Raw genomic sequence first — 67,669 nt, 5'->3', positions numbered from 1 at the left:
CTGCCGTCCTGGAGGCGCACTCGGCTCCAGCCAAGTAGGGCTTGAGCCAAACAAGGCTGGGCTGCCTCTTCTTCCCTCGAGGAGGCTCGCCTCCCCGCCAGCTGTTCACTCGGCTTCCAGGTGGGGGCGCTCTGCGCCTCCTGCAAGTCTTGGCTCAGGGGCTGCTTGCCCTGAGCTGGGGCTGTGGGCGGGAGCCCAGGCACGCAGGGGCAGGCCCCAACCAGCTGCACACATCTCTGCTGGGGAGGAGAGCGCTTGGGAAGCTACGTGTGTGAGGCAGCTGCTGGGCGCCCAGGGAGTCAGTCTCCGGGTGTGCGGGGCTGCAGATCCCAGCCAGGGGCCCTGGGAGCCTGGTGCACTCCGTGCGGCGCTGAGCCTGGGCGGCCAAGCAACCGCTGGAGGAGCCCTGCACTGGCCCTTCCCTTCCCTCGCACAGAGCTCTTCCTGCTGGAGCCCTTGGCAGTGTGCAAACCACCGGCCCCTAAGCCCTCCCCAAGGACGCCTGGGGCCTAGGTGCAAAGGCAAGGCAGGAGCGGAGCTGAGGCCAGGAAGGCGCCAGTGGCGTCTCCCAGCCTTGCGCAGCCTGCTCCACCTGGGCAGGAAGCCTAGCAGCGAGGCAAGTATGGGCAAGGCTCGCCGAGGGCAGAGCAGCCTCGCACCAGCAACTCTGCCAGAACGGGCCTCTGAGCAGAGCTGGAGCTCTGCCGTCCTGGGGGCGCACTCGGCTCCAGCCAAGTAGGGCTTGAGCCAAACGAGGCTGGGCTGCCTCTTCTTCCCTCGAGGAGGCTCGCCTCCCCGCCAGCTGTTCACTCGGCTTCCAGGTGGGGGCGCTCTGCGCCTCCTGCAAGTCTTGGCTCAGGGGCTGCTTGCCCTGAGCTGGGGCTGTGGGCGGGAGCCCAGGCACGCAGGGGCAGGCCCCAACCAGCTGCACACATCTCTGCTGGGGAGGAGAGCGCTAGGGAAGCTACGTGTGTGAGGCAGCTGCTGGGCGCCCAGGGAGTCAGTCTCCGGGTGTGCGGGGCTGCAGATCCCAGCCAGGGGCCCTGGGAGCCTGGTGCACTCCGTGCGGCCCTGAGCCTGGGCGGCCAAGCAACCGCTGGAGGAGCCCTGCACTGGCCCTTCCCTTCCCTCGCACAGAGCTCTTCCTGCTGGAGCCCTTGGCAGTGTGCAAACCACCGGCCCCTAAGCCCTCCCCAAGGACGCCTGGGGCCTAGGTGCAAAGGCAAAGCAGGAGCGGAGCTGAGGCCAGGAAGGCGCCAGTGGCGTCTCCCAGCCTTGCGCAGCCTGCTCCACCTGGGCAGGAAGCCTAGCAGCGAGGCAAGTATGGGCAAGGCTCGCCAAGGGCAGAGCAGCCTCGCGCCAGCAACTCTGCCAGAACGGGCCTCTGAGCAGAGCTGGAGCTCTGCCGTCCTGGGGGCGCACTCGGCTCCAGCCAAGTAGGGCTTGAGCCAAACGAGGCTGGGCTGCCTCTTCTTCCCTCGAGGAGGCTCGCCTCCCCGCCAGCTGTTCACTCGGCTTCCAGGTGGGGGCGCTCTGCGCCTCCTGCAGGTCTTGGCTCAGGGGCTGCTTGCCCTGAGCTGGGGCTGTGGGCGGGAGCCCAGGCACGCAGGGGCAGGCCCCAACCAGCTGCACACATCTCTGCTGGGGAGGAGAGCGCTAGGGAAACTACGTGTGTGAGGCAGCTGCTGGGCGCCCAGGGAGTCAGCCTCCGGGTGTGCGGGGCTGCAGACCCCAGCCAGGGGCCCTGGGAGCCTGGTGCACTCCGTGCGGCGCTGAGGCTGGGCGCCCAAGCAACCGCTGGAGGAGCCCTGCACTGGCCAATCCTTTCCCTCGCACAGAGCTCTTCCTGCTGGAGCCCTTGGCAGTGTGCAAGCCACCGGCCCCTAAGCCCTCCCCAAGGACGCCTGGGGCCTAGGTGCAAAGGCAAGGCAGGAGCGGAGCTGAGGCCAGGAAGGCGCCAGTGGCGTCTCCCAGCCTCGCGCAGCCTGCTCATTCCTGGGCAGGAAGCCTAGCAGCGAGGCAAGTCTGGGCAAGGATCGCCCAGGGCAGAGCAGCCTCGCGCCAGCAACTCTGCCAGAACGGGCCTCTGAGCAGAGCTGGAGCTCTGCCGTCCTGGAGGCGCACTCGGCTCCAGCCAAGTAGGGCTTGAGCCAAACGAGGCTGGGCTGCCTCTTCTTCCCTCGAGGAGGCTCGCCTCCCCGCCAGCTGTTCACTCGGCTTCCAGGTGGGGGCGCTCTGCGCTTCCTGCAGGTCTTGGCTCAGGGGCTGCTTGCCCTGAGCTGGGGCTGTGGGCGGGAGCCCAGGCACGCAGGGGCAGGCCCCAACCAGCTGCACACATCTCTGCTGGGGAGGAGAGCGCTAGGGAAGCTACGTGTGTGAGGCAGCTGCTGGGCGCCCAGGGAGTCAGCCTCAGGGTGTGCGGGGCTGCAGATCCCAGCCAGGGGCCCTGGAAGCCTGGTGCACTCCGTGCGGCGCTGAGCCTGGGCGGCCAAGCAACCGCTGGAGGAGCCCTGCACTGGCCCTTCCCTTCCCTCGCACAGAGCTCTTCCTGCTGGAGCCCTTGGCAGTGTGCAAGCCACCGGCCCCTAAGACCTCCCCAAGGACGCCTGGGGCCTAGGTGCAAAGGCAAGGCAGGAGTGGAGCTGAGGCCAGGAAGGCGCCAGTGGCGTCTCCCAGCCTTGCGCAGCCTGCTCCACCTGGGCAGGAAGCCTAGCAGCGAGGCAAGTCTGGGCAAGGCTCGCCCAGGGCAGAGCAGCCTCGCGCCAGCAACTCTGCCAGAACGGGCCTCTGAGCAGAGCTGGAGCTCTGCCGTCCTGGAGGCGCACTCGGCTCCAGCCAAGTAGGGCTTGAGCCAAACGAGGCTGGGCTGCCTCTTCTTCCCTCGAGGAGGCTCGCCTCCCCGCCAGCTGTTCACTCGGCTTCCAGGTGGGGGCGCTCTGCGCCTCCTGCAGGTCTTGGCTCAGGGGCTGCTTGCCCTGAGCTGGGGCTGTGGGCGGGAGCCCAGGCACGCAGGGGCAGGCCCCAACCAGCTGCACACGTCTCTGCTGGGGAGGAGAGCGCTAGGGAAGCTACGTGTGTGATTCAGCTGCTGGGCGCCCAGGGAGTCAGCCTCCGGGTGTGCGGGGCTGCAGACCCCAGCCAGGGGCCCTGGGAGCCTGGGGCACTACGTGCGGCGCTGAGCCTGGGCGGCCAAGCAACCGCTGGAGGAGCCCTGCACTGGCCCTTCCCTTCCCTCGCACAGAGCTCTTCCTGCTGGAGCCCTTGGCAGTGTGCAAGCCACCGGCCCCTAAGCCCTCCCCAAGGACGCCTGGGGCCTAGGTGCAAAGGCAAGGCAGGAGCGGAGCTGAGGCCAGGAAGGCGCCAGTGGCGTCTCCCAGCCTCGCGCAGCCTGCTCCTTCCTGGGCAGGAAGCCTAGCAGCGAGGCAAGTCTGGGCAAGGCTCGCCCAGGGCAGAGCAGCCTCGCGCCAGCAACTCTGCCAGAACGGGCCTCTGAGCAGAGCTGGAGCTCTGCCGTCCTGGAGGCGCCCTCGGCTCCAGCCAAGTAGGGCTTGAGCCAAACGAGGCTGGGCTGCCTCTTCTTCCCTCGAGGAGGCTCGCCTCCCCGCCAGCTGTTCACTCGGCTTCCAGGTGGGGGCGCTCTGCGCCTCCTGCAGGTCTTGGCTCAGGGGCTGCTTGCCCTGAGCTGGGGCTGTGGGCGGGAGCCCAGGCACGCAGGGGCAGGCCCCAACCAGCTGCACACATCTCTGCTGGGGAGGAGAGCGCTAGGGAAACTACGTGTGTGAGGCAGCTGCTGGGCGCCCAGGGAGTCAGCCTCCGGGTGTGCGGGGCTGCAGACCCCAGCCAGAGGCCCTGGGAGCCTGGTGCACTCCGTGCGGCGCTGAGGCTGGGCGGCCAAGCAACCGCTGGAGGAGCCCTGCACTGGCCCTTCCTTTCCCTCGCACAGAGCTCTTCCTGCTGGAGCCCTTGGCAGTGTGCAAGCCACCGGCCCCTAAGCCCTCCCCAAGGACGCCTGGGGCCTAGGTGCAAAGGCAAGGCAGGAGCGGAGCTGAGGCCAGGAAGGCGCCAGTGGCGTCTCCCAGCCTCGCGCAGCCTGCTCATTCCTGGGCAGGAAGCCTAGCAGCGAGGCAAGTCTGGGCAAGGCTCGCCCAGGGCAGAGCAGCCTCGCGCCAGCAACTCTGCCAGAACGGGCCTCTCAGCAGAGCTGGAGCTCTGCCGTCCTGGAGGCGCACTCGGCTCCAGCCAAGTAGGGCTTGAGCCAAACAAGGCTGGGCTGCCTCTTCTTCCCTCGAGGAGGCTCGCCTCCCCGCCAGCTGTTCACTCGGCTTCCAGGTGGGGGCGCTCTGCGCCTCCTGCAAGTCTTGGCTCAGGGGCTGCTTGCCCTGAGCTGGGGCTGTGGGCGGGAGCCCAGGCACGCAGGGGCAGGCCCCAACCAGCTGCACACATCTCTGCTGGGGAGGAGAGCGCTAGGGAAGCTACGTGTGTGAGGCAGCTGCTGGGCGCCCAGGGAGTCAGTCTCCGGGTGTGCGGGGCTGCAGATCCCAGCCAGGGGCCCTGGGAGCCTGGTGCACTCCGTGCGGAGCTGAGCCTGGGCGGCCAAGCAACCGCTGGAGGAGCCCTGCACTGGCCCTTCCCTTCCCTCGTACAGAGCTCTTCCTGCTGGAGCCCTTGGCAGTGTGCAAGCCACCGGCCCCTAAGCCCTCCCCAAGGACGCCTGGGGCCTAGGTGCAAAGGCAAGGCAGGAGCGGAGCTGACGCCAGGAAGGCGCCAGTGGCGCCTCCCAGCATCGCGCAGCCTGCTCCTTCCTGGGCAGGAAGCGAAGCAGCGAGGCAAGTCTGGGCAAGGCTCGCCCAGGGCAGAGCAGCCTCGCGCCAGCAACTCTGCCTGAACGGGCCTCTGAGCAGAGCTGGAGCTCTGCCGTCCTGGAGGCGCACTCGGATCCAGCCAAGTAGGGCTTGACCAAACGAGGCTGGGCTGCCTCTTCTTCCCTCGAGGAGGCTCGCCTCCCCGCTATCTGTTCACTCGGCTTCCAGGTGGGGGCGCTCTGCGCCTCCTGCAGGTCTTCGCTCAGGGCTGCTTGCCCTGAGCTGGGGCTGTGGGCGGGAGCTCAGGCACCCAGGGGCAGGGCCCAACCAGCTGCTCACGTCTCTGCTGGGGAGGAGAGCGCTAGGGAAGCTACGTGTGTGAGGCAGCTGCTGGGCGCCCAGGGAGTCAGCCTCCGGGTGTGCGTGGCTGCAGATCCCAGCCAGGGGCCCTGGGAGCCTGGTGCTCTCCGTGCGGCGCTGAGTCGGAGCGACCAAGCAACCGCTGGAGGAGCCCTGCACTAGCCCTTCCCTTCGCTGGCACAGAGCTCTTCCTGCTGGAGCCCTTGGCAGTTTGCAAGCCACCGGCCCCTAAGCGCTCCCGAAGGACGCCTGGGGCCTAGGGGCAAAGGCAAGACAGGAGCGGAGCTGAGGCCAGGAAGGCGCCAGTGGCGTCTCCCAGCCTCGCGCAGCTTGCTCCCTCCTGGGAAGGAAGCCTAGCAGCGAGGCAAGTCTGGGCAAGGCTCGCCCAGGGCAGAGCAGCCTCGCGCCAGCAACTCTGCCAGAACGGGCCTCTGAGCAGAGCTGGAGCTCTTCCGTCCTGGAGGCGCACTCGGCTCCAGCCAAGTAGGGCTTGAGCCAAACGAGGCTGGGCTGCCTCTTCTTCCCTCGAGGAGGCTCGCCTCCCCGCCAGCTGTTCACTCGGCTTCCAGGTGGGGGCGCTCTGCGCCTCCTGCAGGTCTTGGCTCTGGGGCTGCTCGCCCTGAGCTGGGGCTGTGGGCGGGAGCCCAGGCACGCAGGGGCAGGCCCCAACCAGCTGCACACGTCTCTGCTGGGGAGGAGAGCGCTAGGGAAGCTACGTGTGTGAGGCAGCTGCTGGGCGCCCGGGGAGTCAGCCTCCGGGTGTGCGGGGCTGCAGACCCCAGCCAGAGGCCCTGGGAGCCTGGTGCACTCCGTGCGGCGCTGAGTCTGGGCGGCCAAGCAACCGCTGGAAGAGCCCTGCACTAGCCCTTCCCTTCCCTCGCACAGAGCTCTTCCTGCTGGAGCGCTTGGCAGTGTGCAAGCCACCGGCCCCTAAGCCCTCCCCAAGGACGCCTGGGGCCTAGGTGCAAAGGAAAGGCAGGAGCGGAGCTGAGGCCAGGAAGGCGCCAGTGGCGTCTCACAGCCTCGCGCAGCCTGCTCCTTCCTGGGCAGGACGCCTAGCAGCGAGGCAAGTCTGGGCAAGGCTCGCCCAGGGCAGAGCAGCCTCGCGCCAGCAACTCTGCCAGAACGGGCCTCTGAGCAGAGCTGGAGCTCTGCCGTCCTGGAGGCGCACTCGGCTCCAGCCAAGTAGGGCTTGAGCCAAACGAGGCTGGGCTGCCTCTTCTTCCCTCGAGGAGGCTCGCCTCCCCGCCAGCTGTTCACTCGGCTTCCAGGTGGGGGCGCTCTGCGCCTCCTGCAGGTCTTGGCTCAGGGGGTGCTTGCCCTGAGCTGGGGCTGTGGGCGGGAGCCCAGGTACGCAGGGGCAGGCCCCAACCAGCTGCACACATCTCTGCTGGGGAGGAGAGCGCTAGGGAAGCTACGTGTGTGAGGCAGCTGCTGGGCGCCCAGGGAGTCAGTCTCTGGGTGTGCGGGACTGCAGACCCCAGCCAGGGGCCCTGGGAGCCTGGTGCACTCCGTGCGGCGCTGAGTCTGGGCGGCCAAGCAACCGCTGGAGGAGCCCTGCACTGGCCCTTCCCTTCCCTCGCACAGAGCTCTTCCTGCTGGAGTCCTTAGCAGTGTCCAAGCCACCGGCCGCTTAGCCCTCCCCAAGGACGCCTGGGGCCTAGGTGCAAAGGCAAGGCAGGAGCGGAGCTGAGGCCAGGAAGGCGCCAGTGGCGTCTCCCAGCCTTGCGCAGCCTGCTTCTTCCTGGGCAGGAATCCTAGCAGCGAGGCAAGTCTGGGCAAGGCTCGCCCAGGGCAGAGCAGCCTCGCGCCAGCAACTCTGCCAGAACGGGCCTCTCAGCAGAGCTGGAGCTCTGCCGTCCTGGAGGCGCACTCGGCTCCAGCCAAGTAGGGCTTGTGCCAAACGAGGCTGGGCTGCCTCTTCTTCCCTCGAGGAGGCTCGCCTCCCCGCCAGCTGTTCACTCGGCTTCCAGGTGGGGACGCTCTGCGCCTCCTGCAGGTCTTGGCTCAGGGGCTGCTTGCCCTGAGCTGGGGCTGTGGGCGGGAGCCCAGGCACGCAGGGGCAGGCCCCAACCAGCTGCACACGTCTCTGCTGGGGAGGAGAGCGCTAGGGAAGCTACGTGTGTGAGGCAGCTGCTGGGCGCCCAGGGAGTCAGCCTCCGGGTGTGCGGGGCTGCAGACCCCAGCCAGAGGCCCTGGGAGCCTGGTGCACTCCGTGCGGCGCTGAGTCTGGGCGGCCAAGCAACCGCTGGAGGAGCCCTGCACTAGCCCTTCCCTTCCCTCGCACAGAGCTCTTCCTGCTGGAGCGCTTGGCAGTGTGCAAGCCACCGGCCCCTAAGCCCTCCCCAAGGACGCCTGGGGCCTAGGTGCAAAGGCAAGGCAGGAGCGGAGCTGAGGCCAGGAAGGCGCCAGTGGCGTCTCCCAGCCTTGCGCAGCCTGCTTCTTCCTGGGCAGGAATCCTAGCAGCGAGGCAAGTCTGGGCAAGGCTCGCCCAGGGCAGAGCAGCCTCCCGCCAGCAACTCTGCCAGAACGGGCCTCTCAGCAGAGCTGGAGCTCTGCCGTCCTGGAGGCGCACTCGGCTCCAGCCAAGTAGGGCTTGAGCCAAACGAGGCTGGGCTGCCTCTTCTTCCCTCGAGGAGGCTCGCCTCCCCGCCAGCTGTTCACTCGGCTTCCAGGTGGGGGCGCTCTGCGCCTCATGCAGGTCTTGGCTCAGGGGCTGCTTGCCCTGAGCTGGGGCTGTGGGCGGGAGCCCAGGCACGCAGGGGCAGGCCCCAACCAGCTGCACACGTCTCTGCTGGGGAGGAGAGCGCTAGGGAAGCTACGTGTGTGAGGCAGCTGCTGGGCGCCCAGGGAGTCAGCCTCCGGGTGTGCGGGGCTGCAGACCCCAGCCATGGGCCCTGGGAGCCTGGTGCACTCCGTGCGGCGCTGAGCCTGGGCGGCCAAGCAACCGCTGGAGGAGACCTGCACTGGCCCTTCCCTTCCCTCGCACAGAGCTCTTCCTGCTGGAGCCCTTGGCAGTGTGCAAGCCACCAGCCGCTAAGCCCTCCCCAAGGACAACTGGGGCCTAGGTGCAAAGGCATGGCAGGAGCGGAGCTGAGGCCAGGAAGGCGCCAGTGGTGTCTCCCAGCCTCGCGCAGCCTGCTCCTTCCTGGGCAGGAAGCCTAGCAGCGAGGCAAGTCTGGGCAAGGCTCGCCCAGGGCAGAGCAGCCTCGCGCCAGCAACTCTGCCAGAACGGGCCTCTGAGCAGAGCTGGAGCTCTGCCGTCCTGGAGGCGCACTCGGCTCCAGCCAAGTAGGGCTTGAGCCAGACGAGGCTGGGCTGCCTCTTCTTCCCTCGAGGAGGCTCGCCTCCCCGTATCTGTTCACTCGGCTTCCAGGTGGGGGCGCTCTGCGCCTCCTGCAGGTCTTGGCTCAGGGCTGCTTGCCCTGAGCTGGGGCTGTGCGCGGGAGCTCAGGCACCCAGGGGCAGGGCCCAACCAGCTGCTCACGTCTCTGCTGGGGAGGAGAGCGCTAGGGAAGCTACGTGTGTGAGGCAGCTGCTGGGCGCCCAGGGAGTCAGCCTCCGGGTGTGCGGGGCTGCAGATCCCAGCCAGGGGCCCTGGGAGCCTGGTGCTCTCCGTGCGGCGCTGAGTCGGAGCGACCAAGCAACCGCTGGAGGAGCCCTGCACTAGCCCTTCCCTTCCCTGGCACAGAGCTCTTCCTGCTGGAGCCCTTGGCAGTGTGCAAGCCACCGGCCCCTAAGCGCTCCCCAAGGACGCCTGGGGCCTAGGGGCAAAGGCAAGACAGGAGCGGAGCTGAGGCCAGGAAGGCGCCAGTGGCGTCTCCCAGCCTCGCGCAGCTTGCTCCCTCCTGGGCAGGAAGCCTAGCAGCGAGGCAAGTCTGGGCAAGGCTCGCCCAGGGCAGAGCAGCCTCGCGCCAGCAACTCTGCCAGAACGGGCCTCTGAGCAGAGCTGGAGCTCTGCCGTCCTGGAGGCGCACTCGGCTCCAGCCAAGTAGGGCTTGAGCCAAACGAGGCTGGGCTGCCTCTTCTTCCCTCGAGGAGGCTCGCCTCCCCGCCAGCTGTTCACTCGGCTTCCAGGTGGGGGCGCTCTGCGCCTCCTGCAGGTCTTGGCTCAGGGGCTGCTTGCCCTGAGCTGGGGCTGTGGGCGGGAGCCCAGGCACGCAGGGGCAGGCCCCAACCAGCTGCACACGTCTCTGCTGGGGAGGAGAGCGCTAGGGAAGCTACGTGTGTGAGGCAGCTGCTGGGCGCCCAGGGAGTCAGCCTCCGGGTGTGCGGGGCTGCAGACCCCAGCCAGAGGCCCTGGGAGCCTGGTGCACTCCGTGCGGCGCTGAGTCTGGGCGGCCAAGCAACCGCTGGAGGAGCCCTGCACTAGCCCTTCCCTTCCCTCGCACAGAGCTCTTCCTGCTGGAGCGCTTGGCAGTGTGCAAGCCACCGGCCCCTAAGCCCTCCCCAAGGACGCCTGGGGCCTAGGTGCAAAGGCAAGGCAGGAGCGGAGCTGAGGCCAGGAAGGCGCCAGTGGCGTCTCCCAGCCTCCCGCAGCCTGCTCCTTCCTGGGCAGGAAGCCTAGCAGCGAGGCAAGTCTGGGCAAGGCTCGCCCAGGGCAGAGCAGCCTCGCGCCAGCTACTCTGCCAGATCGGGCCTCTGAGCAGAGCTGGAGCTCTGCCGTCCTGGAGGCGCACTCGGCTCCAGCCAAGTAGGGCTTGAGCCAAACGAGGCTGGGCTGCCTCTTCTTCCCTCGAGGAGGCTCGCCTCCCCGCCAGCTGTTCACTAGGCTTCCAGGTGGGGGCGCTCTGCGCCTCCTGCAGGTCTTGGCTCAGGGGCTGCTTGCCCTGAGCTGGGGCTGTGGGCGGGAGCCCAGGCACGCAGGGGCAGGCCCCAACCAGCTGCACACGTCTCTGCTGGGGAGGAGAGCGCTAGGGAAGCTACGTGTGTGAGGCAGCTGCTGGGCGCCCAGGGAGTCAGCCTCCGGGTGTGCGGGGCTGCAGACCCCAGCCAGGGGCCCTGGGAGCCTGTTGCACTCCGTGCGGCGCTGAGCCTGGGCGGCCAAGCAACCGCTGGAGGAGCCCTGCACTGGCCCTTCCCTTCCCTCGCATAGAGCTCTTCCTGCTGGAGCCCTTGGCAGTGTGCAAGCCACCGGCCCCTAAGCCCTCCCCAAGGACGCCTGGGGCCTTGGTGCAAAGGCAAGGCAGGAGCGGAGCTGAAGCCAGGAAGGCGCCAGTGGCGTCTCTCAGCCTCGCACAGCCTGCTCCTTCCTGGGCAGGAAGCCTAGCAGCGAGGCAAGTCTGGGCAAGGTTCGCCCAGGGCAGAGCAGCCTCGCGCCAGCAACTCTGCCAGATCGGGCCTCTGAGGAGAGCTGGAGCTCTGCCGTCCTGGAGGCGCACTCGGCTCCAGCCAAGTAGGGCTTGAGCCAAACGAGGCTGGGCTGCCTCTTCTTCCCTCGAGGAGGCTCGCCTCCCCGCCAGCTGTTCACTCGGCTTCCAGGTGGGGGCGCTCTGCGCCTCCTGCAGGTCTTGGCTCAGGGGCTGCTTGATCTGAGCTGGGGCTGTGGGCGGGAGCCCAGGCACGCAGGGGCAGGCCCCAACCAGCTGCACACGTCTCTGCTGGGGAGGAGAGCGCTAGGGAAGCTACGTGTGTGAGGCAGCTGCTGGGCGCCCAGGGAGTCAGCCTCCGGGTGTGCGGGGCTGCAGACCCCAGCCAGGGGCCCTGGGAGCCTGGTGCACTCCGTGCGGCGCTGAGCCTGGGCGGCCAAGCAACCGCTGGAGGAGCCCTGCACTGGCCCTTCCCTTCCCTCGCACAGAGCTCTTCCTGCTGGAGCCCTTGGCAATGTGCAAGCCACCGGCCCCTAAGCCCTCCCCAAGGACGCCTGGGGCCTAGGTGCAAAGGCAAGGCAGGAGCGGAGCTGAGGCCAGGAAGGCGCCAGTGGCGTCTCCCAGCCTCGCGCAGCCTGCTCCTTCCTGGGCAGGAAGCCTAGCAGCGAGGCAAGTCTGGGCAAGGCTCGCCCAGGGCAGAGCAGCCTCGCGCCAGCAACTCTGCCAGAACGGGCCTCTCAGCAGAGCTGGAGGTCTGGCGTAATGGAGGCGCACTCGGCTCCAGCCAAGTAGGGCTTGAGCCAAACGAGGCTGGGCTGCCTCTTCTTCCCTCGAGGAGGCTCGCCTCCCCGCCAGCTGTTCACTCGGCTTCCAGGTGGGGGCGCTCTGCGCCTCCTGCAGGTCTTGGCTCAGGGGCTGCTTGCCCTGAGCTGGGGCTGTGGGCGGGAGCCCAGGCACGCAGGGGCAGGCCCCAACCAGCTGCACACGTCTCTGCTGGGGAGGAGAGCGCTAGGGAAGCTACGTGTGTGAGGCAGCTGCTGGGCGCCCAGGGAGTCAGCCTCCGGGTGTGCGGGGCTGCAGACCCCAGCCAGGGGCCCTGGGAGCCTGGTGCACTCCGTGCGGCGCTGAGCCTGGGCGGCCAAGCAACCGCTGGAGGAGCCCTGCACTGGGCTTCCCTTCCCTCGCACAGAGATCTTCCTGCTGGAGCCCTTGGCAGTGTGCAAGCCACCGGCCCCTAAGCCCTCCCCAAGGACGCCTGGGGCCTAGGTGCAAAGGCAAGGCAGGAGCGGAGCTGAGGCCAGGAAGGCACCAGTGGCGTCTCCCAGCCTCGCGCAGCCTGCTCCTTCCTGGGCAGGAAGCCTAGCAGCGAGGCAAGTCTGGGCAAGGCTCGCCCAGGGCAGAGCAGCCTCGCGCCAGCAACTCTGCCAGAACGGGCCTCTGAGCAGAGCTGGAGCTGTGCGGTCCTGGAGGCGCACTCGTCTCCAGCCAAGTAGGGCTTGAGCCAAACGAGGCTGGGCTGCCTCTTCTTCCCTCGAGGAGGCTCGCCTCCCCGCCAGCTGTTCACTCGGCTTCCAGGTGGGGGCGCTCTGCGCCTCCTGCAGGTCTTGGCTCAGGGGCTGCTTGCCCTGAGCTGGGGCTGTGGGCGGGAGCCCAGGCACGCAGGGGCAGGCCCCAACCAGCTGCACACGTCTCTGCTGGGGAGGAGAGCGCTAGGGAAGCTACGTGTGTGAGGCAGCTGCTGGGCGCCCAGGGAGTCAGCCTCCGGGTGTGCGGGGCTGCAGACCCCAGCCAGGGGCCCTGGGAGCCTGGTGCACTCCGTGCGGCGCTGAGCCTGGGCGGCCAAGCAACCGCTGGAGGAGCCCTGCACTGGCCCTTCCCTTCCCTCGCACAGAGCTCTTCCTGCTGGAGCTCTTGGCAGTGTGCAAGCCACCGGCCCCTAAGCCCTCCCCAAGGACGCCTGGGGCCTAGGTGCAAAGGCAAGGCAGGAGCGGGGCTGAGGCCAGGAATGCGCCAGTGGCATCTCCCAGCCTCGCGCAGCCTGCTCCTTCCTGGGCAGGAAGCCTAGCAGCGAGGCAAGTCTGGGTAAGGCTCGCCCAGGGCAGAGCAGCCTCGCGCCAGCAACTCTGCCAGAACGGGCCTCTCAGCAGAGCTGGAGCTCTGGCGTTCTGGAGGCGCACTCGGCTCCAGACAAGTAGGGCTTGAGCCAAACGAGGCTGGGCTGCCTCTTCTTCCCTCGAGGAGGCTCGCCTCCCCGCCAGCTGTTCACTCGGCTTCCAGGTGGGGGCGCTCTGCGCCTCCTGCAGGTCTTGGCTCAGGGGCTGCTTGCCCTGAGCTGGGGCTGTGGGCGGGAGCCCAGGCACGCAGGGGCAGGCCCCAACCAGCTGCACACGTCTCTGCTGGGGAGGAGAGCGCTAGGGAAGCTACGTGTGTGAGGCAGCTGCTGGGTGCCCAGGGAGTCAGCCTCCGGGTGTGCGGGGCTGCAGACCCCAGCCAGGGGCCCTGGGAGCCTGGTGCACTCCGTGCGGCGCTGAGCCTGGGCGCCCAAGCAACCGCTGGAGGAGCCCTGCACTGGCCCTTCCCTTCCCTCGCACAGAGCTCTTCCTGCTGGAGCCCTTGGCAGTGTGCAAGCCACCGGCCCCTAAGCCCTCCCCAAGGACGCCTGGGGCCTAGGTGCAAAGGCAAGGCAGGAGCGGAGCTGAGGCCAGGAAGGCGCCAGTGGCGTCTCCCAGCCTCGCGCAGCCTGCTCCTTCCTGGGCAGGAAGCCTAGCAGCGAGGCAAGTCTGGGCAAGGCTCGCCCAGGGCAGAGCAGCCTCGCGCCAGCAACTCTGCCAGAACGGGCCTCTGAGCAGAGCTGGAGCTGTGCCGTCCTGGAGGCGCACTCGGCTCCAGCCAAGTAGGGCTTGAGCCAAACGAGGCTGGGCTGCCTCTTCTTCCCTCGAGGAGGCTCGCCTCCCCGCCAGCTGTTCACTCGGCTTCCAGGTGGGGGCGCTCTGCGCCTCCTGCAGGTCTTGGCTCAGGGGCTGCTTGCCCTGAGCTGGGGCTGTGGGCGGGAGCCCAGGCACGCAGGGGCAGGCCCCAACCAGCTGCACACGTCTCTGCTGGGGAGGAGAGCGCTAGGGAAGCTACGTGTGTGAGGCAGCTGCTGGGCGCCCAGGGAGTCAGCCTCCGGGTGTGCGGGGCTGCAGACCCCAGCCAGGGGCCCTGGGAGCCTGGTGCACTCCGTGCGGCGCTGAGCCTGGGCGGCCAAGCAACCGCTGGAGGAGCCCTGCACTGGGCTTCCCTTCCCTCGCACAGAGATCTTCCTGCTGGAGCCCTTGGCAGTGTGCAAGCCACCGGCCCCTAAGCCCTCCCCAAGGACGCCTGGGGCCTAGGTGCAAAGGCAAGGCAGGAGCGGAGCTGAGGCCAGGAAGGCACCAGTGGCGTCTCCCAGCCTCGCGCAGCCTGCTCCTTCCTGGGCAGGAAGCCTAGCAGCGAGGCAAGTCTGGGCAAGGCTCGCCCAGGGCAGAGCAGCCTCGCGCCAGCAACTCTGCCAGAACGGGCCTCTGAGCAGAGCTGGAGCTGTGCGGTCCTGGAGGCGCACTCGTCTCCAGCCAAGTAGGGCTTGAGCCAAACGAGGCTGGGCTGCCTCTTCTTCCCTCGAGGAGGCTCGCCTCCCCGCCAGCTGTTCACTCGGCTTCCAGGTGGGGGCGCTCTGCGCCTCCTGCAGGTCTTGGCTCAGGGGCTGCTTGCCCTGAGCTGGGGCTGTGGGCGGGAGCCCAGGCACGCAGGGGCAGGCCCCAACCAGCTGCACACGTCTCTGCTGGGGAGGAGAGCGCTAGGGAAGCTACGTGTGTGAGGCAGCTGCTGGGCGCCCAGGGAGTCAGCCTCCGGGTGTGCGGGGCTGCAGACCCCAGCCAGGGGCCCTGGGAGCCTGGTGCACTCCGTGCGGCGCTGAGCCTGGGCGGCCAAGCAACCGCTGGAGGAGCCCTGCACTGGCCCTTCCCTTCCCTCGCACAGAGCTCTTCCTGCTGGAGCTCTTGGCAGTGTGCAAGCCACCGGCCCCTAAGCCCTCCCCAAGGACGCCTGGGGCCTAGGTGCAAAGGCAAGGCAGGAGCGGGGCTGAGGCCAGGAATGCGCCAGTGGCATCTCCCAGCCTCGCGCAGCCTGCTCCTTCCTGGGCAGGAAGCCTAGCAGCGAGGCAAGTCTGGGCAAGGCTCGCCCAGGGCAGAGCAGCCTCGCGCCAGCAACTCTGCCAGAACGGGCCTCTCAGCAGAGCTGGAGCTCTGGCGTTCTGGAGGCGCACTCGGCTCCAGACAAGTAGGGCTTGAGCCAAACGAGGCTGGGCTGCCTCTTCTTCCCTCGAGGAGGCTCGCCTCCCCGCCAGCTGTTCACTCGGCTTCCAGGTGGGGGCGCTCTGCGCCTCCTGCAGGTCTTGGCTCAGGGGCTGCTTGCCCTGAGCTGGGGCTGTGGGCGGGAGCCCAGGCACGCAGGGGCAGGCCCCAACCAGCTGCACACGTCTCTGCTGGGGAGGAGAGCGCTAGGGAAGCTACGTGTGTGAGGCAGCTGCTGGGTGCCCAGGGAGTCAGCCTCCGGGTGTGCGGGGCTGCAGACCCCAGCCAGGGGCCCTGGGAGCCTGGTGCACTCCGTGCGGCGCTGAGCCTGGGCGCCCAAGCAACCGCTGGAGGAGCCCTGCACTGGCCCTTCCCTTCCCTCGCACAGAGCTCTTCCTGCTGGAGCCCTTGGCAGTGTGCAAGCCACCGGCCCCTAAGCCCTCCCCAAGGACGCCTGGGGCCTAGGTGCAAAGGCAAGGCAGGAGCGGAGCTGAGGCCAGGAAGGCGCCAGTGGCGTCTCCCAGCCTCGCGCAGCCTGCTCCTTCCTGGGCAGGAAGCCTAGCAGCGAGGCAAGTCTGGGCAAGGCTCGCCCAGGGCAGAGCAGCCTCGCGCCAGCAACTCTGCCAGAACGGGCCTCTGAGCAGAGCTGGAGCTGTGCCGTCCTGGAGGCGCACTCGGCTCCAGCCAAGTAGGGCTTGAGCCAAACGAGGCTGGGCTGCCTCTTCTTCCCTCGAGGAGGCTCGCCTCCCCGCCAGCTGTTCACTCGGCTTCCAGGTGGGGGCGCTCTGCGCCTCCTGCAGGTCTTGGCTCAGGGGCTGCTTGCCCTGAGCTGGGGCTGTGGGCGGGAGCCCAGGCACGCAGGGGCAGGCCCCAACCAGCTGCACACGTCTCTGCTGCGGAGGAGAGCGCTAGGGAAGCTACGTGTGTGAGGCAGCTGCTGGGCGCCCAGGGAGTCAGCCTCAGGGTGTGCGGGGCTGCAGACCCCAGCCAGGGGCCCTGGGAGCCTGGTGCACTCCGTGCGGCGCTGAGCCTGGGCGGCCAAGCAACCGCTGGAGGAGCCCTGCACTGGCCCTTCCCTTCCCTTGCACAGAGCTCTACCTGCTGGAGCCCTTGGCAGTGTGCAAGCCACCGGCCCCTAAGCCCTCCCCAAGGACGCCTGGGGCCTAGGTTCAAAGGCAAGGAAGGAGAGGAGCTGAGGCCAGGAAGGCGCCAGTGGCGTCTCCCAGCATCGCGCAGCCTTCTCCTTCCTGGGTAGGAAGAGTAGCAGCGAGGCAAGTCTGGGCAAGGCTCGCCCAGGGCAGAGCAGCCTCGCGCCAGCAACTCTGCCAGATCGGGCCTCTGAGCAGAGCTGGAGCTCTGCCGTCCTGGAGGCGCACTCGGCTCCAGCCAAGTAGGGCTTGAGCCAAACGAGGCTGGGCTGCCTCTTCTTCCCTCGAGGAGGCTCGCCTCCCCGCCAGCTGTTCACTCGGCTTCCAGGTGGGGGCGCTCTGCGCCTCCTGCAGGTCTTGGCTCAGGGGCTGCTTGCCCTGAGCTGGGGCTGTGGGCGGGAGCCCAGGCACGCAGGGGCAGGCCCCAACCAGCTGCACACGTCTCTGCTGGGGAGGAGAGCGCTAGGGAAGCTACGTGTGTGAGGCAGCTGCTGGGCGCCCAGGGAGTCAGCCTCCGGGTGTGCGGGGCTGCAGACCCCAGCCAGAGGCCCTGGGAGCCTGGTGCACTCCGTGCGGCGCTGAGTCTGGGCGGCCAAGCAACCGCTGGAGGAGCCCTGCACTAGCCCTTCCCTTCCCTCGCACAGAGCTCTTCCTGCTGGAGCGCTTGGCAGTGTGCAAGCCACCGGCCCCTAAGCCCTCCCCAAGGACGCCTGGGGCCTAGGTGCAAAGGCAAGGCAGGAGCGGAGCTGAGGCCAGGAAGGCGCCAGTGGCGTCTCCCAGCCTCCCGCAGCCTGCTCCTTCCTGGGCAGGAAGCCTAGCAGCGAGGCAAGTCTGGGCAAGGCTCGCCCAGGGCAGAGCAGCCTCGCGCCAGCTACTCTGCCAGATCGGGCCTCTGAGCAGAGCTGGAGCTCTGCCGTCCTGGAGGCGCACTCGGCTCCAGCCAAGTAGGGCTTGAGCCAAACGAGGCTGGGCTGCCTCTTCTTCCCTCGAGGAGGCTCGCCTCCCCGCCAGCTGTTCACTAGGCTTCCAGGTGGGGGCGCTCTGCGCCTCCTGCAGGTCTTGGCTCAGGGGCTGCTTGCCCTGAGCTGGGGCTGTGGGCGGGAGCCCAGGCACGCAGGGGCAGGCCCCAACCAGCTGCACACGTCTCTGCTGGGGAGGAGAGCGCTAGGGAAGCTACGTGTGTGAGGCAGCTGCTGGGCGCCCAGGGAGTCAGCCTCCGGGTGTGCGGGGCTGCAGACCCCAGCCAGGGGCCCTGGGAGCCTGTTGCACTCCGTGCGGCGCTGAGCCTGGGCGGCCAAGCAACCGCTGGAGGAGCCCTGCACTGGCCCTTCCCTTCCCTCGCATAGAGCTCTTCCTGCTGGAGCCCTTGGCAGTGTGCAAGCCACCGGCCCCTAAGCCCTCCCCAAGGACGCCTGGGGCCTAGGTGCAAAGGCAAGGCAGGAGCGGAGCTGAAGCCAGGAAGGCGCCAGTGGCGTCTCTCAGCCTCGCACAGCCTGCTCCTTCCTGGGCAGGAAGCCTAGCAGCGAGGCAAGTCTGGGCAAGGTTCGCCCAGGGCAGAGCAGCCTCGCGCCAGCAACTCTGCCAGATCGGGCCTCTGAGGAGAGCTGGAGCTCTGCCGTCCTGGAGGCGCACTCGGCTCCAGCCAAGTAGGGCTTGAGCCAAACGAGGCTGGGCTGCCTCTTCTTCCCTCGAGGAGGCTCGCCTCCCCGCCAGCTGTTCACTCGGCTTCCAGGTGGGGGCGCTCTGCGCCTCCTGCAGGTCTTGGCTCAGGGGCTGCTTGATCTGAGCTGGGGCTGTGGGCGGGAGCCCAGGCACGCAGGGGCAGGCCCCAACCAGCTGCACACGTCTCTGCTGGGGAGGAGAGCGCTAGGGAAGCTACGTGTGTGAGGCAGCTGCTGGGCGCCCAGGGAGTCAGCCTCCGGGTGTGCGGGGCTGCAGACCCCAGCCAGGGGCCCTGGGAGCCTGGTGCACTCCGTGCGGCGCTGAGCCTGGGCGGCCAAGCAACCGCTGGAGGAGCCCTGCACTGGCCCTTCCCTTCCCTCGCACAGAGCTCTTCCTGCTGGAGCCCTTGGCAATGTGCAAGCCACCGGCCCCTAAGCCCTCCCCAAGGACGCCTGGGGCCTAGGTGCAAAGGCAAGGCAGGAGCGGAGCTGAGGCCAGGAAGGCGCCAGTGGCGTCTCCCAGCCTCGCGCAGCCTGCTCCTTCCTGGGCAGGAAGCCTAGCAGCGAGGCAAGTCTGGGCAAGGCTCGCCCAGGGCAGAGCAGCCTCGCGCCAGCAACTCTGCCAGAACGGGCCTCTCAGCAGAGCTGGAGGTCTGGCGTAATGGAGGCGCACTCGGCTCCAGCCAAGTAGGGCTTGAGCCAAACGAGGCTGGGCTGCCTCTTCTTCCCTCGAGGAGGCTCGCCTCCCCGCCAGCTGTTCACTCGGCTTCCAGGTGGGGGCGCTCTGCGCCTCCTGCAGGTCTTGGCTCAGGGGCTGCTTGCCCTGAGCTGGGGCTGTGGGCGGGAGCCCAGGCACGCAGGGGCAGGCCCCAACCAGCTGCACACGTCTCTGCTGGGGAGGAGAGCGCTAGGGAAGCTACGTGTGTGAGGCAGCTGCTGGGCGCCCAGGGAGTCAGCCTCCGGGTGTGCGGGGCTGCAGACCCCAGCCAGGGGCCCTGGGAGCCTGGTGCACTCCGTGCGGCGCTGAGCCTGGGCGGCCAAGCAACCGCTGGAGGAGCCCTGCACTGGGCTTCCCTTCCCTCGCACAGAGATCTTCCTGCTGGAGCCCTTGGCAGTGTGCAAGCCACCGGCCCCTAAGCCCTCCCCAAGGACGCCTGGGGCCTAGGTGCAAAGGCAAGGCAGGAGCGGAGCTGAGGCCAGGAAGGCACCAGTGGCGTCTCCCAGCCTCGCGCAGCCTGCTCCTTCCTGGGCAGGAAGCCTAGCAGCGAGGCAAGTCTGGGCAAGGCTCGCCCAGGGCAGAGCAGCCTCGCGCCAGCAACTCTGCCAGAACGGGCCTCTGAGCAGAGCTGGAGCTGTGCGGTCCTGGAGGCGCACTCGTCTCCAGCCAAGTAGGGCTTGAGCCAAACGAGGCTGGGCTGCCTCTTCTTCCCTCGAGGAGGCTCGCCTCCCCGCCAGCTGTTCACTCGGCTTCCAGGTGGGGGCGCTCTGCGCCTCCTGCAGGTCTTGGCTCAGGGGCTGCTTGCCCTGAGCTGGGGCTGTGGGCGGGAGCCCAGGCACGCAGGGGCAGGCCCCAACCAGCTGCACACGTCTCTGCTGGGGAGGAGAGCGCTAGGGAAGCTACGTGTGTGAGGCAGCTGCTGGGCGCCCAGGGAGTCAGCCTCCGGGTGTGCGGGGCTGCAGACCCCAGCCAGGGGCCCTGGGAGCCTGGTGCACTCCGTGCGGCGCTGAGCCTGGGCGGCCAAGCAACCGCTGGAGGAGCCCTGCACTGGCCCTTCCCTTCCCTCGCACAGAGCTCTTCCTGCTGGAGCTCTTGGCAGTGTGCAAGCCACCGGCCCCTAAGCCCTCCCCAAGGACGCCTGGGCCCTAGGTGCAAAGGCAAGGCAGGAGCGGGGCTGAGGCCAGGAATGCGCCAGTGGCATCTCCCAGCCTCGCGCAGCCTGCTCCTTCCTGGGCAGGAAGCCTAGCAGCGAGGCAAGTCTGGGCAAGGCTCGCCCAGGGCAGAGCAGCCTCGCGCCAGCAACTCTGCCAGAACGGGCCTCTCAGCAGAGCTGGAGCTCTGGCGTTCTGGAGGCGCACTCGGCTCCAGACAAGTAGGGCTTGAGCCAAACGAGGCTGGGCTGCCTCTTCTTCCCTCGAGGAGGCTCGCCTCCCCGCCAGCTGTTCACTCGGCTTCCAGGTGGGGGCGCTCTGCGCCTCCTGCAGGTCTTGGCTCAGGGGCTGCTTGCCCTGAGCTGGGGCTGTGGGCGGGAGCCCAGGCACGCAGGGGCAGGCCCCAACCAGCTGCACACGTCTCTGCTGGGGAGGAGAGCGCTAGGGAAGCTACGTGTGTGAGGCAGCTGCTGGGTGCCCAGGGAGTCAGCCTCCGGGTGTGCGGGGCTGCAGACCCCAGCCAGGGGCCCTGGGAGCCTGGTGCACTCCGTGCGGCGCTGAGCCTGGGCGCCCAAGCAACCGCTGGAGGAGCCCTGCACTGGCCCTTCCCTTCCCTCGCACAGAGCTCTTCCTGCTGGAGCCCTTGGCAGTGTGCAAGCCACCGGCCCCTAAGCCCTCCCCAAGGACGCCTGGGGCCTAGGTGCAAAGGCAAGGCAGGAGCGGAGCTGAGGCCAGGAAGGCGCCAGTGGCGTCTCCCAGCCTCGCGCAGCCTGCTCCTTCCTGGGCAGGAAGCCTAGCAGCGAGGCAAGTCTGGGCAAGGCTCGCCCAGGGCAGAGCAGCCTCGCGCCAGCAACTCTGCCAGAACGGGCCTCTGAGCAGAGCTGGAGCTGTGCCGTCCTGGAGGCGCACTCGGCTCCAGCCAAGTAGGGCTTGAGCCAAACGAGGCTGGGCTGCCTCTTCTTCCCTCGAGGAGGCTCGCCTCCCCGCCAGCTGTTCACTCGGCTTCCAGGTGGGGGCGCTCTGCGCCTCCTGCAGGTCTTGGCTCAGGGGCTGCTTGCCCTGAGCTGGGGCTGTGGGCGGGAGCCCAGGCACGCAGGGGCAGGCCCCAACCAGCTGCACACGTCTCTGCTGGGGAGGAGAGCGCTAGGGAAGCTACGTGTGTGAGGCAGCTGCTGGGCGCCCAGGGAGTCAGCCTCCGGGTGTGCGGGGCTGCAGACCCCAGCCAGGGGCCCTGGGAGCCTGGTGCACTCCGTGCGGCGCTGAGCCTGGGCGGCCAAGCAACCGCTGGAGGAGCCCTGCACTGGGCTTCCCTTCCCTCGCACAGAGATCTTCCTGCTGGAGCCCTTGGCAGTGTGCAAGCCACCGGCCCCTAAGCCCTCCCCAAGGACGCCTGGGGCCTAGGTGCAAAGGCAAGGCAGGAGCGGAGCTGAGGCCAGGAAGGCACCAGTGGCGTCTCCCAGCCTCGCGCAGCCTGCTCCTTCCTGGGCAGGAAGCCTAGCAGCGAGGCAAGTCTGGGCAAGGCTCGCCCAGGGCAGAGCAGCCTCGCGCCAGCAACTCTGCCAGAACGGGCCTCTGAGCAGAGCTGGAGCTGTGCGGTCCTGGAGGCGCACTCGTCTCCAGCCAAGTAGGGCTTGAGCCAAACGAGGCTGGGCTGCCTCTTCTTCCCTCGAGGAGGCTCGCCTCCCCGCCAGCTGTTCACTCGGCTTCCAGGTGGGGGCGCTCTGCGCCTCCTGCAGGTCTTGGCTCAGGGGCTGCTTGCCCTGAGCTGGGGCTGTGGGCGGGAGCCCAGGCACGCAGGGGCAGGCCCCAACCAGCTGCACACGTCTCTGCTGGGGAGGAGAGCGCTAGGGAAGCTACGTGTGTGAGGCAGCTGCTGGGCGCCCAGGGAGTCAGCCTCCGGGTGTGCGGGGCTGCAGACCCCAGCCAGGGGCCCTGGGAGCCTGGTGCACTCCGTGCGGCGCTGAGCCTGGGCGGCCAAGCAACCGCTGGAGGAGCCCTGCACTGGCCCTTCCCTTCCCTCGCACAGAGCTCTTCCTGCTGGAGCTCTTGGCAGTGTGCAAGCCACCGGCCCCTAAGCCCTCCCCAAGGACGCCTGGGGCCTAGGTGCAAAGGCAAGGCAGGAGCGGGGCTGAGGCCAGGAATGCGCCAGTGGCATCTCCCAGCCTCGCGCAGCCTGCTCCTTCCTGGGCAGGAAGCCTAGCAGCGAGGCAAGTCTGGGCAAGGCTCGCCCAGGGCAGAGCAGCCTCGCGCCAGCAACTCTGCCAGAACGGGCCTCTCAGCAGAGCTGGAGCTCTGGCGTTCTGGAGGCGCACTCGGCTCCAGACAAGTAGGGCTTGAGCCAAACGAGGCTGGGCTGCCTCTTCTTCCCTCGAGGAGGCTCGCCTCCCCGCCAGCTGTTCACTCGGCTTCCAGGTGGGGGCGCTCTGCGCCTCCTGCAGGTCTTGGCTCAGGGGCTGCTTGCCCTGAGCTGGGGCTGTGGGCGGGAGCCCAGGCACGCAGGGGCAGGCCCCAACCAGCTGCACACGTCTCTGCTGGGGAGGAGAGCGCTAGGGAAGCTACGTGTGTGAGGCAGCTGCTGGGTGCCCAGGGAGTCAGCCTCCGGGTGTGCGGGGCTGCAGACCCCAGCCAGGGGCCCTGGGAGCCTGGTGCACTCCGTGCGGCGCTGAGCCTGGGCGCCCAAGCAACCGCTGGAGGAGCCCTGCACTGGCCCTTCCCTTCCCTCGCACAGAGCTCTTCCTGCTTGAGCCCTTGGCAGTGTGCAAGCCACCGGCCCCTAAGCCCTCCCCAAGGACGCCTGGGGCCTAGGTGCAAAGGCAAGGCAGGAGCGGAGCTGAGGCCAGGAAGGCGCCAGTGGCGTCTCCCAGCCTCGCGCAGCCTGCTCCTTCCTGGGCAGGAAGCCTAGCAGCGAGGCAAGTCTGGGCAAGGCTCGCCCAGGGCAGAGCAGCCTCGCGCCAGCAACTCTGCCAGAACGGGCCTCTGAGCAGAGCTGGAGCTGTGCCGTCCTGGAGGCGCACTCGGCTCCAGCCAAGTAGGGCTTGAGCCAAACGAGGCTGGGCTGCCTCTTCTTCCCTCGAGGAGGCTCGCCTCCCCGCCAGCTGTTCACTCGGCTTCCAGGTGGGGGCGCTCTGCGCCTCCTGCAGGTCTTGGCTCAGGGGCTGCTTGCCCTGAGCTGGGGCTGTGGGCGGGAGCCCAGGCACGCAGGGGCAGGCCCCAACCAGCTGCACACGTCTCTGCTGCGGAGGAGAGCGCTAGGGAAGCTACGTGTGTGAGGCAGCTGCTGGGCGCCCAGGGAGTCAGCCTCAGGGTGTGCGGGGCTGCAGACCCCAGCCAGGGGCCCTGGGAGCCTGGTGCACTCCGTGCGGCGCTGAGCCTGGGCGGCCAAGCAACCGCTGGAGGAGCCCTGCACTGGCCCTTCCCTTCCCTTGCACAGAGCTCTACCTGCTGGAGCCCTTGGCAGTGTGCAAGCCACCGGCCCCTAAGCCCTCCCCAAGGACGCCTGGGGCCTAGGTTCAAAGGCATGGAAGGAGAGGAGCTGAGGCCAGGAAGGCGCCAGTGGCGTCTCCCAGCATCGCGCAGCCTTCTCCTTCCTGGGTAGGAAGACTAGCAGCGAGGCAAGTCTGGGCAAGGCTCGCCCAGGGCAGAGCAGCCTCGCGCCAGCAACTCTGCCAGATCGGGCCTCTGAGCAGAGCTGGAGCTCTGCCGTCCTGGAGGCGCACTCGGCTCCAGCCAAGTAGGGCTTGAGCCAAACGAGGCTGGGCTGCCTCTTCTTCCCTCGAGGAGGCTCGCCTCCCCGCCAGCTGTTCACTCGGCTTCCAGGTGGGGGCGCTCTGCGCCTCCTGCAGGTCTTGGCTCAGGGGCTGCTTGCCCTGAGCTGGGGCTGTGGGCGGGAGCCCAGGCACGCAGGGGCAGGCCCCAACCAGCTGCACACGTCTCTGCTGGGGAGGAGAGCGCTAGGGAAGCTACGTGTGTGAGGCAGCTGCTGGGCGCCCAGGGAGTCAGTCTCCAGGTGTGCGGGGCTGCAGACCCCAGCCAGGGGCCCTGGGAGCCTGGTGCACTCCGTGCGGCGCTGAGCCTGGGCGGCCAAGCAACCGCTGGAGGAGACCTGCACTGGCCCTTCCCTTCCCTCGCACAGAGCTCTTCCTGCTGGAGCCCTTGGCAGTGTGCAAGCCACCGGCCCCTAAGCCCTCCCCAAGGACGCCTGGGGCCTAGGTGCAAAGGAAAGGCAGGAGCGGAGCTGAGGCCAGGAAGGCGCCAGTGGCGTCTCCCAGCCTCGCGCAGCCTGCTCCTTCCTGGGCAGGAAGCCTAGCAGCGAGGCAAGTCTGGGCAAGGCTCGCCCAGGGCAGAGCAGCCTCGCGCCAGCAACTCTGCCAGAACGGGCCTCTGAGCAGAGCTGGAGCTCTGCCGTCCTGCAGGCGCACTCGGCTCCAGCCAAGTAGGGCTTGAGCCAAACGAGGCTGGGCTGCCTCTTCTTCCCTCGAGGAGGCTCGCCTCCCCGCCAGCTGTTCACTCGGCTTCCAGGTGGGGGCGCTCTGCGCCTCCTGCAGGTCTTGGCTCAGGGGCTGCTTGCCCTGAGCTGGGGCTGTGCGCGGGAGCCCAGGCACGCAGGGGCAGGCCCCAACCAGCTGCACACGTCTCTGCTGGGGAGGAGAGCGCTAGGGAAGCTACGTGTGTGAGGCAGCTGCTGGGCGCCCAGGGAGTCAGCCTCCGGGTGTGCGGGGCTGCAGACCCCAGCCAGGGGCCCTGGGAGCCTGGTGCACTCCGTGCGGCGCTGAGCCTGGGCGGCCAAGCAACCGCTGGAGGAGCCCTGCACTGGCCCTTCCCTTCCCTCGCACAGAGCTCTTTCTGCTGGAGCCCTTGGCAGTGTGCAAGCCACCGGCCCCTAAGCCCTCCCCAAGGACGCCAGGGGCCTAGGTGCAAAGGCAAGGCAGGAGCGGAGCTGAGGCCAGGAAGGCTCAATGGCGTCTCCCAGCCTCGCGCAGCCTGCTCCTTCCTGGGCAGGAAGCCTAGCAGCGAGGCAAGTCTGGGCAAGGCTCGCCCAGGGCAGAGCAGCCTCGCGCCAGCAACTCTGCCAGAACGGGCCTCTCAGCAGAGCTGGAGCTCTGCCGTCCTGGAGGCGCACTCGTCTCCAGCCAAGTAGGGCTTGAGCCAAACGAGGCTGGGCTGCCTCTTCTTCCCTCGAGGAGGCTCGCCTCCCCGCCAGCTGTTCACTCGGCTTCCAGGTGGGGGCGCTCTGCGCCTCCTGCAGGTCTTGGCTCAGGGGCTGCTTGCCCTGAGCTGGGGCTGTGGGTGGGAGCCCAGGCACGCAGGGTCAGGCCCCAACCAGCTGCACACGTCTCTGCTGGGGACGAGAGCGCTAGGGAAGCTACGTGTGTGAGGCAGCTGCTGGGCGCCCAGGGAGTCAGCCTCCGGGTGTGCGGGGCTGCAGACCCCAGCCAGGGGCCCTGGGAGCCTGGTGCACTCCGTGCGGCGCTGAGTCTGGGCGGCCAAGCAACCGCTGGAGGAGCCCTGCACTGGCCCTTCCCTTCCCTCGCACAGAGCTCTTCCTGCTGGAGCCCTTGGCAGTGTGCAAGCCACCGGCCCCTAAGCCCTCCCCAAGGACGCCTGGGGCCTAGGTGCAAAGGCAAGGCAGGAGCGGAGCTGAGGTCAGGAAGGCGCCAGTGGCGTCTCCCAGCCTTGCGCAGCCTGCTCCTTCCTGGGCAGGAAGCCTAGCAGCGAGGCAAGTCTGGGCAAGGCTCGCCCAGGGCAGAGCAGCCTCGCGCCAGCAACTCTGCCAGATCGGGCCTCTGAGCAGAGCTGGAGCTCTGCCGTCCTGGAGGCGCACTCGGCTCCAGCCAAGTAGGGCTTGAGCCAAACGAGGCTGGGCTGCCTCTTCTTCCCTCGAGGAGGCTCGCCTCCCCACCAGCTGTTCACTCGGCTTCCAGGTGGGGGCGCTCTGCGCCTCCTGCTGGTCTTGGCTCAGGGGCTGCTTGCCCTGACCTGGGGCTGTGGGCGGGAGCCCAGGCACGCAGGGGCAGGCCCCAACCAGCTGCACACGTCTCTGCTGGGGAGGAGAGCGCTAGGGAAGCTACGTGTGTGAGGCAGCAGCTGGGCTCCCAGGGAGTCAGCCTCCGTGTGTGCGGGGCTGCAGACCCCAGCCAGGGGCCCTGGGAGCCTGGTGCACTCCGTGCGGCGCTGAGTCTGGGCTGCCAAGCAACCGCTGGAGGAGCCCTGCACTGGCCCTTCCCTTCCCTCGCACAGAGCTCTTCCTGCTGGAGCCCTTGGCAGTGTGCAAGCCACTGGCCCCTAAGCCCTCCCCAAGGAGGCCTGGGGCCTAGGTGCAAAGGCAAGGCAGGAGCGGAGCTGAGGCCAGGAAGGCGCCAGTGGCGTCTCCCAGCCTCGCGCAGCCTGCTCCTTCCTGGGCAGGAAGCCTAGCAGCGAGGCAAGTCTGAGCAAGGCTCGCCCAGGGCAGAGCACCCTCGCGCCAGCAACTCTGCCAGATCGGGCCTCTGAGCAGAGCTGGAGCTCTGCCGTCCTGGAGGCGCACTCGGCTCCAGCCAAGTAGGGCTTGAGCCAAACCAGGCTGGGCTGCCTCTTCTTCCCTCGAGGAGGCTCGCCTCCCCGCCAGCTGTTCACTCGGCTTCCAGGTGGGGGCGCTCTGCGCCTCCTGCAGGTCTTTGCTCAGGGGCTGCTTGCCCTGAGCTGGGGCTGTGGGCGGGAGCCCAGGCACGCAGGGGCAGGCCCCAACCAGCTGCACACGTCTCTGCTGGGGAGGAGAGCGCTAGGGAAGCTACGTGTGTGAGGCAGCTGCTGGGCGCCCAGGGAGTCAGCCTCCGGGTGTGCGGGGCTGCAGACCCCAGCCAGAGGCCCTGGGAGCCTGGTGCACTCCGTGCGGCGCTGAGTCTGGGCGGCCAAGCAACCGCTGGAGGAGCCCTGCACTAGCCCTTCCCTTCCCTCGCACAGAGCTCTTCCTGCTGGAGCGCTTGGCAGTGTGCAAGCCACCGGCCCCTAAGCCCTCCCCAAGGACGCCTGGGGCCTAGGTGCAAAGGCAAGGCAGGAGCGGAGCTGAGGCCAGGAAGGCGCCAGTGGCGTCTCCCAGCCTTGCGCAGCCTGCTTCTTCCTGGGCAGGAATCCTAGCAGCGAGGCAAGTCTGGGCAAGGCTCGCCCAGGGCAGAGCAGCCTCGCGCCAGCAACTCTGCCAGAACGGGCCTCTGAGCAGAGCTGGAGCTGTGCCGTCCTGGAGGCGCACTCGGCTCCAGCCAAGTAGGGCTTGAGCCAAACGAGGCTGGGCTGCCTCTTCTTCCCTCGAGGAGGCTCGCCTCCCCGCCAGCTGTTCACTCGGCTTCCAGGTGGGGGCGCTCTGCGCCTCCTGCAGGTCTTGGCTCAGGGGCTGCTTGCCCTGAGCTGGGGCTGTGGGCGGGAGCCCAGGCACGCAGGGGCAGGCCCCAACCAGCTGCACACGTCTCTGCTGGGGAGGAGAGCACTAGGGAAGCTACGTGTGTGAGGCAGCTGCTGGGCGCCCAGGGAGTCAGCCTCCGGGTGTGCGGGGCTGCAGACCCCAGCCATGGGCCCTGGGAGCCTGGTGCACTCCGTGCGGCCATGAGCCTGGGAGGCCAAGCAACCGCTGGAGGAGCCCTGCACTGGCCCTTCCCTTCCCTGGCACAGAGCTCTTCCTGCTGGAGCGTTTGGCAGTGTGCAAGCCACCGGCCCCTAAGCCCTCCCCAAGGACGCCTGGGGCCTAGGTGCAAAGGCAAGGCAGGAGCGGAGCTGAGGCCAGGAAGGCGCCAGTGGCGTCTCCCAGCCTCCCGCAGCCTGCTCCTTCCTGGGCAGGAAGCCTAGCAGCGAGGCAAGTCTGGGCAAGGCTCGCCCAGGGCAGAGCAGCCTCGCGCCAGCAACTCTGCCAGATCGGGCCTCTGAGCAGAGCTGGCGCTCTGCCGTCCTGGAGGCGCACTCGGCTCCAGCCAAGTAGGGCTTGAGCCAAACGAGGCTGGGCTGCCTCTTCTTCCCTCGAGGAGGCTCGCCTCCCCGCCAGCTGTTCACTAGGCTTCCAGGTGGGGGCGCTCTGCGCCTCCTGCAGGTCTTGGCTCAGGGGCTGCTTGCCCTGAGCTGGGGCTGTGGGCGGGAGCCCAGGCACGCAGGGGCAGGCCCCAACCAGCTGCACACGTCTCTGCTGGGGAGGAGAGCGCTAGGGAAGCTACGTGTGTGAGGCAGCTGCTGGGCGCCCAGGGAGTCAGCCTCCGGGTGTGCGGGGCTGCAGACCCCAGCCAGGGGCCCTGGGAGCCTGTTGCACTCCGTGCGGCGCTGAGCCTGGGCGGCCAAGCAACCGCTGGAGGAGCCCTGCACTGGCCCTTCCCTTCCCTCGCACAGAGCTCTTCCTGCTGGAGCCCTTGGCAGTGTGCAAGCCACCGGCCCCTAAGCCCTCCCCAAGGACGCCTGGGGCCTAGGTGCAAAGGCAAGGCAGGAGCGGAGCTGAGGCCAGGAAGGCGCCAGTGGCGTCTCTCAGACTCGCACAGCCTGCTCCTTCCTGGGCAGGAAGCCTAGCAGCGAGGCAAGTCTGGGCAAGGCTCGCCCAGGGCAGAGCAGCCTCGCGCCAGCAACTCTGCCAGATCGGGCCTCTGAGCAGAGCTGGAGCTCTGCCGTCCTGGAGGCGCACTCGGCTCCAGCCAAGTAGGGCTTGAGCCAAACGAGGCTGGGCTGCCTCTTCTTCCCTCGAGGAGGCTCGCCTCCCCGCCAGCTGTTCACTCGGCTTCCAGGTGGGGGCGCTCTGCGCCTCCTGCAGGTCTTGGCTCAGGGGCTGCTTGCCCTGAGCTGGGGCTGTGGGCGGGAGCCCAGGCACGCAGGGGCAGGCCCCAACCAGCTGCACACGTCTCTGCTGGGGAGGAGAGCGCTAGGGAAGCTACGTGTGTGAGGCAGCTGCTGGGCGCCCAGGGAGTCAGCCTCCGGGTGTGCGGGGCTGCAGACCCCAGCCAGGGGCCCTGGGAGCCTGGTGCACTCCGTGCGGCGCTGAGCCTGGGCGGCCAAGCAACCGCTGGAGGAGCCCTGCACTGGGCTTCCCTTCCCTCGCACAGAGATCTTCCTGCTGGAGCCCTTGGCAGTGTGCAAGCCACCGGCCCCTAAGCCCTCCCCAAGGACGCCTGGGGCCTAGGTGCAAAGGCAAGGCAGGAGCGGAGCTGAGGCCAGGAAGGCGCCAGTGGCGTCTCCCAGCCTCGCGCAGCCTGCTCCTTCCTGGGCAGGAAGCCTAGCAGCGAGGCAAGTCTGGGCAAGGCTCGCCCAGGGCAGAGCAGCCTCGCGCCAGCAACTCTGCCAGAACGGGCCTCTGAGCAGAGCTGGAGCTGTGCCGTCCTGGAGGCGCACTCGGCTCCAGCCAAGTAGGGCTTGAGCCAAACGAGGCTGGGCTGCCTCTTCTTCCCTCGAGGAGGCTCGCCTCCCCGCCAGCTGTTCACTCGGCTTCCAGGTGGGGGCGCTCTGCGCCTCCTGCAGGTCTTGGCTCAGGGGCTGCTTGCCCTGAGCTGGGGCTGTGGGCGGGAGCCCAGGCACGCAGGGGCAGGCCCCAACCAGCTGCACACGTCTCTGCTGGGGAGGAGAGCGCTAGGGAAGCTCCGTGTGTGAGGCAGCTGCTGGGCGCCCAGGGAGTCAGCCTCCGGGTGTGCGGGGCTGCAGACCCCAGCCAGGGGCCCTGGGAGCCTGGTGCACTCCGTGCGGCGCTGAGCCTGGGCGGCCAAGCAACCGCTGGAGGAGCCCTGCACTGGCCCTTCCCTTCCCTCGCACAGAGCTCTACCTGCTGGAGCCCTTGGCAGTGTGCAAGCCACCGGCCCCTAAGCCCTCCCCAAGGACGCCTGGGGCCTAGGTGCAAAGGCAAGGCAGGAGAGGAGCTGAGGCCAGGAAGGCGCCAGTGGCGTCTCCCAGCCTCGCGCAGCCTTCTCCTTCCTGGGCAGGAAGACTAGCAGCGAGGCAAGTCTGGGCAAGGCTCGCCCAGGGCAGAGCAGCCTCGCGCCAGCAACTCTGCCAGATCGGGCCTCTGAGCAGAGCTGGAGCTCTGCCGTCCTGGAGGCGCACTCGGCTCCAGCCAAGTAGGGCTTGAGCCAAACGAGGCTGGGCTGCCTCTTCTTCCCTCGAGGAGGCTCGCCTCCCCGCCAGCTGTTCACTCGGCTTCCAGGTGGGGGCGCTCTGCGCCTCCTGCAGGTCTTGGCTCAGGGGCTGCTTGCCCTGAGCTGGGGCTGTGGGCGGGAGCCCAGGCACGCAGGGGCAGGCCCCAACCAGCTGCACACGTCTCTGCTGGGGAGGAGAGCGCTAGGGAAGCTACGTGTGTGAGGCAGCTGCTGGGCGCCCAGGGAGTCAACCTCCGGGTGTGCGGGGCTGCAGACCCCAGCCAGGGGCCCTGGGAGCCTGGTGCACTCCGTGCGGCGCTGAGCCTGGGCGGCCAAGCAACCGCTGGAGGAGCCCTGCACTGGCCCTTCCCTTCCCTCGCACAGAGCTCTTCCTGCTGGAGCTCTTGGCAGTGTGCAAGCCACCGGCCCCTAAGCCCTCCCCAAGGACGCCTGGGGCCTAGGTGCAAAGGCAAGGCAGGAGCGGGGCTGAGGCCAGGAATGCGCAAGTGGCATCTCCCAGCCTCGCGCAGCCTGCTCCTTCTTGGGCAGGAAGCCTAGCAGCGAGGCAAGTCTGGGCAAGGCTCGCCCAGGGCAGAGCAGCCTCGCGCCAGCAACTCTGCCAGAACGGGCCTCTGAGCAGAGCTTGAGCTGTGCCGTCCTGGAGGCGCACTCGGCTCCAGCCAAGTAGGGCTTGAGCCAAACGAGGCTGGGCTGCCTCTTCTTCCCTCGAGGAGGCTCGCCTCCCCGCCAGCTGTTCACTCGGCTTCCAGGTGGGGGCGCTCTGCGCCTCCTGCAGGTCTTGGCTCAGGGGCTGCTTGCCCTGAGCTGGGGCTGTGGGCGGGAGCCCAGGCACGCAGGGGCAGGCCCCAACCAGCTGCACACGTCTCTGCTGCGGAGGAGAGCGCTAGGGAAGCTACGTGTGTGAGGCAGCTGCTGGGCGCCCAGGGAGTCAGCCTCAGGGTGTGCGGGGCTGCAGACCCCAGCCAGGGGCCCTGGGAGCCTGGTGCACTCCCTGCGGCGCTGAGCCTGGGCGGCCAAGCAACCGCTGGAGGAGCCCTGCACTGGCCCTTCCCTTCCCTTGCACAGAGCTCTACCTGCTGGAGCCCTTGGCAGTGTGCAAGCCACCGGCCCCTAAGCCCTCCCCAAGGACGCCTGGGGCCTAGGTTCAAATGCAAGGCAGGAGAGGAGCTGAGGCCAGGAAGGCGCCAGTGGCGTCTCCCAGCATCGCGCAGCCTTCTCCTTCCTGGGTAGGAAGACTAGCATCGAGGCAAGTCTGGGCAAGGCTCGCCCAGGGCAGAGCAGCCTCGCGCCAGCAACTCTGCCAGATCGGGCCTCTGAGCAGAGCTGGAGCTCTGCCGTCCTGGAGGCGCACTCGGCTCCAGCCAAGTAGGGCTTGAGCCAAACGAGGCTGGGCTGCCTCTTCTTCCCTCGAGGAGGCTCGCCTCCCCGCCAGCTGTTCACTCGGCTTCCAGGTGGGGGCGCTCTGCGCCTCCTGCAGGTCTTGGCTCAGGGGCTGCTTGCCCTGAGCTGGGGCTGTGGGCGGGAGCCCAGGCACGCAGGGCAGGCCCCAACCAGCTGCACACGTCTCTGCTGGGGAGGAGAGCGCTAGGGAAGCTACGTGTGTGAGGCAGCTGCTGGGCGCCCAGGGAGTCAGTCTCCAGGTGTGCGGGGCTGCAGACCCCAGCCAGGGGCCCTGGGAGCCTGGTGCACTCCGTGCGGCGCTGAGCCTGGGCGGCCAAGCAACCGCTGGAGGAGACCTGCACTGGCCCTTCCCTTCCCTCGCACAGAGCTCTTCCTGCTGGAGCCCTTGGCAGTGTGCAAGCCACCGGCCCCTAAGCCCTCCCCAAGGACGCCTGGGGCCTAGGTGCAAAGGAAAGGCAGGAGCGGAGCTGAGGCCAGGAAGGCGCCAGTGGCGTCTCCCAGCCTCGCGCAGCCTGCTCCTTCCTGGGCAGGAAGCCTAGCAGCGAGGCAAGTCTGGGCAAGGCTCGCCCAGGGCAGAGCAGCCTCGCGCCAGCAACTCTGCCAGAACGGGCCTCTGAGCAGAGCTGGAGCTCTGCCGTCCTGCAGGCGCACTCGGCTCCAGCCAAGTAGGGCTTGAGCCAAACGAGGCTGGGCTGCCTCTTCTTCCCTCGAGGAGGCTCGCCTCCCCGCCAGCTGTTCACTCGGCTTCCAGGTGGGGGCGCTCTGCGCCTCCTGCAGGTCTTGGCTCAGGGGCTGCTTGCCCTGAGCTGGGGCTGTGCGCGGGAGCCCAGGCACGCAGGGGCAGGCCCCAACCAGCTGCACACGTCTCTGCTGGGGAGGAGAGCGCTAGGGAAGCTACGTGTGTGAGGCAGCTGCTGGGCGCCGAGGGAGTCAGCCTCCGGGTGTGCGGGGCTGCAGACCCCAGCCAGGGGCCCTGGGAGCCTGGTGCACTCCGTGCGGCGCTGAGCCTGGGCGGCCAAGCAACCGCTGGAGGAGCCCTGCACTGGCCCTTCCCTTCCCTCGCACAGAGCTCTTTCTGCTGGAGCCCTTGGCAGTGTGCAAGCCACCGGCCCCTAAGCCCTCCCCAAGGACGCCAGGGGCCTAGGTGCAAAGGCAAGGCAGGAGCGGAGCTGAGGCCAGGAAGGCGCCAATGGCGTCTCCCAGCCTCGCGCAGCCTGCTCCTTCCTGGGCAGGAAGCCTAGCAGCGAGGCAAGTCTGGGCAAGGCTCGCCCAGGGCAGAGCAGCCTCGCGCCAGCAACTCTGCCAGAACGGGCCTCTCAGCAGAGCTGGAGCTCTGCCGTCCTGGAGGCGCACTCGGCTCCAGCCAAGTAGGGCTTGAGCCAAACGAGGCTGGGCTGCCTCTTCTTCCCATGAGGAGGCTCGCCTCCCCGCCAGCTGTTCACTCGGCTTCCAGGTGGGGGCGCTCTACGCCTCCTGCAGGTCTTGGCTCAGGGGCTGCTTGCCCTGAGCTGGGGCTGTGGGCGGGAGCCCAGGCACGCAGGGGCAGGCCCCAACCAGCTGCACACGTCTCTGCTGGGGAGGAGAGCGCTAGGGAAGCTACGTGTGTGAGGCAGCTGCTGGGCGCCCAGGGAGTCAGCCTCCGGGTGTGCGGGGCTGCAGACCCCAGCCAGGGGCCCTGGGAGCCTGGTGCACTCCGTGCGGCGCTGAGTCTGGGCGGCCAAGCAACCGCTGGAGGAGCCCTGCACTGGCCCTTCCCTTCCCTCGCACAGAGCTCTTCCTGCTGGAGCCCTTGGCAGTGTGCAAGCCACCGGCCCCTAAGCCCTCCCCAAGGACGCCTGGGGCCTAGGTGCAAAGGCAAGGCAGGAGCGGAGCTGAGGCCAGGAAGGCGCCAGTGGCGACTCACAGCCTCGCGCAGCCTGCTCCTTCCTGGGCAGGAAGCCTAGCAGCGAGGCAAGTCTGGGCAAGGCTCGCCCAAGGCAGAGCAGCCTCGCGCCAGCAACTCTGCCAGATCGGGCCTCTGAGCAGAGCTGGAGCTCTGCCGTCCTGGAGGCGCACTCGGCTCCAGCCAAGTAGGGCTTGAGCCAAACGAGGCTGGGCTGCCTCTTCTTCCCTCGAGGAGGCTCGCCTCCCCGCCAGCTGTTCACTCGGCTTCCAGGTGGGGGCGCTTTGCGCCTCCTGCAGGTCATGGCTCAGGGGCTGCTTGCCCTGAGCTGGGGCTGTGGGCGGGAGCCCAGGCACGCAGGGGCAGGCCCCAACCAGCTGCACACGTCTCTGCTGGGGAGGAGAGCGCTAGGGAATCTACGTGTGTGAGGCAGCAGCTGGGCGCCCAGGGAGTCAGCCTCCGGGTGGGCGGGGCTGCAAACCCCAGCCAGGGGCCCTGGGAGCCTGGTGCACTCCGTGCGGCGCTGAGCCTGGGCTGCCAAGCAACCGCTGCAGGAGCCCTGCACTGGCCCTTCCCTTCCCTCGCACAGAGCTCTTCCTGCTGGAGCCCTTGGCAGTGTGCAAGCCACCGGCCCCTAAGCCCTCCCCAAGGACGCCTGGGGCCTAGGTGCAAAGGCAAGGAAGGAGCGGAGCTGAGGCCAGGAAGGCGCCAGTGGCGTCTCCCAGCCTCGCGCAGCCTGCTCCTTCCTGGGCAGGAAGCCTAGCAGCGAGGCAAGTCTGGGCAAGGCTCGCCCAGGGCAGAGCAGCCTCGCGCCAGCAACTCTGCCAGAACGGGCCTCTCAGCAGAGCTGGAGCTCTGCCGTCCTGGAGGCGCACTCGGCTCCAGCCAAGTAGGGCTTGAGCCAAACGAGGCTGGGCTGCCTCTTCTTCCCTCGAGGAGGCTCGCCTCCCCGCCAGCTGTTCACTCGGCTTCCAGGTGGGGGCGCTCTGCGCCTCCTGCAGGTCTTGGCTCAGGGGCTGCTTGCCCTGAGCTGGGGCTGTGGGCGGGAGCCCAGGCACGCAGGGGCAGGCCCCAACCAGCTGCACACGTCTCTGCTGGGGAGGAGAGCGCTAGGGAAGCTACGTGTGTGAGGCAGCTGCTGGGCGCCCAGGGAGTCAGCCTCCGGGTGTGCGGGGCTGCAGACCCCAGCCATGGGCCCTGGGAGCCTGGTGCACTCCGTGCGGCCATGAGCCTGGGAGGCCAAGCAACCGCTGGAGGAGCCCTGCACTGGCCCTTCCCTTCCCTGGCACAGAGCTCTTCCTGCTGGAGCCCTTGGCAGTGTGCAAGCCACCAGCCGCTAAGCCCTCCCCGAGGACAACTGGGGCCTAGGTGCAAAGGCAAGGCAGGAGCGGAGCTGAGGCCAGGAAGGCGCCAGTGGTGTCTCCCAGCCTCGCGCAGCCTGCTCCTTCCTGGGCAGGAAGCCTAGCAGCGAGGCAAGTCTGGGCAAGGCTCGCCCAGGGCAGAGCAGCCTCGCGCCAGCAACTCTGCCAGAACGGGCCTCTGAGCAGAGCTGGAGCTCTGCCGTCCTGTAGGCGCACTCGGCTCCAGCCAAGTAGGGCTTGAGCCAGACGAGGCTGGGCTGCCTCTTCTTCCCTCCAGGTGCTCGCCTCCCCGCCAGCTGTTCACTCGGCTTCCAGGTGGGGGCGCTCTGCGCCTCCTGCAGGTCTTGGCTCAGGGCTGCTTGCCCTGGGCTGGGGCTGTGGGCGGGAGCCCAGGCACGCAGGGGCAGGCCCCAACCAGCTGCACACGTCTCTGCTGGGGAGGAGAGCGCTAGGGAAGCTACGTGTGTGAGGCAGCTGCTGGGCGCCCAGGGAGTCAGCCTCCGGGTGTGCGGGGCTGCAGACCTCAGCCAGGGGCCCTGGGAGCCTGGTGCACTCCGTGCGGCGCTGAGCCTGGGCGGCCAAGCAACCGCTGGAGGAGCCCTGCACTGGCCCTTCCCTTCCCTCGCACAGAGCTCTTCCTGCTGGAGCCCTTGGCAGTGTGCAAGCCACCGGCCCCTAAGCCCTCCCCAAGGACGCCTGGGGCCTAGGTGCAAAGGCAAGGCAGGAGTGGAGCTGAGGCCAGGAAGGCGCCAGTGGCGCCTCCCAGCATCGCGCAGCCTGCTCCTTCCTGGGCAGGAAGCGTAGCAGCGAGGCAAGTCTGGGCAAGGCTCGCCCAGGGCAGAGCAGCCTCGCGCCAGCAACTCTGCCTGAACGGGCCTCTGAGCAGAGCTGGAGCTCTGCCGTCCTGGAGGCGCACTCGGATCCAGCCAAGTAGGGCTTGACCAAACGAGGCTGGGCTGCCTCTTCTTCCCTCGAGGAGGCTCGCCTCCCCGCCAGCTGTTCACTCGGCTTCCAGGTGGGGGCGCTCTGCGCCTCCTGCAGGTCTTGGCTCAGGGCTGCTTGCCCTGAGCTGGGGCTGTGCGCGGGAGCTCAGGCACCCAGGGGCAGGGCCCAACCAGCTGCTCACGTCTCTGCTGGGGAGGAGAGCGCTAGGGAAGCTACGTGTGTGAGGCAGCTGCTGGGCGCCCAGGGAGTCAGCCTCCGGGTGTGCGGGGCTGCATATCCCAGCCAGGGGCCCTGGGAGCCTGGTGCTCTCCGTGCGGCGCTGAGTCAGAGCGACCAAGCAACCGCTGGAGGAGCCCTGCACTAGCCCTTCCCTTCCCTGGCACAGAGCTCTTCCTGCTGGAGCCCTTGGCAGTGTGCAAGCCACCGGCCCCTAAGCGCTCCCCAAGGACGCCTGGGGCCTAGGGGCAAAGGCAAGACAGGAGCGGAGCTGAGGCCAGGAAGGCGCCAGTGGCGTCTCCCAGCCTCGCGCAGCTTGCTCCCTCCTGGGCAGGAAGCCTAGCAGCGAGGCAAGTCTGGGCAAGGCTCGCCCAGGGCAGAGCAGCCTCGCGCCAGCAACTCTGCCAGAACGGGCCTCTGAGCAGAGCTGGAGCTGTGCCGTCCTGGAGGCGCACTCGGCTCCAGCCAAGTAGGGCTTGAGCCAAACGAGGCTGGGCTACCTCTTCTTCCCTCGAGGAGGCTCGCCTCCCCGCCAGCTGTTCACTCGGCTTCCAGGTGGGGGCGCTCTGCGCCTCCTGCAGGTCTTGGCTCAGGGGCTGCTTGCCCTGAGCTGGGGCTGTGGGCGGGAGCCCAGGCACGCAGGGGCAGGCCCCAACCAGCTGCACACGTCTCTGCTGGGGAGGAGAGCGCTAGGGAAGCTCCGTGTGTGAGGCAGCTGCTGGGCGCCCAGGGAGTCAGCCTCCGGGTGTGCGGGGCTGCAGACCCCAGCCAGGGGCCCTGGGAGCCTGGTGCACTCCGTGCGGCGCTGAGCCTGGGCGGCCAAGCAACCGCTGGAGGAGCCCTGCACTGGCCCTTCCCTTCCCTCGCACAGAGCTCTACCTGCTGGAGCCCTTGGCAGTGTGCAAGCCACCGGCCCCTAAGCCCTCCCCAAGGACGCCTGGGGCCTAGGTGCAAAGGCAAGGCAGGAGAGGAGCTGAGGCCAGGAAGGCGCCAGTGGCGTCTCCCAGCCTCGCGCAGCCTTCTCCTTCCTGGGCAGGAAGACTAGCAGCGAGGCAAGTCTGGGCAAGGCTCGCCCAGGGCAGAGCAGCCTCGCGCCAGCAACTCTGCCAGATCGGGCCTCTGAGCAGAGCTGGAGCTCTGCCGTCCTGGAGGCGCACTCGGCTCCAGCCAAGTAGGGCTTGAGCCAAACGAGGCTGGGCTGCCTCTTCTTCCCTCGAGGAGGCTCGCCTCCCCGCCAGCTGTTCACTCGGCTTCCAGGTGGGGTCGCTCTGCGCCTCCTGCAGGTCTTGGCTCAGGGGCTGCTTGCCCTGAGCTGGGGCTGTGGGCGGGAGCCCAGGCACGCAGGGGCAGGCCCCAACCAGCTGCACACGTCTCTGCTGGGGAGGAGAGCGCTAGGGAAGCTACGTGTGTGAGGCAGCTGCTGGGCGCCCAGGGAGTCAGCCTCCGGGTGTGCGGGGCTGCAGACCCCAGCCAGGGGCCCTGGGAGCCTGGTGCACTCCGTGCGGCGCTGAGCCTGGGCGGCCAAGCAACCGCTGGAGGAGCCCTGCACTGGCCCTTCCCTTCCCTCGCACAGAGCTCTTCCTGCTGGAGCTCTTGGCAGTGTGCAAGCCACCGGCCCCTAAGCCCTCCCCAAGGACGCCTGGGGCCTAGGTGCAAAGGCAAGGCAGGAGCGGGGCTGAGGCCAGGAATGCGCCAGTGGCATCTCCCAGCCTCGCGCAGCCTGCTCCTTCCTGGGCAGGAAGCCTAGCAGCGAGGCAAGTCTGGGCAAGGCTCGCCCAGGGCAGAGCAGCCTCGCGCCAGCAACTCTGCCAGAACGGGCCTCTCAGCAGAGCTGGAGCTCTGGCGTCCTGGAGGCGCACTCGGCTCCAGCCAAGTAGGGCTTGAGCCAAACGAGGCTGGGCTGCCTCTTCTTCCCTCGAGGAGGCTCGCCTCCCCGCCAGCTGTTCACTCGGCTTCCAGGTGGGGGCGCTCTGCGCCTCCTGCAGGTCTTGGCTCAGGGGCTGCTTGCCCTGAGCTGGGGCTGTGGGCGGGAGCCCAGGCACGCAGGGGCAGGCCCCAACCAGCTGCACACGTCTCTGCTGGGGAGGAGAGCGCTAGGGAAGCTACGTGTGTGAGGCAGCTGCTGGGCGCCCAGGGAGTCAGCCTCCGGGTGTGCGGGGCTGCAGACCCCAGCCAGGGGCCCTGGGAGCCTGGTGCACTCCGTGCGGCGCTGAGCCTGGGCGCCCAAGCAACCGCTGGAGGAGCCCTGCACTGGCCCTTCCCTTCCCTCGCACAGAGCTCTTCCTGCTGGAGCCCTTGGCAGTGTGCAAGCCACCGGCCCCTAAGCCCTCCCCAAGGACGCCTGGGGCCTAGGTGCAAAGGCAAGGCAGGAGCGGAGCTGAGGCCAGGAAGGCGCCAGTGGCGTCTCCCAGCCTCGCGCAGCCTGCTCCTTCCTGGGCAGGAAGCCTAGCAGCGAGGCAAGTCTGGGCAAGGCTCGCCCAGGGCAGAGCAGCCTCGCGCCAGCAACTCTGCCAGAACGGGCCTCTGAGCAGAGCTGGAGCTGTGCCGTCCTGGAGGCGCACTCGGCTCCAGCCAAGTAGGGCTTGAGCCAAACGAGGCTGGGCTGCCTCTTCTTCCCTCGAGGAGGCTCGCCTCCCCGCCAGCTGTTCACTCGGCTTCCAGGTGGGGGCGCTCTGCGCCTCCTGCAGGTCTTGGCTCAGGGGCTGCTTGCCCTGAGCTGGGGCTGTGGGCGGGAGCCCAGGCACGCAGGGGCAGGCCCCAACCAGCTGCACACGTCTCTGCTGCGGAGGAGAGCGCTAGGGAAGCTACGTGTGTGAGGCAGCTGCTGGGCGCCCAGGGAGTCAGCCTCCGGGTGTGCGGGGCTGCAGACCCCAGCCAGGGGCCCTGGGAGCCTGGTGCACTCCGTGCGGCGCTGAGCCTGGGCGGCCAAGCAACCGCTGGAGGAGCCCTGCACTGGCCCTTCCCTTCCCTTGCACAGAGCTCTACCTGCTGGAGCCCTTGGCAGTGTGCAAGCCACCGGCTCCTAAGCCCTCCCCAAGGACGCCTGGGGCCTAGGTGCAAAGGCAAGGCAGGAGAGGAGCTGAGGCCAGGAAGGCGCCAGTGGCGTCTCCCAGCATCGCGCAGCCTTCTCCTTCCTGGGTAGGAAGACTAGCAGCGAGGCAAGTCTGGGCAAGGCTCGCCCAGGGCAGAGCAGCCTCGCGCCAGCAACTCTGCCAGATCGGGCCTCTGAGCAGAGCTGGAGCTCTGCCGTCCTGGAGGCGCACTCGGCTCCAGCCAAGTAGGGCTTGAGCCAAACGAGGCTGGGCTGCCTCTTCTTCCCTCGAGGAGGCTCGCCTCCCCGCCAGCTGTTCACTCGGCTTCCAGGTGGGGGCGCTCTGCGCCTCCTGCAGGTCTTGGCTCAGGGGCTGCTTGCCCTGAGCTGGGGCTGTGGGCGGGAGCCCAGGCACGCAGGGGCAGGCCCCAACCAGCTGCACACGTCTCTGCTGGGGAGGAGAGCGCTAGGGAAGCTACGTGTGTGAGGCAGCTGCTGGGCGCCCAGGGAGTCAGTCTCCAGGTGTGTGGGGCTGCAGACCCCAGCCAGGGGCCCTGGGAGCCTGGTGCACTCCGTGCGGCGCTGAGCCTGGGCGGCCAAGCAACCGCTGGAGGAGACCTGCACTGGCCCTTCCCTTCCCTCGCACAGAGCTCTTCCTGCTGGAGCCCTTGGCAGTGTGCAAGCCACCGGCCCCTAAGCCCTCCCCAAGGACGCCTGGGGCCTAGGTGCAAAGGAAAGGCAGGAGCGGAGCTGAGGCCAGGAAGGCGCCAGTGGCGTCTCCCAGCCTCGCGCAGCCTGCTCCTTCCTGGGCAGGAAGCCTAGCAGCGAGGCAAGTCTGGGCAAGGCTCGCCCAGGGCAGAGCAGCCTCGCGCCAGCAACTCTGCCAGAACGGGCCTCTGAGCAGAGCTGGAGCTCTGCCGTCCTGCAGGCGCACTCGGCTCCAGCCAAGTAGGGCTTGAGCCAAACGAGGCTGGGCTGCCTCTTCTTCCCTCGAGGAGGCTCGCCTCCCCGCCAGCTGTTCACTCGGCTTCCAGGTGGGGGCGCTCTGCGCCTCCTGCAGGTCTTGGCTCAGGGGCTGCTTGCCCTGAGCTGGGGCTGTGCGCGGGAGCCCAGGCACGCAGGGGCAGGCCCCAACCAGCTGCACACGTCTCTGCTGGGGAGGAGAGCCCTAGGGAAGCTACGTGTGTGAGGCAGCTGCTGGGCGCCCAGGGAGTCAGCCTCCGGGTGTGCGGGGCTGCAGACCCCAGCCAGGGGCCCTGGGAGCCTGGTGCACTCCGTGCGGCGCTGAGTCTGGGCTGCCAAGCAACCGCTGGAGGAGCCCTGCACTGGCCCTTCCCTTCCCTCGCACAGAGCTCTTCCTGCTGGAGCCCTTGGCAGTGTGCAAGCCACCGGCCCCTAAGCCTTCCCCAAGGAGGCCTGGGTCCTAGGTGCAAAGGCAAGGCAGGAGCGGAGCTGAGGCCAGGAAGGCGCCAGTGGCGTCTCCCAGCCTCGCGCAGCCTGCTCCTTCCTGGGCAGGAAGCCTAGCAGCGAGGCAAGTCCTGGCAAGGCTCGCCCAGGGCAGAGCAGCCTCGCGCCAGCAACTCTGCCAGATCGGGCCTCTGAGCAGAGCTGGAACTCTGCCGTCCTGGAGGCGCACTCGGCTCCAGCCAAGTAGGGCTTGAGCCAAACGAGGCTGGGCTGCCTCTTCTTCCCTCGAGGAGGCTCGCCTCCCCGCCAGCTCTTCACTCGGCTTCCAGGTGGGGGCGCCCTGCGCCTCCTGCAGGTCTTGGCTCAGGGGCTGCTTGCCCTGAGCTGGGGCTGTGGGCGGGAGCGCAGGCACGCAGGGGCAGGCCCCCAACCAGCTGCACACGTCTCTGCTGGGGAGGAGAGCGCTAGGGAAACTAAGTGTGTAAGGCTGCTGCTGGGCACCCAGGGAATCAGCCTCCGGGTGTGCGGGGCTGCAGTCCCCAGCCAGGGGCCCTGGGAGCCTGGTGCACTCCGTGCGGCTCTGAGTCTGGGCGGCCAAGCAACAGCTGGAGGAGCCCTGCACTTGCCCTTCCCTTCCCTCTCACAGAGCTCTCCCTGCTGGAGCCCTTGGCAGTGTTCAAGCCACCGGCCCCTAAGCCCTCCCCAAGGACGCCTGGGGCCAAGGTGCAAAGGCAAGGCAGGAGCGGAGCTGAGGCCAGAAAGTCGCCAATAGCGTCTCCTAGCTTCGCGCAGCCTGCTTTTACTGCTGGAGCCCTTGCCTCTGCGGCACTCAGTAGCCCCTAATCGCGACTCCAATCCCCGAACTCCACCCTGACTTCAAATCCTTATATTCCAAACCCGTAAACTGAATGCCTAGCTCGAATCCCCAAACAATGAACCTGAAAGCTGATACCTTAACCCTACCCCGACCTCAAACCACAACACCTACCACTTAATCCCAAACCCAAACTCCAATCTCCAAACCGAAACCCCAAACCGCAAACCTCTAACCCCGAAGCCAAACCCCATACCCCAAACCCCAAGCCCCTAATCAGAACAAGAACCCCCAAACTCCAAACCCCAAACCCCTAACTCGAACACCATACCATGAACCCCAACCCATTTCCCGAATCCAAATCTCTAACCCCAAGCACCAAACTCCCAACCTGATCCCGAATCCCCTAACCCAATCCCCTACCTGAACCCTTTACCATAACCCGAAAACGAAACACCAAACCCCTAACCCATAACCTGAACTGCAACCCCCTACCCTAAAACAGAAGCCTCTGTCACTAACCCCTAACCAGAACAGCGAACCCCTTAACCGAACCTCAAACGCCGAACCCCACACCCCTAACCCGATCCGTGAACCCCTAACTCGAACCCGAACCCCTAACCCGAGCCCCAAACCCAAACCCCGACCCCCAAACCCCATACCACAAACCCCGAACCATGTAGCCCAAACCCCGAATCCATAACTCAAATCCCGAACCCCAAATCTGGATCCCGAACCCCCAACCCCAAACCGGTAACACGAACCCCAAACCCAGACCACACACCCCTAATGCCTTACCGGAAACGCAAACCCATAAACTGAACCCCAAACCCTGAACCCAAACCCCTAACCCGTACCCCACACCCCACACCCCCAACCCAAACCCCAAACCCCTAACCCAAACTGCGAACACCTAAACCGAATTCTAAACCCCGAAACCCAAACCCCAAAACCCAACCCTCAAACCCAAACTCCAAACCCCTGATCCGAACCCCAAACCCCAAACCCCTAGCCGGAACCCCAAACCTCAAACCCCAAACCGCACACCCCAAACCCCTAAGCCGAACCCCGAACTCCCAACCCCTAACTCCTAACCTGAACAGCAAAACTCGAAACTGCACCTCACACCCCCATCCCCAAACCCTGAACCCAAACCCCCGAACCCCAAACCCCAAACCTCAAATCTTGACCCCCGAACCACAAACCTCACTTACTGAACCTCTAATCGGAACCCCCAACCCCAATCCTCGAACCCCAATTCCCGAACCCCAACCCCAAACCCCAAACCCCTAATCCGTAACCCAAACTGCAATCCCAAAAACCGAACCCCAAACCCCCAACCCACAACCCTGAACCCAAACCCCAAACCCATAACTGGAACCCCAAACCACGAACCCCTGACCCAAATCCCAGACTCCAAACCCCAAATCCCTAACCCCTAACAAAATCCGCAAACCCCTATCCCAAACCGCGAACCCCAAACCCCAACCCTCAACCCCTAACCTGAAACGCGAACCCCAAACCTCGAACTCCAAACCCCAAACCCGAACCCCGAACCCCGAACCCAAACCCCAAACCCAAACCCAAACCGCGAACCCCAAAACCCAAACCCATAACCCGAATCCCAAACCCAAAACCCCTAACCCGAATCCCAAACCTCCAACCCAAACCGCGAACCCCAAACCCCAAACCCTTCACCCTAACCTCAAACCCAAACCCGAACTGTGAACCCCTAACCCAATCCGAGAGCCCCTAACCTGATCCCCAAACCCCAAACCCAAACCTCAAACCACAAACCCAAACCGCGAACCCCAAACCCTTTACCTGAACCTCAAACCCCAAACCCGAACTGCGAACCCCGAACCTGAACTGAGAACCCATAACCTGATCCCCAAATCTGAAACGTGAACCCCTAACCCGAACCCCAAACCCAAACTGCGAACCCCTAACCCCAACCCCGAACCCCTAAGCTGAACCTTGAACCCCTAATCGGAACCCCAAACTTCAAACTAGAACCGCGAACCCCTAATCCCAAACGCTGAACCCCAAACCACAAACACGAACCCTGAACCCGAACCCTAAGTAGAGAGGGGATTCCCCGCACCCGAACTCTGAACCTGAACCCTAACAAGTTGGGGGGATGCCAGAACCCTAAACCTAACCCTAACAATAAAACTCTAACATAAACATAAACTTTTCTGGCCTAAGCCCCGCCCCTTGCTGTCCCTCACCCCCTAAAAGCAAACGAGGCAAAACTGGGACTTGAATGCCTGACTTACAGAGTCAAGTTGGATGTTTAACTGGTTGTCAGCCTAACCGCTTCGCTAGGGAGGATTACTGGGTTTTGTCTTGCTCCCAGGCGCTCTTCCAGCCTCACGCCGCCACTGCAGGCTAATAAAGAACTATGGACCCTATTAGCGCTCACTTTAGCTGTAACCCTAGAGCTAATGCCAACCCTAACCGTAACCCGAACCCTGACCCTGACATGAACCCTAACCCAAACCCGAACTCTAAGAAGAGGGGGGGTCCCCGAATTCTAACCTGAACCCGAACCGTAACAAGTGGGGGGTTTGCCCGAACCCTAACCCTAAGCTTAACAATAAACCTCTAAAATAAAAAAATTTTCTGGTCTAAGCCCTGGCTCTTGCAGTCCCCTGCCCCTGAAAAGCAAAAAGGTCAGACTGGAGACTTGAACTCCTGACTTACAGGCCAGAGTCTGCCTGCCTAGTGGCCCACCTAACCCCTATGCTACAGAGGCTTGCTGCTTTCAGCAGGGCTCCCGAACCCTCTTCAAGCCTCGGCCCGCCAGGGCAGGCTAATAAAGAACTATGAGCCCTATTAGGGCTCACTTTAAGCTGTAACCCCAACACTAATGCTAACCCTAACCGTAACCCGAACCCTGACCCTGACATGAACCCTAACCCAAACCCGAACTCTAAGAAGAGGGGGGTCCCCGAATTCTAACCTGAACCCGAACCCTAACAAGTGGGGGGGTTGCCCGAACCCTAACCCTAAGCTTAACAATAAACCTCTAAAATAAAAAAATTTTCTGGTCTAAGCCCTGGCTCTTGCAGTCCCCTGCCCCTTAAAAGCAAAAGGGTCAGACTGAAGACTTGAACTCCTGATTTACAGGCCATAGTCTGCCTGCCTAGTGGCCTGCCTAACCCCTATGCTACAGAGGCTTGCTGCTTTCAGCAGGGCTCCCGAACCCTCTTCAAGCCTCGGCCCGCCAGGGCAGGCTAATAAAGAACTATGGGCCCTATTAGGGCTCACTTTAAGCTGTAACCCCAACACTAATGCTAACCCTAACCGTAACCCGAACCCTGACACTGACATGAACCCTAACCCAAACCCAAACTCTTAGAAGAGGGGGGATCCCCAAATTCTAACCCTAACCCTGAACCCGAACCTGAACAAGTTGGGGGGTTGCCCGAACCCTAACCCTAAGCTTAACAATAAACCTCTAAAATAAAAATAAACGTTTCTGGTCTAAGTCCCGCCTGTTGTTGTCCCCCGCTCCCTAAGAGCAAAAGAGCTAAGCTGCGGATTTGAACTCTTGACTTACAGACCATCGTCTGCCTGCTTACCAGCGCACCTAACCGCTACGCTACAGAGGCTTGCTGCTCTGACAGAGCTCCCGGACCCTCTTCAAGCCTCTGCCCGCCAGGGTCTGGCTCTATAGAATATCATGGCTGTCCTAGGTCATCTTTGCTTTCTATAGTCATAGTTTTATCCCTAAATCATAGACAGATCAGCTGAGAAAAAGCTTGGATTGTCTCGGTGGGGTGGATTTGCTTGTCCTTGTGTTTCACCTGGAGGCAGTCGCGGTCCCGCGGGCCTGTCCTGGAAGGGGGCGTGGGGGTGGGGCGCACCGTGAGCGCGTCGGGGGCGGGGCCAACCTGGGCGGCTGGTCAGGAGCGCGGCTCACGTGAGCGGGTCTGGGGCGGGATGAACATGGCGGCGCGTCGGGGGCCAGGGCTCTCAGGGCTCGCCATTGCAGCTGGGAATGCTCGTTTTGTGGGCTCCTGGGTCCCCGTCGATTGGCATCCAGCGAGCAGAGCGCAGGGCTGTGGGCCACAGGTAAGGGAACTCAGACTGGGCGGAGCAGGGAACCATGTATTCTGCCCTCTTTGTTTGCAGTCTCGGAGCCGACTAAAATGGCGGTCGCAGAAAAGCCTCGCCTTTGGGGCCAAGGGTTTTACCGCTTTACCCCTTTGCATAAAGCTCAGACCCGCGCGGTTTTCCCAAGCAGCCTAGTGTATTGCTTCCTACAGGCCTGGAGAGGATAACAGGCAGGAAGGCCAGGGGTCTCCAGACAGAGAAAATAGACTGCAAGTGTCAGACGTTTTTTCCTCTCTCTTAAGAGGCCGGAGGAGACAAAAGAGTGCTGCATTTTTTTTCCTCCATCTTGATACAAATTTAAAAGGAGGTTTCTCAGAAAATTCTGTGTTGCCATGACCACTCCTGGCTCCACCTGAATTTAACTTTCCTCAAACCTTGAACTAAGCAATGCATTTTTCTTATGGAAATGTTTGTCTTAAGGTATGCTAATGTACTATGTATTTACCCAAGGCTCTGTCTTCAGGTCAGTTTCCCCTAAAGGCTCAGAAAAAACTTGACAAACCGGTATGTTTTACTCATACCTTGTTCTCTTAATCTATGTGAATGAAACTATATATTTGCTTGGAAATCTGCCTTTCTTCAAGATTCATGTCCATCATTTTATGGCCTGGGATGACTCATCTGCTGCCAATGTTATCTCAATGCATGCTGTGGGTGAGGGGCCTGGTGCCATTCTCTGACACATTGTCTTTCTTTCATTAGCAGACTGCTAGTGGCTCTATAACATCTGGCTAAAGACTAGCAGGGGGTACTCTTTCTTCCCCCTTTTACTGTCTATGTCAGCAGCTCTCTCGATCTCTTTTATATTTTAATAAAACTTTTTAACAGAAAACCTCTGAGCCATCAAGCTTCGTCACTTGCCCTGGATTGAATTCTCCTCTGGAGTCCAAGAATGCTGGCATCTTTTGTGGTTTAGCAACCACCTTTCAGCCTTTTGTAATTCATATTGAATCTTCATTTCAGATTGAAGATGCATTCCATGGTATTGCCAACTGAAGCCTTTTCATCGCTATGGAGTATCTGTCCATGTCTTTAAGGTATTTTTCAGCAATCAAGTATCATTTCCAGTGTGCCAGTCTTGTTATCCTCATTCTGTCCATAGCAAAATCTTTTATTAATGTTGACATGACTGAAAGGGAATCGTTTGTTTAAATTCCTTTTCAGATTGTTATTTGCTGGTGTATACAGATAACACTGTGTCATCATCCATTTGTATCAGTTTGGACAGCTTGATAGTTGTCTTTAGTTTCTTTAATTTCTCATAATTTAAGATGACCCTGGCTCATATATTTACAGTCTCACCCCTAGTCTCAGTCATTTCTTCAAAGAACTGTCCCTTTTTTTAACATTACATTATTTTTGACTGTGCTGGGTCTTTATTGCTCGTTTGTCTAGTTGTAGTGAGCAGAGGCTACCCTCTAGTTGCTGTGCCATGGCTTCTCATTGCAGTGCTTTCTCTGTTTGCAGAACTTGGGCTCTGGAGCATGCAAACTTCTAGAGTTGTTCAAGGGCTTCGTTGCCCCTGGGCATGTTGGATCTCCTACACAGGAATTGAACCCGTGTTCCCTGCATCGGTAGGCAGATTCTTTACCACCGGGCCATCGGAGATGTTTCCTGTTCCCTTTTATTAGAGAATGATATTTAAAACATACATGTAGGAGCTCAATATGCTCAGCTGACAAATACATGGATATATATATACATGTATTCCAGCTCACCTTTGAACATATTCAGTTAAAGGTAATTTGTGATGTCTCCAACCTGATCCACCACGACATGGACATTGTAACGTTTCCTTTTGTTTATCTGTAACTTTGCATTCCAATGGTAAGATACCTGGCTTCCACCGCTTGTCATACACAGAATTCAGTGCTTGTCCCACGTGGTTACTGAAAAAAAACTGTCAGATTGTCTTTCAAAGGGGGCTCTGCATGCATTGCACCAGTATCTTGAGTATGTTTTTGTATGATAGTTTACTATCAGTATACCCTCAGTGGCCAGGTGTCTATTTCAGTCGCTACCAATTATGAATGGGCTTGTTTGCTCTAGTGTTCTTGGACAATTCGAATACAGTTTCTTTGTCAGATATGCATTGTTTTAGGAAAACAGTTTTACTGATTGTTGGCTGTGTTGCATCTTTGTGTGTGGGCTTTTCTCTAGTTTTGGTGAGCATGGGCCATAACTAGTGGTTTGCAGGCTTCTCACTGCAGTGTCTCCTCTTGTTGAGGGGCACAGGCTCACGGGCTTCAGTGGCTGCAGCATGTGAACTCGGCATCGTGGCTTCCAGGATCTAGAGCACAGGCTCGGCAGTTGTGGCACACGGGCTCCATAGGATGTGGGATCTTCCCATCCTAGGGATCGCACATGCATCTCCAGCACCGGGGGGTGGATTCTTTACTATGGAACCACCAGGGCATATTTTAGATTCTAGTTTTCCACACATGTATCTAGTGAAAGAGGCCAGGATCAAGAGGCATGGCAGCTGGGAATCCTCAGCCCCAGCTCTGGTGTGCTATCCAAAGCTCTGGGGCCTTTGGTGAGCAGCTCAGCTTCCCTGGGACTGTTTCCTCCCATCAGAAATGCCCTGCTTTTGGACTGTAGCCCACCAAGCTCCTCTGTCCCTGGGATTTCTGAGACCAGAGTACTGCAGGTGGTGCCATTTCCTTCTCTGCTGCTGCTGCTGCTGCTGCGTCGCTTCAGTCGTGCCTGACTCTGCGCGACCCCATAGACAGCAGCCTACCAGGCTCCTCTGTCCCTGGGATTCTCCAGGCAAGAACACTGGAGTGGGTTGCCATGTCCTTCTCCAGTGCATGAAAGTGAAAAGTGAAAGTGAAGCCACTCAGTGAAGTCGTGTCCGTCTCTTAGTGACCCCGGGGTTGCAGCCTACCAGGCTCCTCTGTCCGTGGGATTCTCCAGGCAATGGTACTGGAGTGGGCTGCCATTGCCTTCTCTGATTTCCTTCTCTGCAAGATAGCGTTTTGAAGATATTTTCTCCTGGATATTGCTTTTGATGAAGGAAGAGGGATCCCTTCCAGGGCTTGAGAGTGAGTTCTTGTCTGACACTGGGCAATGAGTTGTCTGAGGAGAGGAGTGCTGTCCAAGCGAGAGGCTTTATTGGGAAGGGCTGCCGGGGTGGAGGGCAGGAGGGTGAGGGAAACGGAGAGAACCACTCTGTCATGTGGCTCACAGTCTCAGGTTTTATGGTCATCGGGTTAATTTCTGGTTTGTCTCTTGCCAGGCATTCTGAATTGGGATCTCTCTTGGGGGCACACACATCACTCAGCTGAGATGGATTCCAGCGAAGTGGATCCTGGGAGGTTGGTAGGACCTCTGAACTGGAGCCTCCCATCACCTGACCTCTCCAGAATTCTGGTTGGTGGTAGCTTGTTCGTTCCTTGTTCCTTCCCAGGCCCTCCTGTTGTAAGATGACTCCTGCAAGTGTTTTCTTTTCTCTGTTGCCTGGCCGGGGTGGGTGGTCCGTGGTTCATTTAACAGTTTGTTTTTGGTTCTCTCGAGTAAGGTCCTCCACAGGGTAAATGTATGAAATGATAAAAGGCAATGTTTTAACTAATTTGTATTCATAATTTGGTAAGTTGGCTTGTTTTGTGTATGTTAGACCTGATCACCAGACCGAAGGTCATGTAGAACTTTAGTAGTTTTCTAAAATTCTATAGTTTTTAAAATGGAGTTACCTTGTTGCAAAGTTTGTGTTTATGTTCATATTTTTTTAAACAGTTATTTCTTTTTAGTTGATTGATCATTGCTTTACAATATTGGTTTGATTTGTCATACATCCACATGAATTAACCATAGGTGTACCTATGTCCTCTTACTCTTGAATCTCCCTCCCATTTCACACCCATTCCCACCACTCCGGGTTACTACTGAGCCCCAGTTTGAGTTCCCTGAATCATACAGCAAATTCCCATTGGTTGTCTATTTACAAATGTAGGTGTACCTGCACCCATGCTGCTCTCTCCATTCATCTCACCCTCTCCCTCTTGTTCTCCACCCTCGTCTGTAAGTCTGTTCTCTATGTCTGCACCTCCATTGCTGCTCTGTGAACAGACTCGTCAGTACCATCCTTCTAGATTACATGTTTTTCTCTCTTTGACTGACTTCCCTCCCCTTTATTAGAACAAACTCAAATGTGTTCCTTTTTATGGCTGCATTCCATGCAGGCTCTGATTGTTCCTTAGCCATGTTTTGTGGAGGGTCATGGAGCTATTCTGCTCCATTTCAGTTTGGGCTTCCAGTCTGAGTGCTCGCAGCAGAGCTGCTTCTGGGTGAGCCCTCTGAGGTCTGTGAGCACCGGGCTGCCCGCTCTTCTCTTGTGGCCCGCAGGGGGCGCCAAAGCCCCCTCTGACCCGCGGGCGCAGGACGCTTTGCCTTTAGACTCTGCTCCGTGAGCAGCTGGCGGGAGCTTTGTCTCCTCAGGACCATCAGGGCTCAGGCTTCTGGATAACAGGGCTGCATCCAGGCTGAGAGGAGCAGGGTTGCCTCAGTGCCCACCAGCAGGGAGGCGCTGCAAGAGCGGAAAATGAGGATGGAGTGGACGTTTCCTGTGTCCAGCTGAGGGCTGACTGGAGGTCCATCTCAGAGGACTCAGGGGGAAAGAGCTCCGTGTGCAAAGCGGTGGGTTTTCAGTTAGATTTGCGTTAGATGATGTAGAGGATGAACACTGATGTTCTTCCGTGTAGGTGGCCATTTTCCTGTCACTGTTTCTTGAGAAGACTGTCCTTTCCTCTTCGCTCGTTCCTGGTTTGATTTTCAGGAACTGACCATGTACGGGTGGGTTCGTTTCTGGGCTCTCTATTCTCTCCTGGAGTCCATGTGTCTGTGTTCCTGCCAGTTCCTCACTGTGGTGGTCACTACAGCTCCGTGATGTAGTTTGAAGAGGGATAGGAAGATGCCTCCAGCTGTGTTCCTCTTTCTCAGAGTCTTTTTGGCCGTTTAAGGTCCTGTTCAACAGTAGCAGTCTAATATGAGGAATACTTCTATTTCTGTGAAAAATGCCATTGAATATTATTTTGTGATTGCAGTCCGTGTATTTGTTGATGACTTTGGTTGGAATGGACCTTTTAATTCCTCATTGTTCCAGTGCATGAGCGTGGAACAGTTTTCTGTGTATTTGTGTTTTCTTTGGTTTCTTTATCAGTGCTTTCTAGTTTTCTGACTACTGGTCTTTTATGTTCTTGATTAAGTTTGTTGCTAGATGTTTTATTTAAGTGGAATTTTCTTAATATTTTTTTCTGATTGTTATTAGTGTGTAGAAATGCAAGTGATTTCTGGACTGTAAATGGTAGTATTTTATATGATTGTAAATTGATCCGAAATGATTCCGCTTTACTGAATGTAGCCTAACAACTTTTTGTGAAGTGATGTGGAACATTTTATCTGTAAGATCTGTTTCTCCTGCAGTAGGTCATCCAGAGGACCCAAGACATGGTGGTTACTAATAGACTTCCCACAGTACTTCTTCATTCCACGTGGACTCCTTCACGGGCAGTGAGCATCGCAGCTTCCCTTGAACTTCATCTGGGTAAGTCTTGGCCTGTATCAGAAAGTTTCCTGCCTGTCTGCTCTAAATTTCTTTTGTGGTATTGACATGGTTGTTTTGAAACCTAGTATACTTTCCAGTCATTTAAAATGTACAGAAAATGCCTAGCAATGGGAACAAGTGCTAGCATTTGCCACATCATCTAAAATACTCTATGTGTTTTATCCAAAATGGGTGCCTTCTTCAGAACCAGCACATAATCTCCAAAATCAGGAAATCATATGGTATCTACATTATAATGTAATCCACCACCCCACTTCCACTTTTAGCAATTGTTCAAATGTATGAATATATCTTTTGTTTCCATCTTCATCCTGTTTTCTTTATTTAGAGTGTTACTGAGATTTTCAGTTATTTGGACAAACTTGATGGATTGAAAGCAGACATGGTGAATAAGGGTTCTGGGTGGCCTTTCCTATGTGGATTTTTTTTTTCACTGAAGATGGTTTTAATATTTATTCATGTTGTAACATGTATGAATCCTGCATTCTTTCTCCCCCCATAGTAATTAAAAATAAATAATATGCCATTTACCGTTTAGATATTTGTAAGCATACAGTGTTGTAGCAGACAACCTTTTCTTGTTTTGCAAACCAGTTTAATAATGTGCACCTTATGCGTGCTTTGGAGAAACTCAGGAAACTGAGTCAGTGACTGAAATGGCCCAAGATATCACCTTAGATTCCATCTTCATCTGAAAACAAAACAGGCACTTCCTGGTGGTCCAGTGGCTGAGACTGGACACTCCCAAAGAAGGAGGCCCAGGTTCATTCCCTGATCCAAGAACTAGATCTCCCATGCCACAACGGAGAATTTGCATGTTGTAGCTAGGTATCTGGCTTGCCTCAATGAAGGTCGACCTGGCACAGCCAAATTAAAAAAGAAACAAATATTAAAAAAAAATACAACCAAAGGAAAGGAAGGGTATGGTGGTTGTGCAGATTTACGGCTTAGCTTTCCCTATCGATAGAAAAGAAAAAAGAGTTTCAAAAGACTGTGTCTCATCCTTCTATCTGGCATATAGAGAGGATTCCTTTGAAATGAGATTTCTCTGGTAAATGTGACTCACAGAAGAGCTGTCTTGAACTTGGGTTTCAGAGATGATCATGTGTCCTCTAAAAAAATAAAAGTTAATTGGGTCCAACTGATTCTCATGCTGAGGTGGTATATTTTGTGGTAGCATTTGCTCCCCTTCACTTTGGATGTATCCCCATTTGTTTACACTGTCATCTACTGAAGACATCCTGATATTTGAAAGTTTTTAGTTATTACAAGTAGAGCTGTTGTATATAATCATGCGATACTTTTTTGTCTGGACATGTTTTCAAAGCTGTTTAGTAAGTGCTAGCCATGTAGTATTCAGGTCACAGGAGAGCCTTGTTTAGCTGTGGAAACATCCAGCTATGTTTCTCTGTGGCTTGTGGGATCTTCTGGGGTAACAGATCGAACTAGAGTGTCTTGCATTGTCAGGCAGATTCTTTACCACTGAGCCACTCGAGAAGCTGTGCCCTACCCCCTTTTTTTGAGTTTACTGGATCTAATAGGTGTGCAGTGCTACCTCACTGTTATTTTAGTTTGTAATTTCCTAATGATATGTGATTTTGAGTCTTTTTGATAGGCTTATTTACTATCTTTATATTTTTGTAGGCCAGATGTTTAGGTGTATACATTTTTTATGAGATTGTTCTAGATTTTTTGGTATATTTGGAGTACAATCCTTTATCAGATATATATTTTATAAATATATTTTCCTTTGGCTTGTGTTTAAGTTTTGTGAATAAGGTTTTTCACAGTTTAAATTTCTAATTTTTAAAGTTGATGTTATATATGTTTTATGTCCGTTTTTGGATAGACTTTAGTGTGTTGTTGTTGTTGTTAAATTTTATAAGCAGAAGTGAGGTACCGTAGATACAGTTTTAAGTTAAGCTGAGGTACCATAGATACAGTTTTGCCTTTTGTCTGTTGAGAAGTTTGAGTGAGTTTGGTGTACACTGTAACATTATGTCTACATTCATTTGACTGGATATAGCTTCCAATTATTTGTCTAATTGGTTTTGGAGATATCATGGGAAGTCAGTTTTTCCAAGGGAAACTGAGGTCCATGAAACATGAACTCTTTTCGATCAGTCGGAATCACTCTCTGCTATTTCTGACAGATTTGACTTGTTTGGATATCTCATATGAGTGGAATCACAGCACGTTTGTCTTTTTTTGGTCTGGTTTATTTCATTTAATCTAATGACCATAAGGTTTGTCCACATTGTCGCATTGTCAGAATTACTGACTCTGAAGGGCCGAATCAGATTCCATTGTCTGTATACCACAGTTTGTTTATGGAATTGGCTGCCATGGACACTTAGATTGCTTCTGTTTGTTTGCCAGTGTTGAATCATGCTGTTGTGAGTATGACGGAAGAAGTATCCATTTTTTCAGCCCCCTTTCCCAATCCTTTTGGGTACATAGCATGAATTGGAATCAAACTATGTATTTATTCCACGTGTTCGTTTTGGAGTCATTTCTGTAATGTCTTGCAGAGTGACAGCACCATTTAATGTACTTTTTCGTATGGTGGAATACCGTTCAAGCTTCTGAATATACCTTGTGTTGCATATTCAGTCTCCCACCAACGGACACTTGAATGAGTTCTACCTTTGAGCTATCGTGAATGTCACTATGAATATTTGTGTACCAGTTTTTGTTTGAATTATTAACAAATACATTACTATATATAAAAGAAGCCACAAGGACCTACTGTACAGTTTAGGAAACTATTAAATATCTTATGATAATGTATAATGGAAGAGAATCTCAAAAGGAATATATGAAAAGCACATAATAACCATGATATTTATTGTGCCAACACTATGAGTTATCATAGCACTACTCAACGTGTATTTATACATGTCAGTAAAATATTCACATCTGTAAGGATATTATAAAAAACTATATAAAAAATCAAGAATTCAAACAGAGAATAAATAAACTTCCTGTCATTGCTCGTCATCATTTATACACTCATACTACCTGCAACACTCATTTTATAAGTGCTGGACTAGCAATTGACATTCTTGTAAACCAAGAGATTGTGAAGGTGTAAGGAAATATAACTTATTGAATTCCTTAATGAAGGATTATAGAACTCTATGTCCATGAAGTGAATGAAATTCCATTTTATTGAGCCACATTCTTACTAGAGTGATGAGCCTCCACCCCACCCAACGTTAGTTCACAATGAAATCCTGCAGTCCTCTGGCCTCAATGTCTGCTTCCTGCTACCGAGAAAGAAAAGATGAGGAAGTCCTGACAAAACCGATGCTATTTTTCTTTTTCTGATTTGTATTTTATCTCAGGGCTTGGCAAAAAGAGGGCCCAACGTGTTTTTAGAGTTCTATCCCAAGGGTTCCTCCAGCATGTTCCCTATGTTGACAAACTGCTGATTATTTTCAACAAAGGACAATGATCTGCACTTCACTATCTGTTGCTTGAGCTGGAATAGCGGGCATCCCTTGAAGTGCAGTCCTTCATGCGGAAGTAGGCATCCCTGAAGCAGTAGTATAAGAGGAACACATTTATCATGTAGACATCGCATCCCATGCAGTTGTAATAATTTTTCAGTTATACCCGTCATCATCGGAGGAACTGACTTGTCCCAGTAATAACGAGAGTACCCAGGATCACAGTTCCTTGACTTATGAGTACTTCCTATGAGTACCCTTATGAGTACTTCTTCCAATGTTGTTTCTCCTACTTTGGTCATGAACAGTAGAAGCTGATGGCAGTGGTCCTTGAAATGTATGTCGATTCCCAGGTGGCACAGTCAGTAAATAATCTGCCTACCAGTGCAGGAGGTGGAAGTGATGTGGGTTTGATCCCTGGTTCAGGAAGATACCAATTCATACGCATGTTTTATGTGAACCAGTTTGATACTCATGAGTTTTTTCTTCTGTATACAGAAAAGCAAATGCTGTTCAAGGACACTGAAAGAACCCTGATTTCGAAAATCAGATCTGTATTGTGAACAATGCTTAGATATCCGTGAATCGAAGCATAGTATTATGCCTATCATCCTTGTATTTCCCTCAGTGAAATATGTTGAGGAAAACTCTTCATTCAGGGTCTAGATTCACGAAGAAGCTAAATAGCATTCATCCTTTACGTTGACAACTGTGAATTTAAATCTCCTGTGAATCCTATGTGACAACCACACATACCAACATGAGTTATTAGTATTATATCAATATTTTTAGTCCTATTGTATGTCAACTAAAAAAATCAATATATAATTGTACATGAAGTCAAGACATAAAGTCAGTGCAAATACAAAATGTTCCATCCTTTGAGAAAGGGAGAAAAACATCTCTGTGCTTAGCCTATTGCATTTTATGTATTAGATCCTTAAGTAGTTTATTTACCACACCCTATGAATGATTCACAAATCTTCAGAGAAGAAAGGGTCATTTCTCTTAAACAATGAGTAGTTCAACTCTTCTCAAAGCAAAGTCATAAGTGAGTCTAATTTTGCGTGAGACCATGAAAACTCAGTGTTTTCATTATGCTTGTGCTTATGATGGGAGGAGGTCTGAGAAGGCACTTCTGAAGGATTATTCATACCAGTCGTTCTCATATGTATTGAGTCTTTAAAGGTCGAATCACCGAGGTGTTGCTTCTACACTTGTACTAGGCTGAGCAGCAACATTCCCTTTCTCCCTAAGTGCAGTAGACGTCTGTCTTCTGTCCTCTGGAGTATGTATTGCTTGAGCTCACCACAGCCTAGTAGATGGAAATCGTCAGGATATTCTGGAAACCCTTTTTATTTCAGTCTGCTCAGGAGGTTACCACTGCTGCAAACCTCTGGATTTTACCACGCACTTTTAACAACCTCAGATGAAGGATACAAGTCAACACTCGTGACAGCCACGGGCTTCCATGGCCTATCCATGATTGTTGGCTTTGCTTTCATAATCATCCTGTTTCTTATACCAACTAAACTGTCACTGTATTTTTTAATTACCATTTTATCTTTGATGGTTTTTAGATCTATTATGGATTTTCCTATATATCTTCACTCATCGCTGAGGGTCTTATGTTAGTAGTAGTTACGACAACTGACTTCCAGTCAGTTAGCTCTGGCAGAATAGAAAAAAGAATGACCCATTGTATATTATTAATATTATGTATCAATATATTATTCGTTTTATTGTTTGCAGTCATCCACTTCCAAGTTTCCGAAATAAACTTTCAGAAAAATCACATCCTTTTGAATGTCCGTTTGACTGAATAGGAGCACGGAAATGCTATTCCATAAAATTGTTTACAGTTTCCATTCCGTTCCTCCTGTTTGATGTAGATATCGGCCTTTGGTTCTATCACTAGCTTTGCAAGTAAAAAAAAATTAGAGCTCGTATGGTAATTTTACTGTTAGCAATAAGTTTATCATAAAATGAACACAGAAGAGGTTACAGTAGACCAAATATGAAAGTCAGTTTAAAAGAAAACATAGTGTTGAATGTTTACAGTAGGAATATAGTTATGAAGTTCCTTTATTATTATTCTATCCTTTCCGTTTCTTTTGCAGGGGTGTTAATGTACAGATTCCAGTACTATGGCTAGAGTGAATAATAGTATCATTATTCTTGAGAGCAACTCTACTAAGTCTTCACGCTCATGTCACTCAAGGTTTTTTAATACCTATTATGTTAGTCGTGTTTGTAGTTTGTGAAGTCACATAAGTTGCATTCATTCAAGCAATAGTATCAAACAGCAATAGCATCAATTATAGATGTGAATCGATATCGAATGTGAATCCATTTCACTGTGACAAGTTATTATTGTAGATATTCTATTCATGCCAGTAACAAAGCTGTGCAGAAATAATACAATGTTTATTAAAAAAATAAGATTTACTAATTTGTTTTTTTATTCTATTTCTTTTAAACAGATTGAATGACAACAGGCTCAACTTTTCATTCACTTGTATGACTATGAGCAGTTTGACCAAGTTGAAGAAGATGACTCGTTTGTAGTCTTCCTCATCAGCTCATTCCATCTACTGGCTTTAAAATCATTTAGTACAGAGCTCACCGTCTAGGTGTTCATCCAGTGTTTTGTTTGCTTATCATGCAGGATCATTTTAAAAGGAAAAGTATGTGTGTATGAGTTAGAGCTCTGATCCCAAGAGTCCATGTAGAAGCTTCCCCTGAGAAATGTATCGTTTTTGCACCAATGCTACTGAAATGTGTGAATGTGGTATACCACGCGTCCCAATAAGTGTAAACAGCTTCACAGGCTACTTATTTGAAATGACCAGTACTCATGACATTCCATTCAACTGAGGACTAAATATAGCCAACGTAGGCTGTGTTTGCCAAATAGACTTTGAAGTATTCTTCACACAGTCCTTCATCGACGCCAGTTTTCAGATCGAAGAAACCCTTGCTCCATGAAGTTTGTGAACACATATACTCATGTTTTGTTTGAGATTTTAAAGTCATTCTTCAGTTTTGTTGGAGGAATGGTTCTGTATATGCCCCGTGGATCCCCAAATCCACTGATGTTCATGTGTCTTGGGGCTTCCCAGGTGGTTCTAGTGGTAAAGAACATGCAGAACATACCCATGCAGGAGACATGGGAGGTATGGATTCCATCCCTGGGGCAGGAAGATCTCCTGAGGGAGAGCATGGCAACCCCCTCCAGTATCTTTGCCTAGAGAATCTCATGGAGAGAGGAGCCTGGTGGGGCCTAGTCCATATGATCCCAAGGAGTTGGACACAATGTAAGTGACTTCGCACAGCACATGATTCGTTGTCATAGCTAATATAATGGAGATGACATAAAAAGAAGCACCAGCGGGCGAAAGTCAATATCCATCACTTTTAAACTTTGGAATGTATTGTGATATTTTACATCCATATTTGTATGACTTGATAGTTGGAGAATCGATGCATGTGAAGGCCTGGTTGTGTTATATGTATGTTGAGGGAAGATATATTTTTATGTGGTTTGACATATGGGTCCCATTTCATTCGTAGACATATGCATACTCATCACTTATCATCATTTTTTTTGAAAAGACCATTGTTTGGAAAGGTTGTTGTCTAACCATGAAAGATGCTTGAAGTCTTGGGCTCCTTAGAGGAAGAATTCAACCCAGGGCCAGTGATGAGGCTTGATCAGTCAGAGCTTTTGTGTCCCAACGTTTTATTAAAGTATAAAAGAGAGAAAGCTTCTGACATAGACATCAGAAGGGGGCAGAAAGAGTGCCCCCTACTCATCTTTGGCTGGATGTTATCTAGCTACTAGCAGTCTACTCATTAGAGAAAGGAATGGCAGCAGACCCCTCACCCACAAGATATATGGAGATGACCGTGGCACCAGGTGAGTCATCCTGGGCCATAAAACGATTGATATGAGCAAATGGATAGCTTCATTCACATAGATCAGGAGAGCCATGTATGAGTAACGCATATTGGTTTGTCAAGTCAGTTCTGAGCCTTTAGGCAGAACCTACTTGAAGATAGAGTCTAGGCTAAATACATAGTACATTCACATAGCTTAAGGCAAACCTTTCCATAAGAAAAATGCCTTGGTCAGCTCAAAGTATGAGAAAAGTGAAGTTCAGGCGGAACCAGGTGTCATTATAGCAACACAGAATTGTAAGAGAAAACCTCTTTTTAAATTTGTATCAAGAAGGGGAAAAAAGATAACAGCTTGTTTCCTCCTGCCTCGGAAGCGACAGATAACAACTGTCTGACACTTGCACCCCATTTCCTCCCTTTGGAGACCCCTGGCCTTCCTGGCTGTTACCCTCTCAGTTTCATTCATTGAGCGTTTTCTGCCTTGTGAAACATTGGGCATAGAAGTATGTGTTTATTTAGGGGTATTTCATCCAATTTCATTTAAATGCATATGTGAATTAGAAAGTTTGACATGCTGTTGCTTTGTATACCGATTGGGAAATGTGAGCCTCCAAGCTTAATTTAGTTTTTCATGTTCATTTTTCTTTTTAGGGGTACAAAGAAAAATAATATGACTGTTAAGATCAGCTTTTGTATTTTTTGCCAAATATGAATTGGGATCACATCGATCAGAGATGAGTCTGTGCATGAAAGCCCTAATAACTAATGCTAATTGACTTCACTACCATGGGATCTTTTCATATCTACCGAGGATTTACTTCATGTATTTCGATTTTAACTTTCTGTCTTACAGCCTTGTTTATAGATCAAAGCTATTTGAAATTGTCATCTGGTTTCAAATGGCTTGTGAGGTTATTCATGAGTGGTTTATAAAACCGAATGGATTGTACGTAGCCATACTTTGTTGTCATTCTATGAATTTGAAGAATGTCTGAAGAATGTCTGCAGTTATGCCTTAAAGATTCATACAATTGATGTCCAATATTTATCTCAATAGACTTGCTTTCAATTTGTAGTTTCCTATGCATATGTCTTTCTTTATGGATTTGGGTAGAACTTGTATTGGAACACTGAAAAATCTGTGATATCAACCCTGCTGACCTTCTTTCTGGTGGTCATCATTAAGATTTTCACGCTCACTGTCACTTTGTGCAATGCTATGGATCCTAGTGGAAACAGGTGCTGTTCATCCTACTTTTGTGAAGATTGAACTCATCGTAGAAAGTGGAATTTGTTGAAATATTTATGGTATAAATAAATCTTTTCTATATAATTACCCAGAGTCCTGGTGCGTATTTGATTGCTAAGTTATAAAATGTGTGAGATAGATGTGATCCATCAATGGCGACTGGATAAGTGGTGGAGAGGTATTTTGGTGATGCAAGAGATTTAAATGATGTGATCACAGTATTTATATCCCTTTTATGTGGATAATGGGTCTTGGATCCATGTTTCAAACCTTACAACCTCGTCTTTTGTTATGCATGGGAAGTGTCAAAAATGAAGAAGATGCGGGTAGGTACTTCAAGGGTAAGTATAGGGCTGAGGGCATGACTATGATGTGGGTTAGGGTTAGGATGTGGATAGGGGGTCAGGTTAGGGTAGGGTAAAGGTTAGAGTTCGTGGAACAGCCCTCCAAACTTGTTAGGGTGAGGTGTGAGGGTTCAGGATGAGGGTGAGGGTAAGGATTCAGGGTGAGGATTCAGGATGAGGGTAAGGGTTCAGGGAGAGGGTGAGGGTGAGGGTTCAGGGTGAAGGTCAGGGTTAGGGTTCGGGGTGAGCGTTCAGGGTGAAGGTGTGGGCCTCACATCTGATACAGGATTGTACTCCAAATATACCCATCCCTTCCCTTGAACAGACCTCTCCCTATGGGAGCCCTTGGCAGTGTGGAACCCACCGGCCTATAAGCCCTCCAAAAGGACGACTGGGGCCTAGGTGCAAAGGCAATGCAGGAGTGGAGCTGAGGCCAGGAAGGCGCCAGTGGTGTCTGCCAACTTTGCAAAGGCTGCTCCTTCCTGGGTAGGAAGCCTAGCAGCGAGGCAAGTGTGGCCAAGGTTCGCCCAGGGCAGAGCAGCCTCGCGCCAGGAACTCTGCCAGATCGGGCCTCTGAGCAGAGCTGGAGCTCTGCCATCCTGGGGGCGCACTCGGCTCCGCCCAAGCCCTAAGGCGGCTGGGCTGCTTCATCTTCCCCCTGGGAAGCTAGATTCCCAAATGCTGTTCACTCGGCTTCCAGGCGCCGGCTCCCTGCCCCTCCGTCCGGTCTAGGATCAGGGGCTGCTTCCCCTGACCTGGGGCTGTGGGCGGGAGCCCAGACACACAGGGGCAGGACCCAACCACCTGCACACGTCTCTGCTCCGAGGAGAGCGCTAGGGAACCTACCTGTGTGAGGCAGCTGCTCGGCGCCCACGGAGTCAGCCTCCGGGTGTGCGGGGCTGCAGACCCCAGCCAGGGGCCCTGGGAGCCTGGTGCTCTCTGTGAGGCGCTCAGTCTGGGCGTCCAAGCAACCGATGGAGGAGCCCTGCAGTTGCCCTTTCCTTCCCTCTGACAGAGCTCTCCCTGCTAGAGCCCTGGGCAGTGTGCAAGACACCGGCCCCTAAGCCCTCCCCAAGGACGCCTGGGGCTTAGGTGCAAAGGCAAGGCAGGAGCGGAGCTGAGGCCAGGAAGGCGCCAGTGGCTTGTCCCAGCTTTGCGCAGCCTGCTCCTTCCTGGGCAGGAAGCCTAGCAGGGAGGCAAGTCTGGGTAAGGCTCGCCCAGGGCAGAGCAGCCTCACGCCAGGAACTCTGACAGATCGGGCCTCTGAGCAGAGCTGGAGCTCTGCCCTACTGGAGGCGCACTTGGCTCTGGCCAAGCAGGGCTTTAGCCGCCCGCGGCTGGGCTGCATCTGCTTCCCCTGGGGAAGCTCGCTTCCCCACATACTATTCACTCGGCTTCAAGGCGGAGGCGCGCTGCGCCTCCTGCCGGTCTCGGCAGCTTCACCTGAGCTGGGGTGGGACGTGGAGGCCACACACGCAGGGGCAGGCCCCAACCAGCTGCACATGTCTCTGCTGGGGAGGAGAGCGCCAGGGAACCTCCGTGTGTGAGTCAACTGCTGGGTGCCCACGGAGTCAGCCTCCAGGTGTGCGGGGCTGCAGACCCCAGCCAGGGGCCCTGGGAGCCTGTTATCTCCGTGCTGCTCTGAGTCTGGGCGGCCAAGAACGGCTGAAGGTGCCCTGCAGTTGCCCTTCCCTTCCCTCTCGCAGAGCTCTCCCTGCTGGAGCCCTTGGCAGTGTGCAACCCACCGTCCCCTAAGCCATCCACAAAGATGTCTGGGGCCTAGATGCAAAGGCAGTGCTTGAGCAGAGCTGAGTCCAGGAAGGCGCCAGTGGTGTCTCCCAGCCTCGCGCAGCCTGCTCCTTCCTGGGCAGGAAGCCTAGCAGCGAGGCAAGTCAGGGCAATGCTGGTCCAGGGCAAAGCTGCCTCGCGCCAGGAACTCTGCCAGATCGGGACTATGAGCAGAGCTGGAGCTCTGCCGTACTGGAAGCGAACTGGGATCCGCCCAAGCATGGTTTGTAGCTGCACGCGGTTGGGCTGCCTCTGCTTTCCCCGAGCGCCTCCTGCAGGTCTTGGGTCAGGGGCTGCTCCCCTGAGCTGGGGCTCTGGGCATGAGCCCAGACACGTAGGGGCAGGCCCCAGCCACCTGCACACGTCTCTGCTCCGAGGAGAGCGCTAGGGAACCTACGTGTGTGAGGCAGCTGCTGGGCGCCCACGGAGTCAGCCTCCGGGTGTGCGTGGCGGCAGACCCCAGCAAGATGCCCTGGGAGCCTACTGCTCTCCATGCGGCTCTGAGTCTGGGCAGCCAAGCCACCGCTGGAGGAGCACTGCACTTGTCCTTCTCTTCACTCTGACGGAGCTCTCCCTGCTGGAGCTCTTGGTAGTGTGCAAGCCACTGGCCCCAAGCCCTCCCCAAGGACGCCTGCGGCCTTGGTGCAAAGGCAAGGCAGGAGGGGAGCTGAGGTCAGGAAGGCGCCAGTGGCTTGTCCCAGCCTCGCGCAGCCTGCTCCTTCCTGGGCAGGAAGACTAGTAGCGAGGCAAGTCTGGGCAAGGCTCGCCCAAGTCAGAGCAGCCTCACGCCAGGAACTCTGCCAGATCGGGCCTCTGAGCAGAGCTGGAGCTCTGCCGTACTGGAGGCGCACTGGGATCTGCCCAAGCAGGCTTTAGCTGCACGCGGCTGAGCTGCCTCTGCTTCCCCCAAGGAGGCTCGCTTCCCCGCATGCTGTTCACTCGGCTTCCAGGCGGGGGCGCTCTGCGCCTCCTGCAGGTCGTGGCTCAGGGGCTGCTTGCCCTGAGCTGGGGCTGTGGGCGGGAGCCCAGGCACGCAGGGGCAGGCCCCAACCAGCTGCACACGTCTCTGCTGGGGAGGAGAGCGCTAGGGAAGCTACGTGTGTGAGGCAGCTGCTGGGCGCCCACGGAGTCAGCCTCCAGGTGTGCAGGGCTGCAGTCCCCATCCACGGACCCTGGGAGCCAGGTGCTCTCTGGGCGGCGCTGAGTCTGGGCGGCCAAGCAACCGCTGGAGGAACCCTGCACTAGCCCTTCCCTACCCTCGCACAGAGCTCTTCCTGCTGGAGCCCTTGGCAGTGTGCAAGCCACTGGCCCCAAGACTTCCCCAAGGACGCCTGGAGCCTTGGTGCAAAGGCAAGGCAGGAGCGGAGCTGAGGCCAGGAAGGCGCCAGTGGCTTCTCCCAGCCTCGCGCAGCCAGCTCCTTCCTGGGCAGGAAGACTAGTAGTGAGGCAAGTCTGGGCAAGGCTCTCCCAGGGCAGAGCAGCCTCACGCAAGGAACTCTGCCAGATCGGGCCTCTGAGCAGAGCTGGAGCTCTGCCGTACTGGAGGTGCACTCGGCTCTGCCCAAGCAGGCTTTAGCCCCACGCGGCTGAGATGCCTCTGCTTCCCCCAAGGAGGCTCGCTTCCCCGCATGCTTTTCACTCAGCTTCCAGGTGGGGGCGCTCTGCGCCTCCTGCAGGTCTTGAATCAGGGGCTGCTTCCCCTGAGCTGGGGCTGTGGGCGGGAGCCCAGACACGCAGGGGCAGGCCCCAACCAGCTGCACACATCTCTGCTAGGGAGGAGAGCGCCAGGGAACCTCCGTGTGTGAGGCAGCTCCTGGGCGCCCATGAAATCAGCCTCCGGGTGTACGGGGTTGCAGACCCCAGCCAGGGGCCCTGGGAGCCTGGTGCTCTCTCTCTGTGGCCCTCAGTCTGGGGGTCCAAGCAGCCGATGAAGCAGCCCTACACTTGCCCTTCCCTTCCCTCTGACAGAGCTCTCCCTGCTGGAGCCCTTGGCAGGGTGCAAGACACCGACCCTAAGCCCTCCCCAAGGACGCATTGGGCCTAGGTGCAAAGGCAAGGCAGGAGTGGACCTGGGGCCAGGAAGGCGCCAGTGGCCTCTCTAGCCTCTGGCAGTCTGCTCCTTCTTGGGCAGGAAGCCTAGCAGCGAGGCAAGTCAGGGCAATGCTGGTCCAGGGCAAAGCTGCCTCGCGCCAGGAACTCTGCAAGATCGGGACTCTGAGCAGAGCTGGAGCTGTGCCGTACTGGAAGCGCACTCGGATCCGCCCAAGCATGGTTTGTAGCCGCACGCGGCTGGGCTGCCTCTGCTTTCCCCGAGCACCTCCTGCAGGTCTTGGGTCAGGGGCTGCTCCCCTGAGCTGGGGCTCTGGGCATGAGCCCAGACACGTAGGGGCAGGCCCCAGCCACCTGCACACGTCTCTGCTCCGAGGAGAGCGCTAGGGAACCTACGTGTGTGAGGCAGCTGCTGGGCGCCCACGGAGTCAGCCTCTGGGTGTGCGGGGCTGCAGACGCAGCCAGGGGCCCTGGGAGCCTGGTGCTCTCCGTGTGGTGCGGAGTCTGGGCGGCCAAGCAACCTCTGGAGGAGCCCTGCACTTGTCCTTCTCGTTCCTCTGACGGAGTTCTCCCTGCTGGAACTCTTGGCACTGTGCCAGCCACTGGCCCCAAGCCCTCCTCAAGGACGCCTGGGGCCTTGGTGGAAAGGCAAGGCATGAGCGTAGCTGAGGCCAGGACGGCGCCAGTGGCTTGTACCAGCCTCGCGCAGCCTGCTCCTTCCTGGGCAGGAAGCCTAGCAGCGAGGCAAGTCTGGGCAAGGCTCGCCCAGGGCAGAGCGGCCTCACGCCAGGAACTCTGCCAGATCGGGCCTCTGAGCAGAGCTGGAGCTCTGCCGGACTGGAGGCGCACTCAGCTCTGCCCAAGCAGGCTTTAGCTGCACGCGGCAGAGCTGCCTCTGCTTCCCCCAAGGAGGCTCGCTTCCCCGCATGCTGTTCACTCGGCTTCCAGGCGGGGGCGCTCTGCGCCTCCTGCAGGTCTTGGCTCAGGGGCTGCTCCCCTGAGCTGGGGCTCTGGGCGTGAGCCCAGACACGTAGGGGCAGGCCCCAGCCACCTGCACACGTCTCTGCTCCGAGGAGAGCGCTAGGGAACCTCCGTGTGTGAGGCAGCTGCTGGGCGCCCACGGAGTCAGCCTCCGGGTGTGCGTGGCGGCAGACCCCAGCAAGGTGCCCTGGGAGCCTTCTGCTCTCCATGCGGCTCTGAGTCTGGGCAGCCAAGCAACCGCTGGAGGAGCACTGCACTTGTCCTTCTCTTCACTCTGACGGAGCTCTCCCTGCTGGAGCTCTTGGTAGTGTGCAAGCCACTGGCCCCAAGCCCTCCCCAAGGACGCCTGCGGCCTTGGTGCAAAGGCAAGGCAGGAGGGGAGCTGAGGCCAGGAAGGCGCCAGTGGCTTGTCCCAGCCTCGCGCAGCCTGCTCCTTCCTGGGCAGGAAGACTAGTAGCGAGGCAAGTCTGGGCAAGGCTCGCCCAAGTCAGAGCAGCCTCACGCCAGGAACTCTGCCAGATCGGGCCTCTGAGCAGAGCTGGAGCTCTGCCGTACTGGAGGCGCACTCGGCTCTGCCCAAGCAGGCTTTAGCCGCATGGGGCTGACCTGCCTCTGCTTCCCCCGAGGAGTCTCGCTTCCCCGCCTGCTGTTCACTCGGCTTCCAGCCGAGGGCGCTTTGCGCCTCCTGCAGCTCTTGGCTCAGGGGCTGCTTGCCGTGAGCTGGGGCTGTGGGCGGGAGCCGAGACACGCAGGGGCAGGCCCCAACCAGCTGCACACATCTCTGCTGGGGAGGAGAGCGCCAGGGAACCTCCGTGTGTGAGTCAAATGCTGGGTGCCCACGGAGTCAGGCTCCAGGTGTGCGGGGCTGCAGACCCCAGTCAGGGGCCCTGGGAGCCTGTTATCTCCGTGCTGCTCTGAGTCTGGGCGGCCAAGAACCGCTGAAGATGCCCTGCAGTAGCCCTTCCCTTCCCTCTCACAGAGCTCTCCCTGCTGGAGCCCTTGGCAGTGTGCAACCCACCGTCCCCTAAGCCATCCACAAAGATGTCTGGGGCCTAGATGCAAAGGCAGTGCTTGAGCAGAGCTGAGTCCAGGAAGGCGCCAGTGGTGTCTCCCAGCCTCGCGCAGCCTGCTCCTTCCTGGGCAAGAGGCCTAGCAGCGAGGCAAAATCTGGCATGGCTCGCCCAGGGCAGAGCAGTCTCGCGCCAGCAACTCTGCCAGATCGGGCCTCTGAGCAGAGATGGAGCTCTGCCATATTGGAGGCGCACTCGGATCCGCCCAAGCAGGGGTTGCAACTGCACCCGGCTCGGCTGCCACGTATTCCCTCAAGGAGGCTCGCTTCCCCGCATGCTGTTCACTCGGCTTCCAGGCGGAGGCGCTCTGCGCCTGCTGCAGGTCTTGGCTCAGGGGCTACTTTCCCTGAGCTGCGGCTGTGAGCGGGAGCCTAGACACGCAGGGGCAAACCCCAACCAGCTGCACACGTCTCTGCTGGGTAGGAGAGCGCTAGGGAACCTCCGTGTGTGAGGCAGCTGTTGGGCGCCCATGAAATCAGTCTCCGGGTGTGCGGGGCTGCAGACCCCAGCCAGGGGCCCTGGGAGCCTGGTGCTCTCTGTGAGGCGCTCAGTCTGGGCGTCCAAGCAACCGATGGAGGAGCCCTGCAGTTGCCCTTTCCTTCCCTCTGACAGAGCTCTCCCTGCTGGAGTCCTTGGCAGTGGGCAAGACACCGGCCCCTAAGCCCTCCCCAAGGACGCCTGGGGCCTAGGTGCAAAGGCAAGGCAGGAGCGGAGCTGAGGCCAGGAAGGCGCCAGTGGCTTGTCCCAGCTTCTCGCAGCCTGCTCCTTCCTGGGCAGGAAGCCTAGCAGGGAGGCAAGTCTGGGTAAGGCTCGCCCAGGGCAGAGCAGCCTCACGCCAGGAACTCTGACAGATCGGGCCTCTGAGCAGAGCTGGAGCTCTGCCCTACTGGAGGCGCACTTGGCTCTGGCCAAGCAGGGCTTTAGCTGCCCGCGGCTGGGCTGCATCTGCTTCCCCCTGAGGAAGCTCGCTTCCCCACATGCTATACACTCGGCTTCAAGGCGGAGGCGCGCTGCGCCTCCTGCCGGTCTCGGCAGCTTCACCTGAGCTGGGGTGGGAGGTGGAGGCCACACACGCAGGGGCAGGCCCCAACCAGCTGCACATGTCTCTGCTGGTGAGGAGAGCGCTAGGGAAACTCCGTGTGTGAGACAGCTGCTGGGCGCCCACGGAGTAAGCCTCCGGGTGTGCAGGGCTGCAGTCCCCATCCACGGACCCTGGGAGCCAGGTGCTCTCCGGGCGGCGCTGAGTCTGGGCGGCCAAGCAACCTCTGGAGGAGCCCTGCATATGTCCTTCTCGTTCCTCTGTCGGAGTTCTCCCTGCTGGAACGCTTGGCACTGTGCCAGCCACTGGCCCCAAGACCTCCCCTAGGACGCCTGGAGCCTTGGTGCAAAGGCAAGGCAGGAGCGGAGGTGAGGTCAGGAAGGCGCCGTGGCTTGTCCCAGCCTCGCGCAGCCTGCTCCTTCCTGGGCAGGAAGCCTAGCAGTGAGGCAATTCTGGGCAAAGCTCGCCCAGGGCAGAGCGGCCTCACGCCAGGAACTCTGCCAGATCGGGCCTCTGAGCAGAGCTGGAGCTCTGCCGGACTGGAGGCTCACTCAGCTCTGCCCAAGCAGGCTTTAGCTGCACGCGGCTGAGCTGCCTCTGCTTCCCCCAAGGAGGCTCATTTCCCCGCATGCTGTTCACTCGGCTTCCAGGCGGGGGCGATCTGGGCCTCCTGCAGGTCTTGGCTCAGGGGCTGCTTGCCCTGAGCTGGGGCTGTGGGCGGGAGCCCAGGCACGCATGGGCAGGCCCCAACCAGCTGCACACGTCTCTGCTGTGGAGGAGAGCACCAGGGAAACTCCGTGTGTGAGACAGCTGCTGGGCGCCCATGAAATCAGCCTCCCGGTGTACGGGGTTGCAGACCCCAGCCAGGTGCCCTGGGCGCCTGGTGCTCTCTGTGTGGCGCTCAGTTTGGGCGTCCAAGCAACCGATGAAGCAGCCCTGCAGTTGCCCTTCCCTTCCCTCTCACAGAGCTCTCCCTGCTGGTGCCCTTGGCAGGGTGCAAGACACCGACTCTAAGCCCTCCCCAAGGACGCCTGGGGCCTAGGTGCAAAGGCAAGGCAGGAGCGGAGCTGAGGCCAGGAAGGCGCCAGTGGCGTCTCCCAGCCTCGCGCAGCCTGCTCCTTCCTGGGCAGAAAGCCTAGCAGCGAGGCAAGTCATGGCAAGGCTCGCCCAGTGCAGAGAAGCCTCGCGCCAGCTACCCCGCCAGATCGGGCCTCTGAGCAGAGCTGGAGCTCTGCCGTCCTGGAGGCTCACTCGGCTCCAGCCAAGTAGGGCTTGAGCCAAACGAGGCTGGGCTGCCTCTTCTTCCCTCGAGCAGGCTCGCCTCCAGGCCAGCGGGTCAGTCGGCTTCCAGGTGGGGGCGCTCTGCGCCTCCTGCAGGTCTTGGCTCAGGGGCTGCTTGCCCTGAGCTGGGGCTGTGGGCGGGAGCCCAGGCACACAGGGGCAGGCCCCAACCAGCTGCACACGTCTCTGCAGGGGAGGAGAGTGCTAGGGAAGCTACGTGTGTTAGGCAG

The 67,669-nt window shown here is 61.3% G+C and overlaps 1 long non-coding RNA gene across 1 annotated transcript; it reads left to right on the top strand.

Annotated features, from left to right (window-relative positions):
- Window positions 1–44,485: 44,485 nt before the first annotated feature.
- LOC138415936 (uncharacterized) lies at window positions 44,486–51,264 on the top strand. The gene is made up of 5 exons (XR_011247456.1): window positions 44,486–44,681; window positions 45,687–45,760; window positions 46,191–46,297; window positions 47,962–48,095; window positions 50,145–51,264. It is a non-coding gene; the product is annotated as an uncharacterized lncRNA (long non-coding RNA).
- The last annotated feature ends 16,405 nt before the right edge of the window (window positions 51,265–67,669 follow it).

This window comes from Ovis canadensis, chromosome 12 (genome assembly GCF_042477335.2).
Source record: "Ovis canadensis isolate MfBH-ARS-UI-01 breed Bighorn chromosome 12, ARS-UI_OviCan_v2, whole genome shotgun sequence".
NCBI classification, from domain to species: domain Eukaryota; kingdom Metazoa; phylum Chordata; class Mammalia; order Artiodactyla; family Bovidae; genus Ovis; species Ovis canadensis.
This window is presented reverse-complemented; position numbering and strand designations above follow the sequence as displayed.